The following is a 72,089-nucleotide window of genomic DNA, read 5'->3' as shown; positions in this document are numbered from 1 at the left end:
CTCGATCTAAATCTAACCAAACCCATTATCCACTACTATTTACAATCAACAACAGATATAACCTTCTCCTATTCGTCCCTCTTGATCTTTGTTGCTATCTCTTGATTGCTGCTACAAATTCCTCCTTCCTACTATGAACCATCGAGTACCAACCCTAGAAACCATCTGGCAGTCTAATTCGATTCTACGGTTCTATTAATAAATCTGTTAACGGGTTTGAACCTATTGGATCGGTTAAAACAACTTTGATTGATGGGCTTCCACTTTTGGGCTTGTGTCTTACTACTGGGCCGAACTTATACCACTTTGTGTAGGTATAAGTATTATTTTTTTTAATTCTTATTACTAATTATTATTATTGTTATCATTATTATAAAAATAAAATATTAGTATGTTATGTTTGTAATATGAAAGATGATTAAAAACTTACTAACAATTATAAATATGGATATAAAGATTTATTTATGAATTCAATATGATAAAAGTATATAAGATGATTAGATGTAATAAATAAGTTTGCTTATGAAAAATTTATAAATAAGTTATGATTTGAATACTTGGATAAAAATGATTATTATTATCATTAATAAAATTTACATTATTATTACTAGTTACTAGTATTATATTATTAAGTATTTTATAAGTATTATTATTATTGTTAATATTAGAATTAGTAATTTAAGTATTATTGAGTATCATTTTTATTACTACTACTACTACTATTATTATTATTATTATTATTATTATTATTATTATTATTATTATTATTATTATTATTATTATTATTATTATTATTATTATTATTATTATTATTATCATTATCATTATTATTAAAACTATTATTTTTATTATCATTATTACTATCATTATTATTAACATAATTTTTATATATAATTTTATTATCATTATTATTATCATTAATATTATTATTATTACCGTAGTATTATTACTACAAACATAATAACATTATTTATATAAATAATTACATATAACAAATTTTGATTTAACAATATAATGCTAATTATATAGAGATATATATGTATTAATATCAATATACAAAATAAATAAATAAATATATATATATATATATATATATATATATATATATATATATATATATATATAACCTTTAAAATAACAAATATATTACTAAATTGAATAAATAATATATATAAACTGGGTTGATTATTATTACATGTTAATTATATGTGTTAATATATATTATTGATTTAGGTTCGTGAATCCGAGGCCAACCCTACATTTGTTCAATTTCGACATATGTATTTTTACTACAAAATACAAAAAGTGAGTTCATTTGATTCCCTTTTACTCTTTATATTTTTGGGACTGAGAATACATGCGCTGTTTTTACAACTGCTTTATTAAATGCTTTTGAAATATATTTTGAACTGCGAATACATGAAATGCCTTTATAAATGTTTGACGAGATAGACACGAGCAAAACATTCCTCGAATGAATTATTATGCAGACAGAAGTTCTGCGGATTATTATTGAATTATGTGGACATGATAATTGCCACCATTGAATTATGTGGATATGGTAATTGCCACCATTGAATTATGTGGATATGATAATTGCCACCATTGAATTATGTGGACATGATAATTGCCACCAATTGAAGAGAATGTTATATATATCGAGAGAATGATTTTATACACAGGTTATGTGTATGATATTTTGTACACGAGATATGTGTACGGTTACAAAGATTTGTTAAAATGGTTTCGTACACGAGAAAGGTGTACTATATTTAAAAGATATCGCATGTACATTACAGGTGGGTATAGGATTCGGGCCCATTTGTACCATGCAGGATTTAAATCTTGTGGTCTATCAAAATGATGAATTTTATTGTTTTAAGATAAACCTATGAACTCACCAACCTTTTGGTTGACACTTGAAAGCATGTTTATTCTCAGGTATGAAAGAAATCATCCGCTGCGCATTTGCTCATTTTAAAAGACATCATTTAGAGTCGATCATCGCAATGGGACCAGATATGGATGACTTCGTCCAGATGGATTAGGACGGGTCTCTAAAGTTGGCATCAGAGCTGGTATAACGCCGTCCATGTGTGGCGGGTTAGTCATAAAGGAGGTTCTCACAGTGTTACCTGTAATGAAGCATTGGCTCTTACTCCTTGCGATCCCTTACGAGGGTTGGCAGTAGCGGAGAGGCATGCCCTAAAATCAGTATCTGAGGTACACTCAGTGGTCACCAGGCTGTTAGCTGGGAAGGCACTGGGTAGGACGGTGATTGTCCCCAACTGTTCTACAGTTGGTATCAGAGCGGTGGTCTTAGCGAACCAGGTCTTGCATTAATGTGTCTAACTAATAGTTGTTTAGATGCATTAGTGGATCTGGACTTCGACCGTGTCTGCATGTCAAAAGTTTTGCTTATCATTTAGTGTCGAAAGTTATTTGCTTATCATCTTTAAAGTCTAGACACATCTTACTGCCTCTATTGCATAGACAGTGTATAGATAAATTCATATCTTAGCATATCTGTTATTGTTACCTTTGCCTGACAACTTCCGTAGATTCCTCCGTAACTTATGGGATTTTAGTATTATCTATGCATATGTAAATTATGTATTGCAGGGTACTAATCTACATCCTATAATCTAATTCTTATCAAAAATCCTTCATCTAATCGTACGAGATGAATCCCTCAATCAGTTCGAGTCCCTCAGATTTCGATAGTTATTTCGATAGTTATTCCGACATGGATATTCACCTAAGCTCCGAAATCAGTGTAAATGAAATGGATCAACCAACTAGTCATCTTCAATTCTGGACGAATTGGGAATGGGTTCATAGTCGAGTTAATCAATGGAGACAATAAGAAGGCGATCCCTTCCACCAACCGAATTCACCTCTTGACAATGAACCTGAAGCACTTACCGACGAACCTATTCGAAACACCATTTTCAGCCTCATTTCTAGAGTAGCTCGACACGATTATATTCTATCCACAATTTTAAACCTTATTCATCCACTCGTTCCGACCGAAAATCATCCCGGAATAATGGAAGAAGTCAACGAGCTTCGCGCTCGAGTAATCAATTTGGAAAACATGGTGTAAAACCTACCAGCTTCATCAACATCACCATCATCAACACTAATACCACCAACAACCCAAGTTTCAACATCACATGCCTCAACATCCCATCCTGTACCTCGAGTATAATTAGCATTCTACATATCATTCTACATCATTTATCTTCGTTTGACATGGCGATTATGTAATCTCTAATGTCTTAGAGCTTATATATTCTTATTCTAACGGTAAATCAAATGAGTTTAATATCATATTGACTCATTAAATCCATGATTACATCTGAAGAAAATATATGTATATATATTTTTCATAAAGATTGTAATTAAAAATTCTTTCGTACAAACTGTTAATGGTGAAAATATTTTAACGGGTAGGTAATACCCGAGAAATATTTAGATTTCACATTAATAAGTTACACTGTACATTCTTCGAATCTGATTCAACAATCATTTACTATCCTACTTACAACCATCGATATACGTATCCGTTCACCGCAGAATAACCATTTTTATTCAATTTCATATTTGGATTTTGACCTATTAGAATCCAACAATTGGCATAATGAAGAAAACATTGGACAAAATAAAATTTGTTAGAAACAAACAAATTAACTATGATAAATTCTGTTAAGAATTCACGCTAACAAAATCCTAGCTAACTGTTTCTAGCTAACTGTTAATTCCGTATTACATTTTATTTATCGCAATTTATTTATCGCAATTTTAATTCCCGCAATTTTATTTATCGTCATTTAATTTCTGTTATTTATTTTACGCACTTTAAATATCGGGACACGTATACAAGGTTTTGACATATCATATCGACGCATCTATATATATTTGATAATGCTAAAAACGAACATATATTTCATAGCATTATCCCTCAAGAAAGACAAGCTTTTAGTTGCAATTGTTCTATTTACAAGTAATATTCGTTTAAATAATAAAAGGTGAAGACAAAAGACAGATTCGACGAATTGAAGACGCAAATGACCAAAAAGCTTAAAAGTACAAAGTACAATCAAAGTGGTTCCAATTATTGATGAGAAACGTCTCAAAATTACAAGAGTACAAGACACGAAACGCAAAATACAAGATATTAAATTGTACGCAAGGACATTCGAAAATCCAGAACCGGGACCAAAGTCAACTCTCAATGCTCGACGCAACGGACTAAAAATTACAAGTCAACTATGCACATAAATATAATATAATATTTAAATAATTCTTAAAATTATTTATATATTATATTTATTTATAAAAATCGTCGGCAAAACAAGAAAACAAAATCATGTGAGCTGTTACCTACCTCCATGCGATCGCATGGCCTGGAGGCACAAAAGCCATACGATCGCATGGCACACTTTTTCAGCTCAGGTCCTATAAATTTCGCAGTTTGGTGATCGAATTTATCCATCTTTCCTCTATCTATCTCAAACGTATATATATATATATATATATATATATATATATATATATATATATTATATTTTAATTTTAATTTTAATTTTAATTTTAAATTCTAATAATAAGGGTATGTTAGCGAATGTTATAAGGGTGAAAGTCGAAATTCTATCCGTGTAACGCTACGCTATTTTTAATCACTGTAAGTTATGGTTAATGTTATTTTTAAATTAATGTCTCGTAGCTAAGTTATTATTATGCTTATTTAATGCCGAAATAATCGTGATGTTGGGCTAAATATTAAAATTGGGTAATTAGGCTTTGTACCATAATTGGGGTTTGGATAAAAGAACGACACTTGTGGAAATTAGACTATGGGCTATTAATGGGCTTTATATTAACTAAATGATACCTCGTTAATTTAATATATACACTTATAATTTGACGTATTTATATATAACCTCATACGTGATAATGCTAAAAACGAACATATATTTCATAGCATTATTCCTCAAGAAAGACAAGCTTTTAGTTGCAATTGTTCTATTTACAAGTGATATTCGTTTAAATAATAAAAAGTGAAGACAAAAGACAGATTCGACGAATTGAAGACGCAAACGACCAAAAAGCTCAAAAGAACAAAAGACAATCAAAAAGGTTCCAATTATTGATAAGAAACGTCTCGAAATTACAAGAGTACAAGATTCAAAACGCAAAGTACAAGATATTAAATTGTACGCAAGGACGTTCGAAAATCCGGAACCGGGACCAGAGTCAACTCTTAACGCTCGACGCAACGGACTAAAAATTACAAGTTAACTATGTATATAAATATAATATAATATATAATTAATTATATTAATTATATATATATTATATATATATATATTATAAACCTTCGGCAGAGAAAGACTCCAAGGGTGTGAGCTGTAAATACATTCTCCGCGACTCGCGAAGTTTGAAGAGGTTTTCACCGTGAGTCGCGGAGCCCCAAAAATCAACTCTGGCTATAAAGCCAACAGAATTCTGATCATTTTTCATATTCCATATCTTTTTCTTCTCATATCATACGTAAAATTTATATATATATATATAATTTATATTTTAATTTTAATTTTAATTCTAATAATAAGGGTATCTTAGCGAATATTATAAGGGTGTAAGTCAAAATTCTGTCCGTGTAACGCTACGCTATTTTTAATCATTGTAAGTTATGTTCAACCTTTTTATATTAATGTCTCGTAGCTAAGTTATTATTATGCTTATTTAAAACGAAGTAATCATGATGTTGGGCTAATTACTAAAATTGGGTAATTGGGCTTTGTACCATAATTGGGGTTTGGACAAAAGAACGACACTTGTGGAAATTAGACTATGGGCTATTAATGGGCTTTATATTTGTTTAACTAAATGAAAGTTTGTTAATGTTAATATAAAGATCTACAATTGGGCGTCCCTATAAATTACCATATACACTCGATCGGACACGATGGGCGGGGTATTTATATGTACGAATAATCGTTCATTTAACCGGACACGGGAATGGATTAATAGCCACTAGAATAATTAAAACAGGGGTGAAATTACATTCAAGGGTAATTGGTGTAATTGTTAACAAAGTAGTAAAACCTTGGTTTACACGCAGTCGATAACCTGGTGTATTCATTAAACAAAGTATTAAAACCTTGTTACAATTCGAATCCCCAATTAGTTGGAATATTTAACTTCGGGTATAAGAATAATTTGATGAGGACACTCGCACTTTATATTTATGACTGATGGACTGTTATGGACAAAAACCAGACGGACATATTAAATAATCCAGGACAAAGGACAATTAACCCATGGGCATAAAACTAAAATCAACACGTCAAACATCATGATTACGGAAGTTTAAATAAGCATAATTCTTTTATTTCATATTTAATTTCCTTTATTTTATATTTAATTGCACTTCTAATTATCGCACTTTTATTTATTGTTATTTAATCGCACTTTTAATTATCGTACTTTTTAATTATCGCAAGTTTATTTTATCGCACTTTTATTATTCGCAATTTCATTATCGTTATTTACTTTACGCTTTAAATTAAGTCTTTTATTTATTTAATATTTTACATTAGGTTTTAACTGCGACTAAAGTTTTAAAATCGACAAACCGGTCATTAAACGGTAAAAACCCCCCTTTATAATAATAATATTACTTATATATATATGTTTGTATTTTTATAAAAGTAAACTAATATAGCGTTGAGCTTTGTTTAAAGATTTCCCTGTGGAACGAACCGGACTTACTAAAAACTACACTACTGTACGATTAGGTACACTGCCTATAAGTATTGTAGCAAGGTTTAAGTATATCCATTCTCTAAATAAATAAATATCTTGTGTAAAATTGTATCGTATTTAATAGTTTTTCCTAGTAAAATATAAGCTATTTTATATACACCTCGCATAACATCAAGTATTTTTGGCGCCGCTGCCGGGGAAATCTCTTAAAAGCCGGAAGCGCAACGCTAATATATAAAAAAAAAGGATTTTTAGCTTACTTCTATTAAAAATTCGTTTTTGTAAAAGTACGTGTTAATTATTCAAAAATATAAAAAGAAAAACAAAAATATAAGTATTTTTAAGATTTTGTTAAATATTTAAGTTTTATAAGTTTCTTTATTTTTATTTTAGTTTATAAAAATATAAGTTTTATTTTAATATCTTTTATTTATTTAAAAACAGAAAACAGAAAATAAAAAAAATAAAGAAAAAACGCGTCGAATTTAAAGCTGTCATCTGAATTTTTGAACCCCGCGACTCGAGGGGTTTGAAGCATTAATTACCGCGACTCGCGGAGCTTCTCTGACACGCGAACAGGAATCCCTAATTCAGCATTAATTACGGTTTATTATTAATTATAATTATTATTTAACCCTAATTATTATTATTATTATTATTATTAGTTTTATTTTTACTTTTACTTTTTATTTAATTTATGTATTTAGTATTAATTAGTTTTAATTAATTTGTAAAATTAATAGTTTTATTAAATAAATAATATAAAAATAATATTTTTATAAAAATTGTACTTTTTACAACTTTTTGTATATTTTTATATTTTGTACCTTTTTAATCGTTGTAGCGTAATATTTGTATTTTTAGCTCATATTTAATTTTAAACTTAGTTTTTTCTATAGTTATTTTTACTCCTAGATTTTTAGGCTTTGCCGTAGAATTCCTTAAGTGCTTTTTCTTTAGACTAAGATTTAGGTGCTTTAGAATTTTGCAACGCCTTTTTAAGTTTTAGTTTCTTTTTAAGTTATTTCCATTTGGGATTTAGTTTTTCCTTGTAAGCTTTAATATTTTTAGACCTTTTACTATGTATCAATTATCATTCCAATTAGTAATTTCAATTTGCGATTATAATTTTAAGTTAGTTGTAGTAATAAGGTTAGGTTAGTCAAGTATTTTTAAGTTTTTATAAGTTTCTTTTATTTTTCCGTCACCTTTTATTTTTCAACCATTTTTTTTCTTTTTCGACCTTTTGCGACGAACTCTTTTTCTCTCTTATTTCTCGCCATTCTAGTTTTTAGGACTTAGAATTTTTTCTACTTCTTATCTAAATTTCTTAAAATTACGAAAATTTATTTTGAGTGGTTAAATTGATAGACATCAAAAAGTCTATTGGTTGGATAACTTATTATAATTTTTCTTTTCTTTTAAAAACTAATAGGATATTCAGTGAATGCACCGAGCAAGACGTTCATCACCTTTTGTACGTTCACCACCTGTAACTAGATCAAGACATTCAGCAAATATAATCGCCGTTGATTTTTCTTTAGAATCGTCATCCAGTAGACCAAGTACTTCAGTTCAAATTTCCGATAATCCATTTTTTGAACCCGACCTCACAATTGAGAATCCGGAAAATATTCAGGAACGGTTCGTAGATCCTGAACCATTAAACTTTCCTCCGGAACCACCAATCATTCAAACAGATATTGTTGAGGAACGAACCATTAAATCAGAATCATCTAGTGATACCGATTCAACAAATTCAATTATGGAGAATCTGGAACCTTTAAGTATGGAAGACCGAATGAGAGCTAAACGCACTGGCCAAGGTCACGCAATTACTCATCCAGACATTAATGCGCCAGATTATGAAATCAAAGGACAAATTCTACACATGGTGACTAATCAATGCCAATTTAGTGGTGCGCCGAAGGAAGATCCAAATGAACATCTACGTACCTTTAATAGGATCTGCACACTATTTAAAATACGAGAAGTGGAGGATGAACAGATATATCTCATGTTATTTCCCTGGACTTTAAAGGGAGAAGCCAAAGATTGGTTGGAATCGTTACCTGAAGGGGCGATCGATACATGGGACGTTTTAGTTGACAAATTTCTTAAACAATTCTTTCCTGCATCTAAAGCCGTAAGACTTCAAGCAGAAATTGTTACGTTTACACAGAAACCAAATGAAACTCTATATGAGGCGTGGACAAGATATGGAAAGTTATTAAGAGGATGTCCGCAACATGGTTTAGACACCTGTCAAATAGTACAAATATTCTACCAAGGATGCGACATCACTACAAGAAAAGACATAGATATAGCAGCTGGTGGTTCTATTATGAAGAAAACCGAAACTGATGCTTACAAAATTATTGATAACACTGCTTCCCACTCACATGAGTGGCACCAAGAAAAAGATATCATTAGATCATTTAAAGCAGCTAGAGCCGATTCTAACCATGACTTAGATTCCATTTCCGCAAAGATAGATGCTGTGGAAAGATGAATGGAAAAGATGACTAAAGATATTCACTCAATACGAATTAGTTGTGAGCAGTGTGGAGGACCACATTTGACAAAAGATTGTCTCAGTATTGAATTAACAATGGAACAAAGAGAGAATATTTCATACATAAACCAAAGGCTTGGAAATAATTATCAGAATAATTATCAACCGCCAAGACCGATTTACAATCAAAACCAGAATTATAACCGAAATATTCCATACAACAATCAACAAGGTCCTAGCAATCAACAAGTATCCAATAATACTTATAATCAGCAAAGACCGAATTTTCAAAACAAACCACCACAACAGACCGATGATAAAAAGCCGAATTTAGAAGATATGATGACGAAGCTAGTTGAAACTCAAACACAGTTTTTCACATCTCAGAAACAAACTAATGAACAAAATGCTCAAGCATTTAGAAATCAACAAGCTTCTATTCAAAATCTGGAACAAGAAGTGAGTAACCTAGCAAGGTTAATAGGTGAAAGAAAACCGGAAAGTTTACCGAGCAATACAAATGCTAACCCCCGGAATGAAACAGCTAAAGCTATTACCACAAGAAGTGGTACAACACTTAAACCACCTGAAATACCTGTAACTTCTGATGAAGCTATTCCTACTCCACAAAAACCACAACCTGACCAAGATAAGGAATAAGAACCGGTAGTTGAAAAGGTTAATGAAAATAACATAGTTAAGGATAAACCTTATGTTAAACCATACCAACCACCACTTCCTTACCCGAGTAAAATGAAGAAAGAAAAACTTGAAGCCGAACAATCCAAATTCTTGGATATGTTTAAACAGATAAATGTAAATCTTCCTTTCATTGATGTGATTTCAGGAATGCCAAGATATGCTAAATTCCTGAAAGATCTAATCTCAAATAGAAAGAAAATGGAAGAACTCTCGGCTGTTACTATGAATGCTAATTGTTCAGCAGTGCTGTTGAATAAGATACCAGAAAAACTATCTGATCCAGGAAGTTTCACAATTCCATGTTTTCTGGGTAGTCTTAGTTCAATAGAAGCATTGGCAGACTTAGGTGCTAGTATAAATCTAATGCCGTATTCACTATACGCTAAACTAGACCTTGGAGAATTGAAACCAACCAGAATAAGCATACAACTAGCCGATAGATCAATAAAATATCCTAGAGGGATAATGGAGAACATGCTAGTTAAAGTTGGTACTTTAGTATTTCCAGTAGATTTTGTTGTTTTGGACATGGAAGAAGATTCTTAAGTTCCTCTCATATTAGGAAGACCATTCTTAAACACGGCTAAAGCAATGATAGACGTGTTCGGTAAGAAATTGACCCTAAGTATAGAGGATGAGAGTGTTACCTTTTTAGTTGATAGAGCAATGCAACAGCCACAATCTGCAGATGATACATGTTATTATATTCAAACTATAGATGCACATGCAGAATTATCAGAAGAATTTCCAGAATTACAAGGAACAGGAGAATGTTCTTTAGGAGAAGGTAATGAACCAATTGATGAAGCTGAAATGTTAGCTACACTTATAGCTAATGGATATGAACCAACAACAGAAGAAATTCAAAGGCTAAAAGAAGAAGACAGATATCGATATAAATCATCGATAGAAGAACCGTCGATATTAGAGTTAAAGCCACTTCCAACCCATTTGGAATACGCTTATTTACATGGTGAATCTGAATTACCTGTAATAATATCGTCTTCTCTTACTGAAAATGAAAAATCACAACTCATTTCTGTGTTGAAAGCTCATAAACCAGCCATTGCATGGAAGATTCATGATATAAAAGGAATAAGTCCTTCGTATTGCACACATAAAATCCTTATGGAAGAAGGTCATAAAACGTATGTGCAACGCCAACGAAGACTAAATCCTAATATGCAAGATGTAGTTAAGAAAGAGATTATTAAACTGCTAGATGCAGCTTTGATATATCCAATTTCTGATAGTCCATGGGTAAGCCCAGTTCAATGCGTACCTAAGAAGGGTGGCATGACTGTCATCACAAATGAGAAAAATGAGCTTATTCCTACTAGGACTGTAACAGGATGGCGTGTATGTATTGATTATAGAAAATTAAATGACGCCACCAGAAAAGATCACTTTCCCTTACCTTTCATAGATCAAATGTTGGAAAGATTAGCCGGAAATAGTTACTATTGTTTTCTAGATGGATTTTCCGGATATTTTCAAATTCCAATAGCACCCGAGGACCAAGAGAAAACCACATTCACGTGCCCTTATGGTACTTTTGCTTACAAACGCATGCCATTTGGACTTTGCAACGCCCCTGCAACCTTTCAAAGGTGTATGATGGCGATTTTTCACGACATGATAGAAGAATGCATGGAAGTATTCATGGATGACTTTTCGGTCTTCGGTGATACATTTAAATCATGTCTAGTTAATCTGGAACGAATGCTAATTAGATGCGAAAAATCAAATCTAGTACTTAATTGGGAGAAATGCCATTTCATGGTTAAAGAAGGCATCGTTCTTGGACATAAAATTTCAAAAGAAGGAATTGAAGTGGATAGAGCTAAAGTAGATGTAATTGCTAAACTTCCACATCCCACCAATGTTAGAGGAGTTAGGAGTTTTCTAGGGCATGCCGGTTTTTACTGACGTTTCATAAAAGATTTTTCTAAAATTGCCACTCCTATGAATAAACTCCTAGAAAAGGATGCGCCATTCATCTTTTCAGATGAGTGTATCAAATATTTTAATATTCTTAAAGAGAAACTCACTAATGCACCGATCATGATAACACCAAATTGGAATCTACCATTTGAACTAATGTGCGATGCAAGTGATTTTGCAATGGGAGCCGTTTTAGGACAAAGGATTGAAAAACGATTTCAACCTATATATTATGCTAGTAAGACATTACAAGGAGCACAAACGAACTATACAACTACTGAAAAAGAACTCCTTGCTATTGTCTTTGCTTTTGACAAATTTCGATCATATCTCGTTCTAGCAAAAACGGTGGTCTATACCGACCATTCTGCTCTTAGATACCTATTTTCAAAACAAGATGCTAAACCAAGATTAATCCGTTGGATCTTACTCTTACAAGAGTTTGATATTGAAATCCGAGATAAAAGAGGAGCAGAAAATCTCGCCGCTGATCATCTTTCTCGTCTTGAAAATCCCGAATTAGAAGTTCTAAATGAATCAGCCATACAAGACAACTTTCCTGATGAATATCTATTGAAGATAGATTATAAAGAAATCCCATGGTTTGCAGACTATGCAAACTACTTAGTTTGTGGATTCCTTGAAAAAGGATTATCGTACCAAAGACGAAAGAAATTCTTCAGTGATATAAAACACTATTTTTGGGAAGATCCACATCTGTTTAAAAGTTGTCCCGATGGAATAATACGACGATGTGTATTTGGAGATGAAGCTAGTAAAATTTTAAACCATTGTCACACAGGACCAACAGGAGGGCATTATGGGCCTCAACTAACAGCAAGAAAAGTTTATGAAGCTGGATTCTATTGGCCTACAATTTACAAAGACGCACACCTTCTTTGCAAATCCTGTGATGCATGTCAAAGGGCCGGAAAAATAAGTCAACGTGATGAAATGCCACAAAATGTCATCCAAGTATGTGAAGTATTTGACATTTGGGGTATTGACTTTATGGGTCCATTTCCAAAATCTCATAATAATCTATATATACTCGTAGCCATTGATTATGTATCTAAATGGGCGGAAGCACAAGCTCTCCCAACTAACGATGCACGAGTTGTAGTCAACTTTTTAAAACGTCTTTTTGCAAGGATTGGAACACCGAAAGCTTTAATAAGTGATCGGGGTACTCATTTCTGTAATAATCAACTTGAGAAAGTTCTTAAAAGATATGGAGTAACTCATAAAATCTCCACCGCATATCATCCACAAACAAGTGGACAAGTTGAAAATACCAACCGAGCTTTAAAACGTATTCTAGAGAAAACCGTAGGATCAAATCCGAAGGAATGGTCCATTAAATTGGAGGATGCACTCTGGGCTTTTAGAACAGCCTACAAAACTCCAATTGGAACCACACCTTTTAGACTTGTTTATGGAAAAGCATGTCATCTTCCAGTAGAAATTGAACACAAAGCATTTTGGGCTTTGAAAACATGTAATCTTGATTTACATGAAGCCGGACGTCTACGATTAAGTCAACTAAACGAATTAGAAGAATTAAGACATGAAGCATACGAAAATTCGTTAATCTATAAAGAAAGAACGAAGAAATGGCATGATAAAAGAATCAGAAGTTCAAAAGAATTTAAAGAAGGAGACAGAGTTCTTCTTTTCAATTCACGATTCAAGCTATTTCCTGGAAAATTGAAATCAAGATGGTCTGGACCATTCATAGTCAAAAGAGTTTTCCCATACGGAACGATAGAATTGATAAATTCAAATGGGATTGAATTTAAAGTTAATGGTCACAGAGTTAAACATTACATACATGGTCCGATGGAAGTCGACAACGAAGTTAATCACAATTTCGACACCACAGCTAACTAAGTGTGGGGAGAATCAAGTCTTTAAAGGATAATATATATTTCTGTTAGAGTTAGATTGTCTGTTTTCATGTAAATCTCGAAAATGGAACCCGAATGGTCTTTCCCTAGCAGACCCTAAAGAACTAGTCTTCTCCCCCCATTCTGAATTTTTATTTTTTTTAGGTTTTTACGAAATGAAGACTGCCTGTGAACTAAACCATGGTCTAATGCTACACGCTTTGATCACTAAAAGAAATAATGACATACTACCGAGTGAAATAGTATCAGTAATCAGAGAAAGAATGGACGGAGTTAGAAAAGAATCCAGATGTGAACATAATAAGTTACAATTTGGTAAAGGAAAATCAAAATCCGCAGCGAAAAGAAGAGCACGACACCTAGAACGATGTCACAAATGCGGAAAATGGTCACATGGAGGTAAATGTTCAAATAATCAAACCTATTCAAATACCGAATTTGTTACTTTATGCAGAGACGGACCGTTCATATGTTTAGAAGAAAAGATACTAAATGCTCGAGGTTACGCCTATGTAGCCATGGAAAATCAATTAAACAGACTATCTTATGAATGGGATAGATCATATAACTAAGAAATCTATTTCACAGGTATGTCTGTACAGTTTTTATTTTTATTTTTATTTTTAACCTTTTGATAATAAACGCTAATTTGTTCGCTAAAAGTATTAAATTGGTATTAAATAAAATTAGGTTTGGCGACCGAAATTATTGATATCATTCAAAAATTTATTACATCACTGCGAAATTTAACGTTTATTCTTAAGGTATAAATATCTTTAAACAATCAATCCAAAATATTTCAAAAATTCGTCATGAGTTAAATTAGGTCTTGGAACCGAAATTACTTTACCGAAAAGAGGGGCGCATATTTTTGATAATATTTGATTGATTAAAGTGGGATAAAAAGACAAAAAAAATTTTAATTTTATTTTTACCATGTTTTTAATCTTAATATTTAAATCTTAAATTAATATTGTAAACTTTGTAAAAACAATATATTTAAAATTGTAAATATTTGAAAAATTAATATAAGTTTGGTGTGAATTTATAATATGAATTTTTAAATCAAGATTGGTGTGAACTTTTAATTTTTAAAATATGAATTTTTAATTTTATGCATTTCAAATTTTAAGTTTGGTGTGAATTTTTAATTTTGAATTTTATATTTAAGTTGTGTGAATTTAAAAACAAAAATTTACTTTATCTCATTAAGTTAAGAATATGATTTTTAAAATTCGTCGTAAGTTGAAGACTAGGTCTTTGAACCGAAATTGCTTTACCCGAGGGAGGGACGAGAACTTTTATTATCATTATTTTTAATCTTATTGATTTAAAGTATGCCAAAAACAAAAAAAAAAAAACTCAAAAATCTTAGCTTTTAAAACAATCGCTACTAAAAGACAAATTTTAAAATTTTGTCGAAGGACGGACTAGGACATCGATCCGAAACGACCTCGTCCTAAATAACAAGGGAAACAAAATTTTAAAATTAATTACTAAATTGTTTTAATAAGTTAATGATTATAAAAAAAAAAAAAAAAATACCAAACTCCGCGACTCGCGGAGTTTGGAGGGTAAATCCCCGCGACTCGCGGGAGGACCGGATTACAGAAAAAAAATAAGAGCTGCAACAGCTCAGTTTCACACTCCACACCCAAAAATACTGCGAACATAACCCCGAAAATACACGAAAAACACCCCCAAAAATCCCAATTTTTAACCGTTAATCACCAAATTTTTTGCTAAAATCATGTTGAGAAGGATGCTATCTAAGAATTACTCAAGAAAAACGGTAAATTTCTACACCTAAACACCATTTAATTCGAAATTTGATGTTCTTGAGCAATTTTGTCCCCAAATTGATTTTGATGCTTTTTAGTGTAATTAGACTTAAATTGTTTATGTATTATGCTTGTATAACCTAGATTGATGCTGTTTAACATGATTAGAAGCCTTAAACTTCAAATTTTGAATAATCTAGGGTTTGTGTTCTTGAGCAAATTTGGGGCTTTTTGATATAAACAGGTTATGGCCGATTTTTGTCATGAATTGTTGTTAAATTAAGTAGTGTAACATGTTTAGGTAGTTAAATGATCCAAACTTTGAGCCTAAACATGATTTTGAGAATTAAAGTGGACTTTTTCAAGTCTAAAATTCATGAACTTGATTTTTGAAAGATAATGCCATTTGAGACTTGTTTAATTGCTAGTAATGATTATTTTGACATGTTATTTGAGTTGAATGCTTATGAACTTAGCGAACATTTTTCGTATATGCTTATTTGAAAAAGTGTAGATTTGATAAAAATGTGAAAATGAGCTTAAGTTTGATATAAATTGATAATGTCATTGTAATTATTTTGATTGATGATTTTGCTGACACTAATGCATATTTGGATGCACAAAAATTGTGTTTGATGTGTTTTGCAGAATGAAAGGGGTGAATCTTCATCCCAAGCCCGCAATGCTCCTGCTGAGAATTTGGAACAACAGGAGGTGGATAACTACTACAAGCAGGATATACCTCATCCAGTCATGACCTTTTCCGATATGCACTTGGAAGAGTTGCACCCGAACCTGAGATTTGACAGACTTTGGATAGATTATCCAAAATATCAACGGGGTTTGCATACTCTTCATTCTAAGGTTGTTGAGGTACCGAGGGTCATAGAATGGGGACCCTTAGAAGCTGTAGAATTGGCCGGGCCAATTAGGGAATTACTTGTACAGAGGTATGGTAATTCTTCTTTTAATGACTGGATATGTTTATTCACCATACGTAGACCTGTATATAAAGTATGGTGTGAAGAATTGTTATGTAGTATAGAGTTAAAGGATCGGGTAGCTAGTTTAACCGATCGTTCTTTTATTAGATTTTTGTTAGGCAGTTCGATGCGCCACATGTCTTTACTGGACATGGCTCAGGCTTTACGTATATATACGCCTGAGGAGTTAGCGTCTGCCGATTGTAGAGGATTGATACTAAACGGTAGAAAGATAGATGAGAATTTTGATACACACGGTGTGTGGAGTCAAATGACAAGCCATCACCGTTTCAAAGGGGGAAATTACTCTTATTTGGATATAGATAGAGCCGAATTAAGAGTGATACATAGGTTTTTAGCTAATTCGATTACACAAAGGGGTAAGAACAAAGAAAAAGTAAATGAACAAGATTTGTTTTACCATATGTGTATTCGAGACCCACAAAGCGCTGTAAGTATACCATATTGTGTGGGTTATTATTTATCAGCTATGGTTCGGGGGATGCGACCACATAGCATAATAGGAGGTGGTATTTTTATTACTTTGATTGGTGAATATCTCGGTGTGGATATAAGTCCGGGGGGATTATTACTAGAAGAGCCGGAACCCCGCGATACTATAGGTTTAAATGTATACCATGGTGCGAAAGTTTTGAAGAGGCGAAATAACGCCGCAGTACGATACCATGGTAGACATCCACAGGTGGAGAGAAACCAACAACAAGGTAATGTAGGAGGGGGGAATGAGATGCAAGAAATGCATAGGTTTATAGCTTCTCAGGAATACGAATATGCTAGACAGAGAGCATTTGAAGATTGGCAAGTTCATCAGAACCAGATCATAGCTCATTGCCAACATATAGGTAGAAACTATATTCCTACACCGAAACCCATCTTCCCTCCTTGGTCTATAGAGATGCAGCCACCATATCCTACGTATGACCCTGCCGAAGCATTCTATAGCACTTATGGATATACCTGGAACCCCTATTGGTACCAATATCATCCTTAGTTTACTTATTTTTTTTTTTATTTTGTAATTTGTAATTATTGATACATTTAATATTTTTGTTAATATTGTAATTATTTTTATAATTATCTAACTTTTATTCTTAGATTTTAATAATTTTTGAATGTGGGGTAATATACCAAACTTCAAAAATATGTATATATGTTTGCAGTTTATCTTATGTACACAACAGGGTAAAACAACGCATTTTCAAAGACTGACATTAAGTTCAGCAAAAGCAACTAATTTTGACGACAAGATGCAAAATATATGTGAAATAACAACAAGACGGAATGAACAAATGATGTGCACCATTTATCATTCAGCAAACAAACGCCAATATATTTGGAAACTTTGGTAAAATTTAATCATTTTCACACAAATCACCCTCAATAATTTAAATTGTTACTGATTTCTTGCAAATGAGGGCATTGCAAGATCTTAAGTGTGGGAAGGGGTTAAATTCTTTCGGATTTTAAAATTTTTATCTTAAACACTTGGTTACCATTAAAAATACTAGTAAAGCAGTAGTTGTATTAGAATCTAGTGCTCTCTGATAAAAAAGAACAGCCCTGGTCTTATATACTGACTACCCAATTCTAGTAAAAATTTTCAAAATTTTCAATTAAATGAATTCAAAATCATGTTTATACATATTTATGAACGATAAAACTAGGTTTTAACACCGAAATTATTGTTACCTCGGAAAGGACATAAATTGAGAAACAAACTAAAATGTTAAAATTCATTTAAAATGGAATAGAGGACGATAAAAAGGAAAATAAAAGCCAAGTGTGGGAAAATTTACCAAGTTATCTTAACATATGTCACATATATCTGTAACAAATAACTGAAAATACTTTTGCTTTGGACTAAACTAAACTGTTTTACCCGATGAAAGAAAAGAAGAGATGGATCTACACGATGAATCAATTCCATCATTAAAAAGAAGTAAAGTCTTCCGAAAAAGACACGCGCTTCTTGATTTAGGTCATGAAGTTGTCGTCCAGACCAGCTGTAGATTGACGAAAAATCTAGAAAAGTCATCACTAAAATCAGCAGGAAATCCACGGACCTCAGCATTAAACAGGGTCGCCAAGTGGTCGGATTTATCCTAACCATGAGAAGGATTTATCTCGTACAATGGGGGGGCACCATGCAAATTAGCTGGATAAGACTAATGAATCAGATCCCCAGAAAGGATAATCTCCTTAAAGATTAAAAATCAGCTTTTAAGACTGATATTACTCAATCCTAGAGATTGACCTTAAAGATTGAGAATTCAAACTCATGGAATTCAATGATATCTAAACTCGAGCTTGAACGAGAAAATATTTTGATCAAAATTATAAACCGATTTGTTTTCTGAAAACCCTATTTTCAATGCGTTCATTACCATTGAACGTAAAATCCTAGGAATTCACCTGGAATTCATTAGGTCACCTGAACTAAATCGGGTGTCAACCGTAAGAACGGTGGTTGCATAGCATGGTCAAAGACAGGACCTTGTGCCAGGCCGAAAAATTATAAGGGTGAGCTTTACTATTGCTCCTACCAAGGATAGTAATTGCGTCCGACACGTTATAGACCATAATCAAAAGCATGTCACGGGACATTGCCTTAACAGTTGCTTGTTCAACGCTTTCCTTTCAACCGGACGGTAGTTTGCCGAAAGGTAATATACGGAACAAATAAACTGGACGTGTTGCTTTCCAAATACAAGGTTAGCAAGTGGGTGACACAAAACAGCAAGTTTTGAGCTAAAATTTTCAATTCTGAACCCCACCAAACCCACAAAAATATTTTGCAAACACCGGTAAAGGGTTATCCCGGAAAACTTATCTAGGGTAAAAACTAGATTTAATTTTCAAAAGATCAAATGTTTTCATAAAGATCCAATTTCCTTAATGGATCTAAATTTTTATAGTCATGTGGGACTGTAAACCATATCGTTACTACCATTGTTTATACCGCCGTATAGAAATCACTGATGTACAAAGAGTGAAGAATAAAGAAGTGATTCTAGTATTTCAAGACAATATTGCTTGAGGACAAGCAACGCTCAAGTGTGGGAATATTGATAATGCTAAAAACGAACATATATTTCATAGCATTATTCCTCAAGAAAGACAAGCTTTTAGTTGCAATTGTTCTATTTACAAGTGATATTCGTTTAAATAATAAAAAGTGAAGACAAAAGACAGATTCGACGAATTGAAGACGCAAACGACCAAAAAGCTCAAAAGAACAAAAGACAATCAAAAAGGTTCCAATTATTGATAAGAAACGTCTCGAAATTACAAGAGTACAAGATTCAAAACGCAAAGTACAAGATATTAAATTGTACGCAAGGACGTTCGAAAATCCGGAACCGGGACCAGAGTCAACTCTTAACGCTCGACGCAACGGACTAAAAATTACAAGTTAACTATGTATATAAATATAATATAATATATAATTAATTATATTAATTATATATATATATTATATATATATTATAAACCGTCGGCAGAGAAAGACTCCAAGGGTGTGAGCTGTAAATACATTCTCCGCGACTCGCGGAGTTTGAAGAGGTTTTCACCGCGAGTCGCGGAGCCCCAAAAATCAACTCTGGCTATAAAGCCAACCGAATTCTGATCATTTTTCATATTCTATATCTTTTTCTTCTCATATCATACGTAAAATTTATATATATATATATATATAATTTATATTTTAATTTTAATTTTAATTCTAATAATAAGGGTATGTTAGCGAATATTGTAAGGGTGTAAGTCGAAATTCTGTCCGTGTAACGCTACGCTATTTTTAATCATTGTAAGTTATGTTCAACCTTTTTATATTAATGTCTCGTAGCTAAGTTATTATTATGCTTATTTAAAACGAAGTAATCATGATGTTGGGCTAATTACTAAAATTGGGTAATTGGGCTTTGTACCATAATTGGGGTTTGGACAAAAGAACGACACTTGTGGAAATTAGACTATGGGCTATTAATGGGCTTTATATTTGTTTAACTAAATGAAAGTTTGTTAATGTTAATATAAAGATCTACAATTGGGCGTCCCTATAAATTACCATATACACTCGATCGGACACGATGGGCGGGGTATTTATATGTACGAATAATCGTTCATTTAACCGGACACGGGAATGGATTAATAGCCACTAGAATAATTAAAACAGGGGTGAAATTACATTCAAGGGTAATTGGTGTAATTGTTAACAAAGTAGTAAAACCTTGGTTTACACGCAGTCGATAACCTGGCGTATTCATTAAACAAAGTATTAAAACCTTGTTACAATTCGAATCCCCAATTAGTTGGAATATTTAACTTCGGGTATAAGAATAATTTGACGAGGACACTCGCACTTTATATTTATGACTGATGGACTGTTATGGACAAAAACCAGACGGACATATTAAATAATCCAGGACAAAGGACAATTAACCCATGGGCATAAAACTAAAATCAACACGTCAAACATCGTGATTACGGAAGTTTAAATAAGCATAATTCTTTTATTTCATATTTAATTTCCTTTATTTTATATTTAATTGCACTTCTAATTATCGCACTTTTATTTATTGTTATTTAATCGCACTTTTAATTATCGTACTTTTTAATTATCGCAAGTTTATTTTATCGCACTTTTATTATTCGCAATTTCATTATCGTTATTTACTTTACGCTTTAAATTAAGTCTTTTATTTATTTAATATTTTACATTAGGTTTTAACTGAGACTAAAGTTTTAAAATCGACAAACCGGTCATTAAACGGTAAAAACCCCCCTTTATAATAATAATATTACTTATATATATATGTTTGTATTTTTATAAAAGTAAACTAATATAGCGTTGAGCTTTGTTTAAAGATTTCCCTGTGGAACGAACCGGACTTACTAAAAACTACACTACTGTACGATTAGGTACACTGCCTATAAGTGTTGTAGCAAGGTTTAAGTATATCCATTCTCTAAATAAATAAATATCTTGTGTAAAATTGTATCGTATTTAATAGTTTTTCCTAGTAAAATATAAGCTATTTTATATACACCTCGCATAACATCAATACGCTTGACTGGGCACGGTGGGTGGGATATCTATAAATACCAATAATTGTTCATTTTACCGGACACGAAACTGGATTAATAGTTAATAGACTTGTTGAAACAGGGGTGGATTACATTCAAGGGTAATTGGTGTAATTGTTAACAAAGTAGTAAAACCTTGGTTTACACGCAGTCGATAACCTGGTGTATTCATTAAACAAAGTATTAAGACCTTGTTACAATTCGAATCCCCAATTAGTTGGAATATTTGACTTCGGGAATAAGAATAATTTGACGAAGACTTCCGCATTTTATGATTATGACTGATGGACTATTATGGACAAATCCGTATGGACATATTGAATAATCCAGGACAAAGAACAATTAACCCATGGGAATAAACTAAAAATCAACACGTCAAACATCATGATTATGGAAGTTTAAATAAGCATAATTCCTTTATTTCATATTTAATTGCACTTTTAATTATCGCACTTTTATTTATTGTCATTGTATTTAATTGCACTTTTAATTATCGTACTCTTTAATTATCGTAATTTTATTTTATCGCATTTTTATTTATCGCAATTTCATTATCGTTATTTACTTTACGCTTTAAATTAAATTATATTTATTTTTAATATTTTACATTAGGTTTTAACTGCGAATTAAGTTTTAAAATCGACAAACCGGTCATTAAACAGTAAAAACCCCCTTTTTATAATAATGATATTACTTATATATTTTTGTATTTTTACAAATATAGTTTTTAAAAAATATAGCGTTAAGCTTGTTTAAAAGATCCCTGTGGAACGAACCGGACTTACTAAAACTACACTACTGTACGATTAGGTACACTGCCTATAAGTGTTGTAGCAAGGTTTAGGTATATCCATTCTATAAATAAATAAATATCTTGTGTAAAATTGTATCGTATTTAATAGTATTTCATAGTAAAAATTAATACTATTTCGTATACACCTCTACGCACATCAAGTATTTTTAGCGCCGCTGCCGGGGAAACTCTTGCTTAAACGCCGGAAGCGCAACGCTATAAAAAAAAGATTTTTATTAATTTTTAGTTTACTTTACGCTTTTGTAAAAATACGTTTTAAATATACAAAAATATAAAAAAATAACAAAATATATATATATATTTAAGAGTTTGTTACATATATATATATAAAATTATAAAGTTTCTTTATCTTTATTTTTAGTTTTTAAGAATTAAGTTTTTATTTAATTTATATAAATATTTATTTATTTTAAAAACAGAAAAAAAATAATAAAAACTCTCGGCCTGGTACTGTAGCAGCCCAACACCTGGCCCGAAAACCTAGCCCATGCGATCGCATAAGCCCGAAGGCAAAACTTCATGCGATCGCATGAGGGTACCTGACACGCCAGGTTTGACCATCCAACAGCAATCATTACGGAGTATTATTATTAATTATAATTAATTAAAACCCTAATTAGGTTTTTATTTATTTATTATTTAAGTTTTAGTTTTATTATTTAATTTGTATTATTTAGTTTATTTAGTTTTATAAATTATAAAATTAATAGTTTTATAAAATAAATAATATAAAAATAATATTTTTATAAAAATTGTACTTTTTACAACTTCAAGTTTATTTTTATATTTTGTATCTTTTTATTTGTTTTAGCGTAATATTTGTACTTTTCGTTCGTATTTAGTTTTAATTCATAGTTTTTGCCATAGTTATTTTTATTTCTAGATTTTTAGGCTTTGTCGTAAAATCCTTAAGTGCTTTTTCTTTAGACTAAGATTTAGGTGATTTAGAATTTTGCGACGCCGTTTTTTAATATTTTAGTACCTTTTTAAGTTATTGCCATTTGGGATATAGTTTTTCTTTTAAGCTTTAATATCTTTAGACGCAACTTTTAATTCTTAGTTTTTAGACTTTTAAGTATCGACGCGCTACTTTCTTATTTTTATTTTTCGACGCCTATTATTTTTCGACCTTTTATTTTTCGACGTTTTTCGACGCGCTCTTTTTCTTTCTTATTTCTCGACATTCTAGTTTTTAGGACATAGAATTTTCTACTTCTTCTCTAAAATTTCTTTAAATTTTGTCGAAAAATTATTTTAAGCGGTTAAATTGATAGACATCCAAAATTTTCTGATTCGTAGTAATAGTTGGAATTGTTAGTGGCGAGTTGTGGGCTTCCGATTTAAAGGGTCCTGGCTACCTGCTGCATCTATTGGCTATTCGAAACGTGGGCAAAATCAGAGAAATCTATTAATTTGATAACTTATATAATTTTTATTTTTTATAATTAATAGGATATTCAGTGAATGCACCGAGCAGAAAATTCACCACCTTTTGTACGTTCACCACCTGTAACCCGATCAAGACATCTAGCAAATATTGATTTTTCTTTAGAATCGTCATCCAGTCGACCAAGTACTCCAATTCAAATTTCCGATAATCCATTTTTTGAACCCGACCTCACAATTGAGAATCCGGAGGATCTTCAGAGACAATTCAAAGATCCTGAACCATTAATCTTTCCTCCGGAACCACCAATCATTCAAACAGAGATTGTTGAGGAACCTACCATTAAATCAGAATCCTATAGTGATTCAGATTCAACAAATTCAATCATGGAAAATCTGGAACCTCTAAGTATGGAAGATCGAATGAGAGCTAAACTCACTGGCCAAGGTCACGCAATTACTCAACCAGACATTAATGCGCCAGATTATGAAATCAAATGACAAATTTTACATATGGTGACTAATCAATGCCAATTTAGTGGTGCACCGAAGGAAGATCCAAACGAACATCTTCGTACCTTTAATAGGATCTGTACTTTATTTAAAATAAGAGAAGTGGAGGATGAACAGATATATCTTATGTTATTTCCCTGGACTTTAAAGGGAGAAGCCAAAGATTGGTTAGAATCGTTACCTGAAGGGGCGATTGATACATGGGACGTTTTAGTTGAAAATTTTCTTAAACAATTCTTTCCGACATCTAAAGCCATAAGACTTCAAGGAGAAATTGTTACGTTCACGCAAAAGCCAAATGAAACTCTATATGAGGCGTGGACAAGATTTGGAAAGTTATTAAGAGGATGTCCGCAACATAGTTTAGACACTTGTCAAATAGTACAAATATTCTACCAAGGATGCGACATCACTACACGGAAAGACATCGATATAGCAGTTGGTGGTTCTATTATGAAGAAAACCGCAACTGACGCTTATAAAATTATTGATAACACTGATTTCCACTCACATGAGTGGCACCAAGAAAAAGATATCATTAGATCATCTAAAGCAGCTAGAGCCGATTCTGGCCATGACTTAGATTCCATTTCTGCAAAGATAGATGCTGTCGAGAGACGAATGGAAAAGATGACTAAAGATATTCACTCAATACGAATTAGCTGTGAGCAGTGTGGAGGACCACATTTGACAAAAGATTGTCTCAGTATTGAACTAACAATGGAACAAAGAGAGAATGTTTCATACATAAACCAAAGGCCTGGAAATAATTATCAGAATAATTATCAACCGCCAAGACCAATCTACAATCAAAATCAGAATTATAACCGAAATGTTCCATACAATAACCAACAAGGTCCTAGCAATCAACAAGTATCTAATAATACTTACAATCAGCAAAGACCTATTTTTCAAAACAAACCACCACAAATCGATGATAAAAAGACAAATTTAGAAGATATGATGTCGAAGCTAGTTGAATCTCAAACTCAATTTTTCACATCTCAGAAACAAACCAATGAACAAAATGCTTAAGCATTTAGAAATCAACAAGCTTCTATTCAAAATTTGGAACAAGAAGTGAGCAACCTAGCAAGGTTGATAGGTGAAAGAAAATCGGAAAGTCTACCTAGTGATACAAATGCTAACCCCCGGAATGAAACAGCTAAAGCCATTACCACAAGAAGTGGTATTACACTTAAACCACCTGAAATACCTGTAATTTCTGATGAAGCTATTCCTACTCCACAAGAACCACAACCTGAGCAAGATAAGGAAACAGAACCGGTAGTTGAAAAGGTTAATGAAGATAACACAGTTAAGGCTAAACCTTATGTTAAACCATACCAACCACCACTTCCTTACCCAAGTAAAATGAGAAAAGAGAAACTTGAAGCCAAGCAATCCAAATTCTTGGATATGTTTAAACAAATAAATATAAATCTTCCTTTCATTGATGTAATTTCAGAAATGCCTAGATATGCTAAATTTCTGAAAGATCTAATCACAAATAGAAAGAAAATGGAAGAACTCTCAGCTGTTACAATGAATGCTAATTGTTCTGCAGTGCTGTTGAATAAGATACCAGAAAACTTATCTGATCCAGGAAGTTTCACAATTCCATGTTTTCTGGGTAGTCTTAGTTCAATAGAAGCATTGACAGATTTAGGTGCTAGTATAAATCTAATGCCGTATTCACTATACGCTAAACTAGACCTTGGAGAATTGAAACCAACACGAATAAGCATACAACTAGCCGATCGATCAGTAAAATATCCTAGAGGGATAATGGAGAACATGCTAGTTAAAGTTGGTACTTTAGTATTTCCAGTAGATTTTGTTATTCTGGACATGGAAGAAGATTCTCGAGTTCCTCTTATATTAGGAAGACCATTCTTAAACACGGCTAAAGTAATAATAGACGTGTTTGGTAAGAAACTGACCCTAAGTATAGAGGACGAGAGTGTTACCTTTTCTGTTGATAGAGCCATGCAACAACCGCAATCTGCAGATGATACATGTTATTATATTCAAACTATAGATTCACATGCAGAATTGTTAGAAGAATTTCCAGAATTACAAGGAACAGGAGAATGTTCTTTAGGAGAAGGAACTAAACCAATTGATGAAACTGAAATGTTAGCTACACTTATGGCTAATAGATATGAACCAACAACAGAAGAATTCAAATGTTAAAAGTGGAAGACAGATATCGATATAAATCATCGATAGAAGAACCACCGACATTAGAGTTAAAGTCACTTCCAAACCATTTGGAATATGCTTATTTACATGGTGAATCTGAATTACCTGTAATAATATCGTCTTCTCTTACTGAAAATGAAAAATCTCAACTCATTACTGTGCTAAAAACTCATAAACCAGCTATTGCATGAAAGATTCATGATATTAAAGTAATAAGTCCTTCGTATTGCACACATAAAATCCTTATGGAAGAAGGTCATAAAACGTATGTGCAACGCCAACGAAGACTAACTCCTAATATGCAAGATGTTGTTAAGAAAGAAATTATTAAACTGCTTGATGCAGGTTTAATTTATCCAATTTCTGATAGTCAATGGGTAAGCCCAGTTCAATGCGTGCCTAAGAAGGGTGGCATGACTGTCATCACAAATGAAAAAAATGAGCTTATTCCTACTAGGACTGTAACAGGATGGCGTGTTTGTATTGATTATAGAAAATTGAATGACGCCACCAGAAAAGATCACTTTCCCTTACCTTTCATTGATCAAATATTGGAAAGATTAGCCGAAAATAGTTACTATTTTTTTCTTGACGGTTTTTCCGGATATTTTCAAATTCCAATAGCACCCGAGGACCAAGAGAAAACCACATTCACGTGCCCTTATGGTACTTTTGCTTATAAACGCATGCCATTTGGACTTTGCAACGCCCCTGCAACCTTTCAAAGGTGCATGATGGCGATTTTTCACGACATGATAGAAGAATGCATGGAAGTTTTCATGGATGACTTTTCAGTCTTCGGTGATACTTTTGAAATATGTCTAGTTAATCTTGAACGAATGCTTATTAGATGTGAACAATCAAATCTAGTACTTAATTGGGAGAAATGCCATTTCATGGTTAAAGAAGGTATCGTTCTTGGTCATAAAATTTCAAAGGAAGGAATTGAAGTGGACAGAGCTAAAGTAGATGTAATTGCTAATCTTCCACATCCCACCAATGTTAGAGGAGTTAGGAGTTTTCTAGGGCAAGCCGGTTTTTACCGACGTTTCATAAAAGATTTTTCTAAAATTGCCACTCCTATGAATAAACTCCTAGAAAAGGATGCTCCATTCATCATTTCAGATGAATGCATCAAATCTTTTAATATTCTTAAAGAAAAACTCACTAATGCGCCGATCATGATAACACCAAATTGGAATCTACCATTCGAACTTATGTGCGATGCAAGTGATTTTACAATGGGAGCCGTTTTAGGACAAAGGATTGAAAAACGATTTCAACCTATATATTATGCTAGTAAGACGTTACAAGGAGCACAAACAAATTATACAACTACTGAAAAAGAACTCCTTGCTATTGTTTTTGCTTTTGACAAATTTCGTTCATATCTCGTTCTAGCTAAAACGGTGGTTTATACCGACCATTCTGCTCTTAGATACCTATTTTCGAAACAAGATGCTAAACCAAGATTAATCCGTTGGATCTTACTCTTACAAGAGTTCGATATTGAAATCCGAGATAAAAAGGGAGCAGAAAATCTCGCCGCTGATCATCTTTCTCGTCTTGAAAATCCTGAATTAAAAATTCTAAATGAATCGGCCATACAAGACAACTTTCCTGATGAATATCTATTGAAGATAGATTATAATGAAATTTCATGGTTTGCAGACTATGCAAACTACTTAGTATGTGGATTCCTTGAAAAAGGATTATCGTACCAAAAATGAAAGAAATTCTTTACTGATATAAAACACTATTTTTGGGAAGATCCACATTTGTTTAAAAGTTGTCCCGATGGAATAATACGCCGATGTGTATTCGGAGATGAAGCTAGTCAAATCTTAAACCATTGTCACACAGGACCAACAGGAGGGCATTATGGGCCTCAACTCACAGCAAGAAAAGTTTACGATGCTGGATTCTATTGGCCTACAATTTTTAAAGACGCACACCTTCTTTGCAAATCCTGTGATGCTTGTCAAAGGGCCAGAAAAATAAGTCAACGTGATGAAATTCCACAAAATGTCATTCAAGTATGTGAAGTATTTGACATTTGGGGTATTGACTTTATGGGTCCATTTCCAAAATCTCATAATAATCTCTACATTCTCGTTGCCATTGATTATGTATCTAAATGGGCGGAAGCACAAGCTCTCCTGACTAATGATGCACGAGTTGTAGTCAACTTTTTAAAACGTCTTTTTGCTAGGTTTGGAACACCGAAAGCTTTAATAAGTGATCGGGGTACTCATTTTTGTAACAATCAACTTGAGAAAGTTTTCAAAAGATATGGAGTAACTCATAAAATCTCCACTGCTTATAATCCACAAACAAGTGGACAAGTTGAAAATACCAACCGAGCTTTAAAACGTATTTTAGAGAAAACCGTAGGATCAAATCCGAAGGAATGGTCCATGAAATTGGAGGATGCACTCTGGGCTTTTAGAACAGCCTACAAAACTCCAATTGGAACCACACCTTTTAAACTCGTTTACGAAAAAGCATGTCATCTTCCCGTAGAAATTGAACACAAAGCATTTTGGGCTTTGAAGACATGTAATCTTGATTTACATGAATCTGGACGTCTACGGTTAAGTTAATCAAACGAATTAGAAGAATTAAGACATGAAGCATATGAAAATTCGTTAATCTATAAAGAAAGAACGAAGAAATGGCATGATAAAAGAATCAGAAGTTCAAAAGAATTTAAAGAAGGAGACAGAGTTCTTCTTTTCAATTCACGATTCAAGCTATTTCCTGGAAAATTGAAATCAAGATGGTCTGGACCATTCATAGTCAAAAGATTTTTTCCATACGGAATAATAGAGTTAATAAATTCAAATGGGATTGAATTTAAAGTTAATGGTCACAGAGTTAAACATTACATACATGGTCCGATGGAAGTTGACAATGAAGTCAATCATAATTTCACCACCCAAGAAAACCTTCAAAATGAAAACATAAATATGTTATCAACAACATATGAAAAATCAAAATTGGAAAATAAGGAGGATTCAAATTGGAGTGATGAAGAAGAATTCTTATACAAACTTCCCATTCCAAGAAACGAAGAAAAATGTGAACAAGAAGTTCAAATAGAAGTGAAAGAACCAAGAAAAGAACACCCGAAAAAGGTTTACAAACCAACTCGACTTACTAAAGTAGGAGACCCGGGCAAATTTATCATTTCTTGCTTGCTTAATGATGGTGCTGTATATAATGGACTCGCAGATTTAGGAGCAAGTGCAAATATTATGCCTCTTTCCTTATACAAAAGATTAGGTATGGGTAAATTAAAACCAACCAAAATAGGTGTTCAATCATTTGACCTAACCATTAAACACCCGGTTGGAATAGCAAATAATTTACTTGTTAACGTGGAAAGTTTGACCTTTGTTGCAAACTTCATAGTGATTAATATGGAGGAAAACCTTGATATTCCTCTAATTTTAGGTCGCCCATTTTTAGCAACCACCGAGGCATTCATTGATGTAAGAGAAGGTAGAATGACACTTAGGGATGGTGATAAATCGATCACCTTTGTGAACCGAAAGTTTTGATCTCCACCAACCAAAACTGTTAAACCAATAAAAATGCATAAGTGTGGGGAAGATGAAGAAACACTTAATGATGATCTGATCACAAAGAACCCCGTTGATGATAAAAAATTAGATGAACCCGTTTTTAACAATTCAATGAAGAAACTTTATAAACGGATTCACGATGCTAAGATGAAGGGAAACCTTAAGTTATGTAACCGATTAGTATCCAATTTATCGCCAAAAGAAAAGGCGATGTTAGTTGAATTTGTGAAAGCTACGGAGGAAATCAACAAATGGATTGAAGCAAAAGTCAGAGATATACAAATTGTTGATGATCCAATTGAAAATAATATTAATCACAATTTCAACACCACATCTAACTAAGTGTGGGGAGGTTCGAATCTTTTTAGGGTAATATATATTTCGGTTAGAGTTAGATATTATGTTTTCGTGTAGTTTTCGAGAATGAAATCCGAATGGTCTTTCCCTAGCAGACCCTAAAGAACTAGTCTTCTCCCCCCATTCTGAATTTTTATTTTTTTTTAGGTTTTACGAGATGAAGAATTCCTGTGAACAAAACCATGGTCTAATGCTACACGCTTTAATCACTAAACGGAATAATGACACCCTTCCAAGTGAATTGGTATCATTAATCAGAGGTAAATTGGACGGAGTAAGAAAAGAACTCAGAAACTATCATAATAAGTTACATTTTGGTAAAGGAAAATCAAAATCCGCAGCGAAAAGAAGAGAACGGCACCTTGAAAGATGTCACAAATGCGGAAAATGGTCACACGAAGGAAAATGCTCGACGAATCAAACATATTCAAATACAGAATTTGTTACTTTATGCAGAGAAGGACCATTCATATGTTTCGAAGAAAAATCGTTGAATGCTGAGGTTATGCCTATGTTGCTATGGAAAACCAATTAGTCCGACTATCTTATTAGTGGGCTAAAGCAGGTCACTGAGAATTCTATCTTACAGGTAAGTATGTACAGTTTTTATTTTATTTGCTTTTAACCTTTTGATAATAAACGCTAAATCGTTCGCTATAAAGTATTAAATTGGTATTCAAAAAAATTAGGTATGCGTAACCGAAATTATTGATATCATACAAAAATTTATTACATCACTGCGAAATTTACCATTTATTTTTAAGGTATAAATATCTTTAATCAATCAACCCAAAATATTTCAAAAATTCGTCAGGAGTAAAACTAGGTAATATAGCCGAAATTACTTTACCGAAAAGAGGGGCGTATATTTTTGATAATATTTTATTGATTAAAGTGGGATAAAAGACCAAAAAGATTTTTTAATTTTATTTTTACTTTGTTTTTAAAATTAATATATAAATATTAAATTAATATTATAAACTTTTTAAAATCAATATATTTAAATTTGTAAATATTTGAAAAATTAATATTTTTAATATAAGTTTGTATGTATAAAAACAAAAATATAATATAAATTTGGTATGAATTTTTAATATTATTAATATGAATTTTTAATTTTATGCATTTTAAATTTAAGTTTGGTGTGAATTTAAAAACAAAAATTTACTCTATTTCGTTAAGTTAAAAATATGATTTTTAAATTTCGTCGTGAGTTGAAAACTAGGTCGTTGAACCGAAATTGCTCTACCCAAGGGAGGGACGAGAATTTTTATTATCATTATTTTTAATCTTGTTGAATTAAAGTATGCCAAAAACATTAAAAAATTCAAAAATCTTTACTTTTAAAGACGCGCTTTAAATTGACAAATTTTAAAATTTTGTCGAGGGACGGACTAGGACAATGATCCGAAACACCCTCACTCCTAAAAAAACAAATTTTTAAAATTTTATTAATTTATGTTTTAGAAGTTATAAGGTTTTTTTTTTTTTTTTTAAAGGACCCCATGCGATCGCATGGGGTTTGCACTGCAACTCCATGCGATCGCATGGATCTGGAATCCAGGCCAGAAACAAAAGACCAGCGAGCTGTTCTGTCCACTCCACAAAATATACACATATACACACGAACTCTCTCAAATCCTCACCAAATTTCGCCATTTTTTCACCGTAATTCGTCAAATTTCTTGCTCTAATCATGCCTAGGTTCGGATTCTTCAACAAAAAGGTAAAAATTACTCCCCTAAACTCATAAATTTTCTAGTTTTTGTGATATTTACCAATATTTTATCTAATTTGATTTTGTTAATTTCTAGTGTAATTAATGTTAAATTGTTAGTATATTATGCATGTATAACCTAGATTGATGCTATTTAACATGATTTGAAGCCAAAAACTTCAAAAATTTTAGAAATCTACGGTTTGTGTTCTTGAGCAATTTGGGGATTTTTGATATAAACAGGTTATGGCCGATTTTTTTCAGGAATTATTGCTAAATTAAGTAGTGTAACATGTTTAGGTAGCTAAATGATCCAAACATTGATCCTAAACATGATTTTTGGAGATTAAAGTAGACTTTTTAAGTCTAAAATTCATGAACTTGATTAATTTGATATAATTGCCATTTGAAACTTGTTTAATTGTTAGTAATGACTATTTTGACATGTTATTTGAGTTAAATGCTTATGAACTTTGTATACATTTTCATATGTGCTTATTTGAAAAAGTGTAGAATTGTAAAAAAATGTGAAAATGTGTATAAGTTTAATTTTGATTGAACATGTTATTGTGGTTAATTTAAGTTGTTATTTTGCTAACACTAATGCATATTTGGATGCACAAATTTTATTTTTAATGCGTTTTGCAGAAAACCGATACTGTTGGTGCTTCATCATCATCTAGACAACCACAACAGGAACCTGAACCAGAATATGAGCCGCAATACGAGCCAGAACCCGAACAAGAACCACAACAGGAACAACAACATCAGCCTGATCAACATGTACCTTATTATGATCCGCTACAGTTTGTTGATGACTTAAGAGTATTTCAGATGCATCCGCCAGTAGAATACCCAACGATTCCTAAACACACGTTGCATCCTAATCTGAGATTCGATAGAAGCTGGAGAGATTACCCGGCATATCAAAGTAATAAATTCAAATTAGTAACGAAAGATGTAGAGGTGCCTAGGGTAATTGATTGGAATCCTTTGGAAACGGTACATCTAGCTGACCGTGTTAGACTGCTACTGATTCAAATGTATGGCAGTTCTTCTTTTACCGATTGGGAACATCTATTCACCATTCGTAGGCCTGTATATAAGGAATGGTGTGTCGAGCTTATGAGTACTATAGCATTAAATGCAGATGTAGATAGGTTAGATGATAGAAGTTTTCTTAGATTTATACTTGGCCGTAGGATGTACAGGATATCCATGCTGGACATGGCCAGGGCTTTGCAGATATATACGCCCGCTGAATTACTACTACCCGATTGTATTAATTTGATTTATCGTGGTGAAATGCTAGATAGGAATTTTCATGCGAACACCGTCTGGAGGCGTATGTCAGATTATAATGTTTTTGGGCGGGCAGGAACACATACCTACTTACATATTAACAGAGCCGAGCTTCGTATAATTCATAGATTTTTGGCTAACTCGATTACACAGAGAGGTCACAACAAGGAAAAATTGACCTTACATGATTTATTTTACCTAAAGTGTATTCGAGACCCAAGAGGCTTTGTTAATATCCCTTACTGTGTTGATTTTTATTTGTATAAGATGGTGGAAGGAATGCAGGAAGGGGGGATAATTGGAGGAGGTATTTTTGTTACTCTTATTGAAGAGTATTTAGGTGTAGATAGGGATCAAGGGGGTCCACTTTTGGTATGTAGAGAACAGGTTGAACCTTTAGGATTGAGGGTTTATGCGGGTGCTAAGGTATTAAAGAGTAGACGCAATCAGCCAGTACCCTATGAAGGTAGTCATCCTCAGGTAGAGAGAGGTTCAGACGAGGAAATGGAGGAAGCGGATGACATTAGGGATGTCATTCGGGAGGCTATGACAGATGTCTACCAGCGTATAGATGAGGTAGATATGACAAACGCGGAGAGATTTCGTCTGATGGAGCAGTGGCAAGCCCGGAATGATTACGAGCATTCCAGGCAACGACAGCATGATAGATGGGACTATCATCAACGTCAGATTATGAGCCGGCTGTCACCTCATGATCACTACGTACCGACCCGACCCGCTTACTATCCTCCACACCAGCCCGAGATGAGACCACCATATACTCTCTACGACCCTAACCAGGCCTACCATTACACCTATCACCAACCATGGAACCCGGACGACAACATGAACTGGAATCCCTATCCAGATTGATATAGTTCCTGTTGGTAATTTTTATGATTTTTTATTTTTTTTATTTTTATTTTTTTATGTTTAAACACATTATATTTTGATACTTTTATGTAAGTTTAATATTTTTTATTATGTTGTACTAATATTTCATATTTGATTTGAAAGTGAGATTTAAAGTCCCATTTCAAATTACCATGCATGTTTATATTTGTATGTATGTATATTGTCAATTGTATACAACAGGGTAAAACAGCGCATTTTCAAAGACTGGCATTAAGTTCAGCAAAAGCTACTAATTTTGATGACGAAACGAAAAACAAATGTGATGTAACAATAAGACGAAATGAACAAATGATGTGCAACATTTATCATTCAACAAACAAACGCCAATATGTTTGGAAACTTTGGTAAAATTTAATCATTTTTCTACGCTAATCACCCTCAATAATTTAAATTGTTACTGATTTCTTGCAAATGAGGGCATTGCAAGATCTTAAGTGTGGGAAGGGGTTAAATTCTTTCGGATTTTTAAAAATTATTATCTTAAACACTTGGTTACCATAATAAATACTAGTAAAGCAGTAGTTGTATTAGAATCTAGTGCTCTCTGATAATAAAGAACAGCCCTAGTCTTATATACTGACTACCCAATTCTAGTAAAATTTTTCAAAATTTTCAAATAAATGAACTCAAAATCGTGTTTATACATATTTATGAACGATAAAACTAGGTGTTAAACACCGAAATTATTGTTACCTCGGAAAGGACATAAATTGAGAAACAACCCAAAATGTTAGAATTCATTTAAAATGGAATAGAGAACAATAAAAAGGCAAAGAAAGGAAAATAAAAGCCAAAATGTGGGAAAAATTTATCAAGTTATTTTGAACATATATCACATATTTTTGTAACAAATAATTGAAGATACTTTTGCTTTGAACTAAACTAAACAGTTTTACCTAATTTATTATAATATATTTGAAAGAAAGATGGATCTACACGATGAATCAATTCCATCATTAAAAGGAAGTAAAGTCTTCCGAAAAAGACACGCGCTTCTTGATTTAAGTCAGGAAGTTGTTGTCCAGACCAGTTGTAGAGTCTACGAAAAACCTTGAAAAGTTTTCTCGAAAATCAGCTGGAAATCCATGGACCTCAGCATCAAACAGGGTCGCCAAGTGGTCAGACTTATCATAACCATGAGAGGATCTGTCTCGTAAAATGGGGAGGACGCCATGCAAATTAGCTTGATAAGACTAATGAACCAGATCCCCGGAAAGGATAATCTCCTTAAAGATTAAAAATCAACTTTTAAGCCTAATATTACTCAATCCTTGAGATTGACTTTTAAAGATTGAGAATTACAAACTCATAGAATTCGATGATATCTAAACTCGAGCTTGAACGAGAAAATATTTTGATCAAAATTACAAACCGATTTGTTTTCTGAAAACCCATTTTTAATGCGTTCATTACCATTGAATGTAAAATCCTAGGAATTCACCTGGAATTCATTAGGTCACCTGAACCAAATCGAGTGTCAACCGTAAGAACGGTGGTTACATAGTATGGTCGAAAACAGGACCTTATGTCAGACCGAAAAATTATAAGGGTGAGCTTTACTATTGCTCCTACCAAGAATAGTAATTGCATCCGACACGTTATAGACCATAATTAAAAGCATGTCAGGGGACATTGCCTTAACAGTTGCTTGTTCAACGCTTTCCTTTACAACCAGACGGTAGTTTACCGAAAGGTAATATACGGAGCAAGTATACTGGACGTGTTGCTTTCCCAATACAAGGTTAGCAAGTGGGTGACACAAAACTGCAAGTTTTGAGCTAAAATTTTCAAATCTGAAACCCACCAAACCCACAAAAACAATTTGCAAACACCGATGAAGGGTTATTCCGGAAAACTTATTCAGGGTAAAAGCTAGATTATATTTTCAAAAGATCAAATGTTTTCATAAAGATCCAATTTCCATAAGGATCTAAATTTTTATAGTCATGTGGGACTGTAAACTACAACGTTACTGCTATTGTTCATACCGCCGTATGAAAATCACTGATGTACAAAGTGTGAAGAATAAAGAAGTGATTCTAGTATTTTTATTTCAAGACTATATTGCTTGAGGACAAGCAACGCTCAAGTGTGGGAATATTTAATAATGCTAAAAACGAACATATATTTCATAGCATTATCCCTCAAGAAAGACAAGCTTTTAGTTGCAATTGTTCTATTTACAAGTAATATTCGTTTAAATAATAAAAGGTTAAGACAAAAGACAGATTCGACGAATTGAAGACGCAAAAGACCAAAAAGCTCAAAAGTACAAAGTACAATCAAAGTGGTTCCAATTATTGATGAGAAACGTCTCAAAATTACAAGAGTACAAGACGCGAAACGCAAAATACAAGATATTAAATTGTACGCAAGGACATTCGAAAATCCGAAACCGGGACCAAAGTCAACTCTCAACGCTCGACGCAACGGACTAAAAATTACAAGTCAACTATGCACATAAATATAATATAATATTTAAATAATTCTTAAAATTATTTATATATTATATTTATTTATAAAAATCATCGGCAAAACAAGAAAACAAAATCATGTGAGCTGTTACCTACCTGCATGCGATCGCATGGCCTGGAGGCACAAAAGCCATGCAATCGCATGGCACACTTTTTCAGCTCAGGTCCTATAAATTTCGCAGTTTGGTGATCGAATTTATCCATCTTTCCTCTATCTATCTCAAACGTATATATATATATATATATATATATATATATATATATATATATATATATATATATATATATATATATATATATATATATATATATATATATTTTATATTTTAATTTTAATTTTAATTTTAATTTTAAATTCTAATAATAAGGGTATGTTAGCGAATGTTGTAAGGGTGTAAGTCGAAATTCTATCCGTGTAACGCTACGCTATTTTTAATCACTGTAAGTTATGGTTAATGTTATTTTTAAATTAATGTCTCGTAGCTAAGTTATTATTATGCTTATTTAATGCCGAAATAATCGTGATGTTGGGCTAAATATTAAAATTGGGTAATTGGGCTTTGTACCATAATTGGGGTTTGGATAAAAGAATGACACTTGTGGAAATTAGACTATGGTCTATTAATAGGCTTTATATTAACTAAATGATACCTCATTAATTTAATATATAGACTTATAATTTGAAGTATTTATATATAACCACATATGCTTGACAGGGCACGGTGGGAGAGATATCTATAAATACCAATAATTGTTCATTTTACCGGACACGGAACTGCATTAATAGTTAATAGACTTGTTGAAACAGGGGTGGATTACATTCAAGGGTTATTGGTGTAATTGTTAACAAAGTAGTAAAACCTTGGTTTACACGCAGTCGATAACCTGGTGTATTCATTAAACAAAGTATTAAGACCTTGTTACAATTCGAATCCCCAATTAGTTGGATCATTTGACTTCAGGAATAAGAATAATTTGACGAAGACTTTCGTATTTTATGATTATGACTGATGGACTATTATGGACAAATCCGTATGGACATATTGAATAATCCAGGACAAAGAACAATTAACCCATGGGAATAAACTAAAAATCAACACGTCAAACATCATGATTATGGAAATTTAAATAAGCATAATTCCTTTATTTTATATTTAATTTCACTTTTAATTATCGCACTTTTATTTATTGTCATTGTATTTAATTGCACTTTTAATTATCGTACTCTTTAATTATCGCAATTTTATTTTATCGCATTTTTATTTATCGCAATTTCGTCATCGTTATTTACTTTACGCTTTAAATTAAGTTATATTTATTTTTAATATTTTACATTAGGTTTTAACTGCGGATTAAGTTTTAAAATCGACAAATCGGTCATTAAACGGTAAAAACCCCCTTTTATAATAATAATATTACTTATATATTTTTGTATTTTTACAAATATAGTTTTTAAAAAATATAGCGTTAAGCTTGTTTAAAAGATCCCTGTGGAACGAACCGGACTTACTAAAAACTAAACTACTGTACGATTAGGTACACTGCCTATAAGTGTTGTAGCAAGGTTTAGGTATATCCATTCTATAAATAAATAAATATCTTGTGTAAAATTGTATCGTATTTAATAGTATTTCATAGTAAAAATTAATACTATTTCGTATACACCTCTACGCACATCAATATTATTTGGAATAACCATAGACACTCTATATGCAGTAATGCTGGAGTTAGCTATACAGGGTTAAGGTTGATTCTTCAATAATATATATAGTTTGAGTTGTGATCGAGTCTGAGACGTATACGAGTCACGACACGTATTAATTAATTCGAATATCATATATTGCTAACTGTGGACTATCAACCGAGGACTAATGACATTGGACAATTAAAATGAATTAAAATATTGATTATAACATATGAAACTAAACACTTCTTCAAGTTTGCCACTTGATTTCATCTTAAACCTCATTTGTATCTTGATGATTACAATCTGCATTCAAACCTTTCATGATTCTTGAAAACACCTCAATCGAGAGGATGAACCAACCGCATCTCATCTACGAGAGGAAAGATTTATGCATATAGTTATGCATCTGAAAACTCTCAAAAAATGAGTAAACGTTTAACACATATCTGTGCTAGCTCCTTTGGCGTTGTTATTACCGAAAATAACTTTGCAATTCCTTTTCAAATTAGTCAATTTTGTCACAGCTCCAACAAATCAACATCGACCTTACATTCGAATAAGTTTTATTATAACCTTGAAATATAGGTTTGCCTTTCGTCATCGTTACCGAAAAACCGTTTATATTCCACTACGTTAGCAACAAACTTACCAGCAACTTCATTACTCATTGGCTTAAGACTCTTCGAAGAACCATTATACTGTTCGTTGAAATCCTATCATCTACTCATATGCATCTGATAACGAGAATGACCATACCAATTACCAGGAATTAGCAATCAGTATTTGAATCTCGCAACGTTTCTACATCAATAATTATATGTATAGATATAACATTCATCTCTTAGAATTATGATCTTCCATTTTGGAACTCTAAAAAGCATCCAGCCTACGAATCAATACATTGATCTTTGAAAAAGCTGAATGAAGCAGCAGAAACGATAGACAACCATAAACGACCTTAACCGTCGGAAGTTTGATAATAAAGGATAGTATGTTGGCAAAGCTCAGAAAAGTTGAAACTGAAAAAAAAACGGATTGAACAAACTATAAAGGAGACTGTGGACAAATCATAAGGACTAAACATGTACTTAACGAATTCAGATGATTCTGTATCTGATGAACTCTTCAGCAAATATCTTGCTCTTTATTTATTCTAAATCCTTGCGAAAGGATTTTCTTCGTCAACCTTCGATCTTAGAAGTTCCAAAATATCGTCATAAATATCTTCGATATTTTTGAAGATATTTTCATATCTATCCTTACCTGAAATCAGATATCTTTTCACGTTATATGCATTACACCATAAAGGAAACTGTTTCAGTTTCTAAATTCTGAAAAGTTCGAATTTAAAGTATGAATGATATTGAAGTAGTGTTGGGAACTGAAGCATGAGATAGTATAATATAATGACACTTGATCAACGTGATTATATTACAGTAAGTCATGCTGAGTTTCTAATGGGACATGATGATTCACAGATCATAACGTCATCATGTACCATGTTACATAACTCTTTCATGATGCTTAACTCCCGAACATATCAAGAAAATATATTCTTGATAGTTCTGTTAGTGATTCTGGTAATTTAACCAAGCAATATCGTGCTATTATGTCCCTTTCTACTTAGAACATTAGGATTATTCGAAACTCCGTACCTAGGAATTCTGGACCATTATTCGCTTGATTTAAAGTCGGGAAGAGAAAACAAAAGAATGTTGTCATAACCCGACCTTAACCATAAGGAAGAATACAATAACATATGATTTCATCGTGAGGTATTGACCTCTATGTGCGACATTTTTCAAAAACTGCATTCGTTTTTACAATACAAACCATAGCTTTTATTACAAATACAAGGTTTAAACAACTTAATAATAATTATCGTTTAGCGATAATCTTAGACTTACAAACTTTACATGTGATAATAACAATACGACCTCCAACATATTTTACATTACAAATCCTCCGATATGTAGTTTTATTTTTGACACAAATATGCATACTCAAGATCTTGCTTAAATTCAACATGTTGCAGCGGAAGCTTTTAGTTATCACCTGAGAATAAACATGCTTAAAACGTCAACATAAAGTTGGTGAGATATAGGTTTAATGCCGGCAGCGTTATAAATATAGACCACAAGATTTCATATATAAACGTTTTAATAAAAATATTCTAAGTTGTTGAGCACTTGATAACCATACTTAACATTTAATCAAAGTCGCATATTCCCTTTATTATGAAATCTTACTACACCGTACCAAGTGTAGTCACCGAAACGAAGTACTGTGCAACCGTTGAATACTGGTCGTCCAGTCCGGTTGGGGTTGTCAGGCCCGATAGATCTATCAACAGGATTCGCGTTTACAATACCTCATGTAAATAATAGTTACCAAGTTACAGGGAAGTATGCCAGTGGTACAACTCAACGTAGAATATATATTTTTAATCACTTGTGTCCATAACGTAAATCATAAAATGCATGTATACTCATCCCAAAATATTTAGAGTTTAAAAGTGGGACTATATACTCACTTTTGTCTTGAAGGTATTTAACTCGACTTGGTCTCCGATAGATATCACGAACCTAACCATATATATAATATATCAACATATTTTCTTTTTAAGTAATCGTTACATATATATATATATATATATATATATATATATATATATATATATATATATATATATATATATATATATATACTTTTAATACTTTTAATATTTTCTTAGTCCGTAGTTAGCAGTCCGATGTTAGTGGTCCACAATTAGTTGCTTAAATAAAATAAATAAAGACTCCATCGTATTCGTATTGATCAGAATTAATCTCGACCCATGGTACCATGTTGTCAAGTGACGTGTTGCGTACATAAAGTACCATGTTGTCAAATGATGTGTTGCGTACAATCATGAGGTCTTATGATTAATCTTCTCGTGTTGTTTACGGGTGGTCCTGAAATATATAAAATCAAATCATAAGTAAATATATATTAAATATTATGTTAATTAGCCAAGATATGATTAATCCGATTTTGTCATAATATGATATATTACAGGTCTTGAAGTGTTTTTAAAAATCAAATTAGAAGGATCTATTTAGTTTGCGAACAAGTTTGAAATCACTCAAACTATGTTCTTGTTGTTAAAATTTTACAACACAAAATAAGATAGCTATATAAATATGAATCGAATAAGGTTATGAATAAGGTTACTACCTCAAGTTACTTGGATAAAGCTACTGGAAAAGGTAAGAAAAATCTTGGAATCAAAAGAGTGGTGGAGTGGGATTGAAAGATTGGAAGTAATCTCCTTGAAATCGGATGACTATATTGATACGTTCTTGAGTATGTAAATGAAGAGAGATTAGGGAGTGAATTAACTTGAAAGAATATTGGAAATGAAATTGTATGTGTGTGTGTGTGTGTAAAATAGCATGATTATGGGATGGATATATAGAAGATTTAGTTTGTTTTCTTGCACAAAAGTCACACATTAGGTTAAATGGCTGGTTCCCACATGTAACATCATGTCTAGTGGCTGATCATTGAAGTTTATTGTTGGTATATACTAATAGTAAATACGTATAGAAGCTGGGTATGATACGGTTACATATACCCTAGATATACTTGTAGAAATTTTGAGGAATTAGAACGAGGATTCAAATATAGCTATATTTTGTAAATATACTTATATTGTTTTATGTATATAAATCCTTTAAAAGTGATAAAATACATATCTATACGATACATGTATAAGCATTATAAGTTTTAAGTATTTAAGTTGAAGAACGTCACATATAGTTATCGTTTTGAAAACTTAAGTTAGTAGTCTCAAAATATACTTATAACTCATTGTTGTTAGTTCACAATGAAATGTTAAACCATCCTTAAATCATGTTAAATATGTATAGATATGTACATATACATAATCGTATAATTATCGTGTGTTATATAGTTCGTGATATCATCGGTCAAATTGGACGGTCAAACGTTGTGTGAAACTCTTTTCAGAAACATAAGTCTCAACAGTTTGGATTACTTATCATGTTGGTAAGGTTTAATTTATGTAAATATTAATCTCATAGGTATAAAATGATCGGAAAAATCCGGGTCGTTACAGTACCTACCCGTTAAATAAATTTCGTCCCGAAATTTTAAAATTGTACCTATTTTGCGTTCTCAGGAAACAAATGTGGGTACTTTCGTTTCATCTAATCCTCTCGTTCCCAAGTAAACTCGGGACCCCTTCGAGCATTCCAACGAACCTTAACGATCGGTATGTTGCTCTGCTTGAGTTGTTTAACTTCACGGTCCATGATTTCGACTGGTTCTTCTATGAATTGTAGTTTCTCGTCGACTTGGATTTCTTCAAGAGGAATGGTGAGATCTTCCTTTGCAAGACATTTCTTAAGGTTTGATACGTGAAATGTATTATGTACTCCGGCGAGTTGTTGCGGTAACTCAAGTCGATAAGCTACCGGTCCAATGCGTTCGATGATCTTGAACGGGCCTACATACCTTGGGTTCAATTTACCTCTTTTATCGAAACGTATTACACCTTTCCAAGGTGACACCTTTAACATAACCATGTCACCGATCTGAAACTCTAATGGTTTCCTTCGAACATCGGCGTAGCTCTTTTGGCGACTACGGGCTGTTTTCAATCTCTCCTTGATTTGTACTATCTTCTCAGTCGTTTCGTGTATGATCTCGAGACCAGTTAATTGTCGATCTCCTACTTCATTCCAACAGATAGGGGATCTACACTTCCTTCCATACAGTGCTTCGAATGGTGCAGCTTTAATGCTCGCATGATAACTGTTATTATACGAGAATTCTGCTAATGGTAGATATTTATCCCATCCATTTCCAAAATCGATCACACATGCCCTGAGCATGTCTTCAAGAGTCTGAATTGTTCTTTCACTCTGCCCGTCAGTTTGTGGATGATATGCGGTGCTCATATCCAAACGAGTTCCCAGGGCCTCCTGTAGTGATTGCCAAAACTTTGATGTAAATCTACTATCACGATCGGATATAATGGAAATAGGTATTCCATGCCTTGAAACAATTTCCTTTATGTATAATCGTAATAGTTTCTCCATTCTATCTGTTTCCTTTATAGGCAAGAAATGTGCAGATTTGGTGAGACGATCAACTATTACCCAAATGGTGTCATAACCCCAGACAGTCTTAGGTAACTTTGTGATGAAATCCATGGTAATACCTGTAGTGACCCGAACTTTTCCATGTTTATATATATTAATTGAGATTGATATTTACATGATTAAATGTTTCCAACATGTTAAGCAATCAAACTTGTTAAGACTTGATTAATTGAAATATGTTTCATATAGACAATTGACCACCCAAGTTGACCGGTGATTCACGAACGTTAAAACTTGTAAAAACTATATGATGACATATATATATGGATATATATATATATAGTTAACATGATACTATGATAAGTAAACATATCATTAAGTATATTAACAATGAACTACATATATAAAAACAAGACTACTAACTTAATGATTTTTAAACGAGACATATATGTAACGATTATCGTTGTAAAGACATTTAATGTATATATATCATATTAAGAGATATTCATACATGATAATATCATGATAATATAATAATTTAAAATCTCATTTGATATTATAAACATTGGGTTAACAACATTTAACAAGATCGTTAACCTAAAGGTTTCAAAACAACACTTACATGTAACGACTAACGATGACTTAACGACTCAGTTAAAATGTATATACATGTAGTATTTTAATATGTATTTATACACTTTTGAAAGACTTCAATACACTTATCAAAATACTTCTACTTAACAAAAATTCTTACAATTACATCCTCGTTCAGTTTCATCAACAATTCTACTCGTATGCACCAGTATTCGTACTCGTACAATACACAGCTTTTAGATGTATGTACTATTGGTATATACACTCCAATGATCAGCTCTTAGCAGCCCATGTGAGTCACCTAACACATGTGGGAACCATCATTTGGCAACTAGCATGAAATATCTCATAAAATTACAAAAATATGAGTAATCATTCATGACTTATTTACATGAAAACAAAATTACATATCCTTTATATCTAATCCACACACCAACGACCAAAAACACCTACAAACACTTTCATTCTTCAATTTTCTTCATCTAATTGATCTCTCTCAAGTTCTATCTTCAAGTTCTAAGTGTTCTTCATATATTCTACAAGTTCTAGTTACATAAAATCAAGAATACTTTCAAGTTTGCTAGCTCACTTCCAATCTTGTAAGGTGATCATCCAACCTCAAGAAATCTTTGTTTCTTACAGTAGGTTATCATTCTAATACAAGGTAATAATCATATTCAAACTTTGGTTCAATTTTTATAACTATAACAATCTTATTTCAAGTGATGATCTTACTTGAACTTGTTTTCGTGTCATGATTCTGCTTCAAGAACTTCGAGCCATCCAAGGATCCGTTGAAGCTAGATCCATTTTTCTCTTTTCCAGTAGGTTTATCCAAGGAACTTAAGGTAGTAATGATGTTCATAACATGATGTTCATAACATCATTCTATTCATATATATAAAGCTATTTTATTCGAAGGTTTAAACTTGTAATCACTAGAACATAGTTTAGTTAATTCTAAACTTGTTCGCAAACAAAAGTTAATCCTTCTAACTTGACTTTTAAAATCAACTAAACACATGTTCTATATCTATATGATATGCTAACTTAATGATTTAGAACCTGGAAACACGAAAAACACCGTAAAACCGAATTTACGCCGTCGTAGTAACACCGCGGGCTGTTTTGGGTTAGTTAATTAAAAACTATGATAAACTTTGATTTAAAAGTTGTTATTCTGAGAAAATGATTTTTATTATGAACATGAAACTATATCCAAAAATTATGGTTAAACTCAAAGTGGAAGTATGTTTTCTAAAATGGTCATCTAGACGTCGTTCTTTCGACTGAAATGACTACCTTTACAAAAACGACTTGTAACTTATTTTTCTGACTATAAACCTATACTTTTTCTGTTTAGATTCATAAAATAGAGTTCAATATGAAACCATAGCAATTTGATTCACTCAAAACGGATTTAAAATGAAGAAGTTATGGGTAAAACAAGATTGGATAATTTTTCTCATTTTAGCTACGTGAAAATTGGTAACAAATCTATTCCAACCATAACTTAATCAACTTGTATTGTATATTATGTAATCTTGAGATACCATAGACATGTATACAATGTTTCAACCTATCATGTCGACACATCTATATATATTTCGGAACAACCATAGACACTCTATATGTGAATGTTGGAGTTAGCTATACAGGGTTGAGGTTGATTCTAAAATATATATAGTTTGAGTTGTGATCAATACTGAGATACGTATACACTGGGTTGTGGATTGATTCAAGATAATATTTATCGATTTATTTCTGTACATCTAACTGTGGACAACTAGTTGTAGGTTACTAACGAGGACAGCTGACTTAATAAACTTAAAACATCAAAATATATTAAAAGTATTGTAAATATATTTTGAACATACTTTGATATATATGTATATATTGTTATAGGTTCGTGAATCAACCAGTGGCCAAGTCTTACTTCCCGACGAAGTAAAAATATGTGAAAGTGAGTTATAGTCCCACTTTTAAAATCTAATATTTTTGGGATGAGAATACATGCAGGTTTTATAAATGATTTACAAAATAGACACAAATACATGAAACTACATTCTATGGTTGAATTATCGAAATCGAATATGCCCCTTTTTATTAAGTCTGGTAATCTAAGAATTAGGGAACAGACACCCTAATTGACGAGAATCCTAAAGATAGATCTATTGGGCCTAACAAACCCCATCCAAAGTACCGGATGCTTTAGTACTTCGAAATTTATATCATATCCGAAGGGTGTCCCGGAATGATGGGGATATTCTTATATATGCATCTTGTTAATGTCGGTTACCAGGTGTTCACCATATGAATGATTTTTATCTCTATGTATGGGATGTGTATTGAAATATGAAATCTTGTGGTCAATTATTATGATTTGATATATATAGGTTAAACCTATAACTCACCAACATTTTTGTTGACGTTTTAAGCATGTTTATTCTCAGGTGATTATTAAGAGCTTCCGCTGTCACATACTTAAATAAGGACTAGATTTGGAGTCCATGCTTGTATGATATTGTGTAAAAACTGCATTCAAGAAACTTATTTTGTTGTAACATATTTGTATTGTAAACCATTATGTAATGGTCGTGTGCAAACAGGATATTTTAGATTATCATTATTTGATAATCTACGTAAAGCTTTTTAAACCTTTATTGATGAAATAAAGGTTATGATTTGTTTTAAAATGAATGCAGTCTTTGAAAAACGTCTCATATAAAGGTCAAAACCTCGCAATGAAATCAATTAATATGGAACGTTTTTAATCAATTTGAACGGGACATTTCAGTTGGTATCCGAGCGTTGGTCTTAGAGAACCAGAATTTTGCATTAGTGTGTCTTATCGAGTTTGTTAGGATGCATTAGTGAGTCTGGACTTCGACCGTGTTTACTTGAAAAATGATTGCTTAACAAATTTTGTTGGAAACTATATATTTTTAACATGTGAATATTATGAGATATATTAATCTCTTAACGCGTTTGATATTATGTGATAGATGTCTACCTCTAGAACAAGTCCCATTGACTCACCTAATAATAATGAAGAGTCAAATGTAAATTGGAATGATTCGTGGACTGATTCACAAGTTCCCGAAGAGGAACCGGAAGAAGAGTCGGAACCGGAAGAAGAATCGGAACCGGAAGAAGAATTGGAACCGGATGAAGAAATAGAACCGGTGGGGGAAATAATAAAACGGTTAAGTAAAAGAAAATCCTCAACCAGCCGACCAAGGTTAATTATGGTCAATGGTGTTTCCGCCAAGGAAGCAAAATATTGGGAGGATTACCAATTCTCCGATGAATCGGATTCCGACGAGAATTCCGATGATGTTATAGAAATTACCCCAACTGAATTTAAAAAGGCAAAAGAAAATAATAAGGGAAAGGGCATAAAAATAGAGAAATCTAATTCCAACCCCGATGAACTTTATATGTATCGTCAACCCCCGAAGTCCTTAAGTTGTAACAATGACACGGGAACCTCTAAACCACCAGGTTTTTCTAAACCAATGTGGAAAACGACGGCTCATATTAGGGGAACATCATATATCCCTAGAAACTTGGCAAAACGAACCAAAACCGAAGAAGAAGAAACAAGCGAGTCGGAATAAGATAGTTGTATTCGTGTGGTGTAATATATGTAATATAGTGTGCTTATGCTTTATGATATATGTAAAAATTGCTTGTATTAATAAGTATTTTTTTTATGAATCTAACTCTTGTCTATTTTACAGTATAAAAACACAAAATGGATAGACAACCCAATATTTTAAGAGACCTACCCGGAGACATGATTGATGAAATCTTATCTAGAGTCGGTCGGAATTCTTCAGCACAACTATTTAAGGCGAGATCAGTTTGTAAAACATTCGAAGAACGTTCCAAGAATGCCTTGGTTTATAAAAGGCTTTCGTTCGAAAGATGGGGGATATCACATTGGGAAATCCATAAGTTACGATGTGTTTACTTTGACGCATATATTGCGGGGAACCCAAATGCTATTTTACGCAATGGGTTAAGAAATTATTTTGACTCAATATATTCGAATATTGGACTTCGTGATTTAGAAAAAGCGGCTAACATGCAACATAAAGAAGCATGTTATGCTTACGGATTAGTAATGTTCGCTTCTCACCAAAGTGAGAACAAGAACATCGGGCTACAACTATTAAACAAAACGTTCCCACAAGTGACGGAGTCGGTAATTGGGGTAAGAAATGAGGTTTTTAGATTGTTACGGGACTGTTGGACATTACGTAACCCTCGTCCCTTTGACAACGTTACAACATGCTGTCTTATCAATGGCCATAACAGTTATGTTCCACAAGACCAAGGATGGGAAGTAATCCTAGTAAAACCAGAATGCATGACTTGTTTCTGGACGTATGAATTACGTGTATTTATTGCCTTTGCTGAACGACTTGTGTACTAGCTAGAATTATCTTCACAACCATCTTGTATCAAATTTATTGTGTGCTATATTTCATGCTATATGTAAAATAAGCGGTATTGTAAGTTTGTAAAATATTGTGTAAAAGTTTGAACGCGAAATATTATTATAATCAGTTTTTCATATAGAATTGCAGTAGTTGAATTGTATATTAGCTACTAAGTATGAACTTAACGGGTAGGTACTACCCGAATTTAAACTTATAAAACGCTAATATGAAGAAAAAGCTTTTATAAATGAGTTCATATTATGCTACGAAATACTATTAACTACTCTTAATATTCTGTATGATTAACTTGTTCCATTTGACTATTTTGAAGAAAATGGCACCGACTACTCGACACACCGTGAATATGAATGAAGAGGAATTCCGTACTTTTCTAGCTTCAAACATAGCCGCAGTACAGGCTGCGCTACATACCAACAATAACCTTGGATCTAGCAGTACAGGAAATCGTGTAGGATGCACCTACAAAGAATTCACTGCCTGCAAACCTTTAGAATTTGATGGAACCGAAGGACCGATCGAATTGAAACGGTGGACCGAGAAGGTCGAATCGGTGTTTGCCATAAGTAAGTGTACTGAAGAGGACAAAGTGAAGTACGCTACGCATACCTTCACAGGTTCTGCGTTAACATGGTGGAATACTTATCTAGAGCAAGTGGGACAAGACGATGCGTACGCACTACCGTGGTCAGCATTCAAGCACTTGATGAACGAGAAGTACCGTCCCAGAACCGAGGTCAATAAGCTCAAGACAGAACTTAGAGGGTTACGAACCCAAGGATTTGATATTACCACGTATGAAAGACGATTCACAGAATTGTGCCTATTGTGTCCGGGAGCATTCGAAGATGAGGAAGAGAAGATCGACGCATTTGTGAAAGGATTACCGGAAAGAATCCAAGAAGATATAAGTTCACACGAGCCCGCCTCCATACAACAGGCATGTAGAATGGCTCACAAACTAGTGAACCAGATTGAAGAAAGAATTAAAGAACAGACTGCTGAAGAGGCCAATGTGAAGAAAGTCAAAAGAAAGTGGGAGGAAAACGGTGATAAGAATCACCAATACAACAACAACAGCAATTACAACAATAATCGCAACAATTATCCCAACAATCGCAACATCAATCGCAACTACAACAAATGGCCCAACAACAACAACAACAGCAACTACAACAATCATCCCAACAACAATAATAACCGCAACAACAACAACAATCAGAAGCAGCTATGCCAAAGGTGTGAAAAGTATCACTCGGGGTTCTGCACCAAATTTTGCAACAAGTGTAAAAGAAATGGTCATAGCGCGGCGAAGTGTGAGGTCTACATACCAGGGGTTAATAGAACGAAAGGAACAAATGGTGTCGGAACGAGTAATGGCGGAGCAAGTAGTGTCGGAGCAAGTTATGCCAATGTAGTTTGTTATAAATGTGGAAAACCGGGCCACATTATTAGAAATTGCCCGAACCAGGAGAACACGAATGGACAAGGCCGCGAAAGAGTTTTCAATATTAATGCGGCAGAGGCACAGGAAGACCCGGAGCTTGTTACGGGTACGTTTCTTATTGACAATAAATCTGCTTACGTTTTATTTGATTCGGGTGCGGATAGAAGCTATATGAGTAGAGATTTTTGTGCTAAATTAAGTTGTCCATTGACGCCTTTGGATAGTAAATTTTTACTCGAATTAGCAAATGGTAAATTAATTTCAGCAGATAATATATGTCGGAATCGAGAAATTAAACTGGTTAGCGAAACATTTAAGATTGATTTGATACCAGTAGAGTTAGGGAGTTTTGATGTGATAATCGGTATGGACTGGTTGAAAGAAGTGAAAGCAGAGATCGTTTGTTACAAAAATGAAATTCACATTATACGAGAAAAAGGAAAACCCTTAATGGTGTACGGAGAAAAGGGCAACACGAAGCTACATCTTATTAGTAATTTGAAGGCACAAAAACTAATAAGAAAAGGTTGCTATGCTGTTCTAGCACACGTCGAGAAAGTACAAACTGAAGAAAAGAGCATCAATGATGTTCCCATTGCAAAAGAATTTCCCGATGTATTTCCGAAAGAATTACCGGGATTACCCCAACATCGATCCGTTGAATTTCAAATAGATCTTGTACCAGGAGCTGCACCAATAGCTCGTGCTCCTTACAGAATCGCACCCAGCGAGATGAAAGAACTGCAAAGCCAATTACAAGAACTTTTAGAGCGTGGTTTCATTCGACCAAGCACATCACCGTGGGGAGCTCCTGTTTTGTTTGTCAAGAAGAAAGATGGTACATTCAGGTTGTGTATCGACTACCGAGAGTTGAACAAACTTACCATCAAGAACCGCTACCCACTACCGAGAATCGACGACTTATTTGATCAACTACAAGGCTCGTCTATTTATTCAAAGATTGACTTACGTTCCGGGTATCATCAAATGCGGGTGAAAGGAGATGATATTCTAAAGACTGCTTTTAGAACACGTTACGGTCATTACGAGTTTATGGTCATGCCGTTTGGTTTAACTAATGCACCAGCTGTGTTCATGGACCTTATGAACCGAGTGTGTGGACCATACCTTGACAAGTTTGTCATTGTTTTCATTGATGACATACTTATTTACTCAAAGAATGACCAAGAACACGGTGAACATTTGAGAAAGGTGTTAGAAGTATTGAGGAAGGAAGAATTGTACGCTAAGTTTTCAAAGTGTGCATTTTGGTTGGAAGAAGTTCAATTCCTCGGTCACATAGTGAACAAAGAAGGTATTAAGGTGGATCCGGCAAAGATAGAAACTGTTGAAAAGTGGGAAACCCCGAAAACTCCGAAACACATACGCCAGTTTTTAGGACTAGCTGGTTACTACAGAAGGTTCATCCAAGACTTTTCCAGAATAGAAAAACCCTTGACTGCATTAACGCATAAAGGGAAGAAATTTGAATGGAATGATGAACAAGAGAAAGCGTTTCAGTTATTGAAGAAAAAGCTAACTACGGCACCTATATTGTCATTGCCTGAAGGGAATGATGATTTTGTGATTTATTGTGACGTATCAAAGCAAGGTCTCGGTTGTGTATTAATGCAATGAACGAAGGTGATTGCTTATGCGTCTAGACAATTAAAGATTCACGAACAAAATTATACGACGCATGATTTGGAATTAGGCGCGGTTATTTTTGCATTAAAGACTTGGAGGCACTACTTATATGGGGTCAAAAGTATTATATATACCGACCACAAAAGTCTTCAACACATATTTAATCAGAAACAACTGAATATGAGGCAGCGTAGGTGGATTAAATTATTGAATGATTACGACTTTGAGATTCGTTACCACCCGGGGAAGGCAAATGTGGTAGCCGATGCCTTGAGCAGGAAGGACAGAGAACCCATTCGAGTAAAATCTATGAATATAATGATTCATAATAACCTTACTACTCAAATAAAGGAGGCGCAACAAGGAGTTTTAAAAAAGGGAAATTTAAAGGATGAAATACCCAAAGGATCGGAGAAGCATCTTAATATTCGGGAAGACGGAACCCGGTATAGGGCTGAAAGGATTTGGATACCAAAATTTGGAGATATGAGAGAAATGGTACTTAGAGAAGCTCATAAAACCAGATACTCAATACATCCTGGAACGGGGAAGATGTACAAGGATCTCAAGAAACATTTTTGGTGGCCGGGTATGAAAGCCGGTGTTGCTAAATACGTAGGAGAATGTTTGACGTGTTCTAAGGTCAAAGCTGAGCATCAGAAACCATCAGGTCTACTTCAACATCCCGAAATCCCGGAATGGAAATGGGAAAATATTACCATGGATTTCATCACTAAATTGCCAAGGACTGCAAGTGGTTTTGATACTATTTAGGTAATAGTTGATCGTCTCACCAAATCAGCACACTTCCTGCCAATAAGAGAAGATGACAAGATGGAGAAGTTAGCATGACTGTATTTGAAGGAAGTCGTCTCCAGACATGGAATACCAATCTCTATTATCTCTGATAGGGATGGCAGCTTTATTTCAAGATTCTGGCAGACATTACAGCAAGCATTAGGAACTCGTCTAGACATGAGTACTACCTATCATCCACAAACTGATGGGCAGAGCTAAAGGACGATACAAACGCTTGAAGACATGCTACGAGCATGTGTTATTGATTTCGGAAATAGTTGGGATCGACATCTACCGTTAGCAGAATTTTCCTACAACAACAGCTACCATTCAAGCATTGAGATGGCGCCGTTTGAAGCACTTTATGGTAGAAAGTGCAGGTCTCTGATTTGTTGGAGTGAAGTGGGGGATAGACAGATTACGGGTCCAGAGATTATACAAGAAACTACTGAGAAGATCATCCAAATTCAACAACGGTTGAAAACCGCCCAAAGTCGACAAAAGAGCTACGCTGACATTAAAAGAAAAGATATAGAATTTGAAATTGGAGAGATGGTCATGCTTAAAGTTGCACCTTAAAAAGGCGTTGTTCGATTTGGTAAACGAGGGAAATTAAATCCAAGGTATATTGGACCATTCAAGATTATTGATCGTGTCGCACCAGTAGCTTACCGACTTGAGTTACCTCAACAAATCACGGCTGTACATAACACTTTCCACGTCTCGAATTTGAAGAAATATTTTGCTAAAGAAGATCTCACTATTCCGTTAGATGAAATCCAAATCAACGAAAAACTTCAATTCATCGAAGAACCCGTCGAAATAATGGATCGTGAGGTTAAAAGACTTAAGCAAAACAAGATACCAATTGTTAAGGTTCGATGGAATGCTCGTAGAGGACCCGAGTTCACCTGGGAATGTGAAGATCAGATGAAGAAGAAATACCCGCATCTATTTCCAGAAGATTCGTCAACACCTTCAACAGCTTAAAATTTCGGGACGAAATTTATTTAACGGGTAGGTACTGTAGTGACCCGAACTTTTCCATGTTTATATATATTAATTGAGATTGATATTTACATGATTAAATGTTTCCAACATGTTAAGCAATCAAACTTGTTAAGACTTGATTAATTGAAATATGTTTCATATAGACAATTGACCACCCAAGTTGACCGGTGATTCACGAACGTTAAAACTTGTAAAAACTATATGATGATATATATATGGATATATATATAGTTAACATGATACTATGATAAGTAAACATATCATTAAGTATATTAACAATGAACTACATATGTAAAAACAAGACTACTAACTTAATGATTTTTAAACGAGACATATATGTAACGATTATCGTTGTAAAGACATTTAATGTATATATATCATATTAAGAGATATTCATACATGATAATATCATGATAATATAATAATTTAAAATCTCATTTGATATTATAAACATTGGGTTAACAACATTTAACAAGATCGTTAACCTAAAGGTTTCAAAACAACACTTACATGTAACGACTAACGATGACTTAACGACTCAGTTAAAATGTATATACATGTAGTATTTTAATATGTATTTATACACTTTTGAAAGACTTCAATACACTTATCAAAATACTTCTACTTAACAAAAATGCTTACAATTACATCCTCGTTCAGTTTCATCAACAATTCTACTCGTATGCACCAGTATTCGTACTCGTACAATACACAGCTTTTAGATGTATGTACTATTGGTATATACACTCCAATGATCAGCTCTTAGCAGCCCATGTGAGTCACCTAACACATGTGGGAACCATCATTTGGCAACTAGCATGAAATATCTCATAAAATTACAAAAATATGAGTAATCATTCATGACTTATTTACATGAAAACAAAATTACATATCCTTTATATCTAATCCACACACCAACGACCAAAAACACCTACAAACACTTTCATTCTTCAATTTTCTTCATCTAATTGATCTCTCTCAAGTTCTATCTTCAAGTTCTAAGTGTTCTTCATATATTCTACAAGTTCTAGTTACATAAAATCAAGAATACTTTCAAGTTTGCTAGCTCACTTCCAATCTTGTAAGGTGATCATCCAACCTCAAGAAATCTTTGTTTCTTACAGTAGGTTATCATTCTAATACAAGGTAATAATCATATTCAAACTTTGGTTCAATTTTTATAACTATAACAATCTTATTTCAAGTGATGATCTTACTTGAACTTGTTTTCGTGTCATGATTCTGCTTCAAGAACTTCGAGCCATCCAAGGATCCGTTGAAGCTAGATACATTTTTCTCTTTTCCAGTAGGTTTATCCAAGGAACTTAAGGTAGTAATGATGTTCATAACATCATTCGATTCATATATATAAAGCTATTTTATTCGAAGGTTTAAACTTGTAATCACTAGAACATAGTTTAGTTAATTCTAAACTTGTTCGCAAACCAAAGTTAATCCTTCTAACTTGACTTTTAAAATCAACTAAACACATGTTCTATATCTATATGATATGCTAACTTAATGATTTAAAACCTGGAAACACGAAAAACACCGTAAAACCGGATTTACGCCGTCGTAGTAACACCGTGGGCTGTTTTGGGTTAGTTAATTAAAAACTATGATAAACTTTGATTTAAAAGTTGTTATTCTGAGAAAATGATTTTTATTATGAACATGAAACTATATCCAAAAATTATGGTTAAACTCAAAGTGGAAGTATGTTTTCTAAAATGGTCATCTAGACGTCGTTCTTTCGACTGAAATGACTACCTTTACAAAAATGACTTGTAACTTATTTTTACGACTATAAACCTATACTTTTTCTGTTTAGATTCATAAAATAGAGTTCAATATGAAACCATATCAATTTGATTCACTCAAAACGGATTTAAAATGAAGAAGTTATGGGTAAAACAAGATTGGATAATTTTTCTCATTTTAGCTACTTGAAAATTGGTAACAAATCTATTCCAACCATAACTTAATCAACTTGTATTGTATATTATGTAATCTTGAGATACCATAGACACGTATACAATGTTTCGACCTATCATGTCGACACATCTATATATATTTCGGAACAACCATAGACAATCTATATGTGAATGTTGGAGTTAGCTATACAGGGTTGAGGTTGATTCCAAAATATATATAGTTTGAGTTGTGATCAATACTGAGATACGTATACACTGGGTTGTGGATTGATTCAAGATAATATTTATCGATTTATTTCTGTACATCTAACTGTGGACAACTAGTTGTAGGTTACTAACGAGGACAGCTGACTTAATAAACTTAAAACATCAAAATATATTAAAAGTGTTGTAAATATATTTTGAACATACTTTGATATATATGTATATATTGTTATAGGTTCGTGAATCAACCAGTGGCCAAGTCTTACTTCCCGACGAAGTAAAAATCTGTGAAAGTGAGTTATAGTCCCACTTTTAAAATCTAATATTTTTGGGATGAGAATACATGCAGGTTTTATAAATGATTTACAAAATAGACACAAATACGTGAAACTACATTCTATGGTTGAATTATCGAAATCGAATATGCCCCTTTTTATTAAGTCTGGTAATCTAAGAATTAGGGAACAGACACCCTAATTGACGTGAATCCTAAAGATAGATCTATTGGGCCTAACAAACCCCATCCAAAGTACCGGATGCTTTAGTACTTCGAAATTTATATCATATACGAAGGGTGTCCCGGAATGATGGGGATATTCTTATATATGCATCTTGTTAATGTCGGTTACCAGGTGTTCACCATATGAATGATTTTTATCTCTATGTATGGGATGTGTATTGAAATATGAAATCTTGTGGTCAATTATTATGATTTGATATATATAGGTTAAACCTATAACTCACTAACATTTTTGTTGACGTTTTAAGCATGTTTATTCTCAGGTGATTATTAAGAGCTTCCGATGTTGCATACTTAAATAAGGACGAGATTTGGAGTCCATGCTTGTATGATATTGTGTAAAAACTGCATTCAAGAAACTTATTTTTTTGTAACATATTTGTATTGTAAACCATTATGTAATGGTCGTGTGTAAACAGGATATTTTAGATTATCATTATTTGATAATCTACGTAAAGCTTTTTAAACCTTTATTGATGAAATAAAGGTTATGGTTTGTTTTAAAATGAATGCAGTCTTTGAAAAACGTCTCATATAAAGGTCAAAACCTCGCAATGAAATCAATTAATATGGAACGTTTTTAATCAATAAGAACGGGACATTTCAATACCGTCCTATTTCCATTCTGAGATTTCTGGTTGTTGAAGTAACCCTGACGGCTTCTGGTGTTCTGCTTTGACTTTGGAACAAGTTAAACATTCCCCAACATATGTTGCAACGTCTGTCTTCAAATTAGGCCACCAATAATGCGTCTTAAGATCTTGATACATCTTTTGAACTCCAGGATGTATCGAGTATCTTGTCTTATGTGCCTCATTCAATATCAACTTCCTTAATCCACCCAACTTCGGTACCCAAATACGGTTTACAAAATATCGAATTTCGTCTTCCCGCATAACGAGTTGCTTCTCATACTTCTTCATTATTTCATTTCCTATGTTTTCTTTAGTAAGAGCTTCTCGTTGTGCCTCTTTGATTTGTGAGTTGAGATTCATGCGAATTTTTATGTTCATTGCTCGTACTCGAATTGGTTCCCGTTCCATTCTGTTTAGAGCGTCGGCTACTACATTCGCTTTCCCGGGATGATAGCAAATCTCACAATCATAGTCGTTTATCAGCTCGACCCACCTACGTTGCCTCATGTTCAGCTATTTCTGATCGAAGATATGTTGAAGGCTTTTATGATCGGTAAACACGGTGCATTTAACCCCATATAAGTAGTGTCTCCATATCTTCAATGCAAACACTACTGCTCCCAATTCTAAATCATGCATCGTATAATTCCACTCATGAATCTTCAATTGTCGGGATGCGTATGCTATAACTTTCTTCCGTTGCATAAGGACGCAACCAAAACCTTGTCGCGAAGCATCACAATATATCTCAAAATCATCGTTCCCTTCAGGTAACGATAAAATAGGTGCTGTAGTCAACTTCTTCTTCAGTAATTGAAATGCACTCTCCTGCTCAGAAGTCCATTCGTACTTCTTCCCTTTTTGTGTTAACGCTGTTAATGGTTTAGCTATTCGGGAAAAATCTTGAATAAACCTTCTATAATAACCAGCTAAACCCAAAAATTGGCGTATCTGCGTTGGTGTCTTAGGAGTCTCCCATTTTTCAATGGCCTCAATTTTAGCTGGGTCAACCTGAATTCCTTTGCTACTAACAACATGGCCAAGAAATTGCACTTCTTTCAACCAAAACGCACACTTAGAAAATTTGGCGTATAATTGTTCTTTTCTTAACAATTCTAATACTAATCTTAAATGTTGTTCATGTTCTTGCTCACTCTTGGAATAGATAAGAATATCGTCAATGAAAACGATAACAAACTTATCTAAATACGGACTACAAACTCGATTCATGAGGTCCATGAATACAGCTGGCGCATTCGTTAATCCAAATGGCATGACCAAAAATTCATAATGACCGTAGCGTGTCCGAAAAGCAGTTTTCGGAATATCTTCTTCTTTGACGCGTAGTTGATGATAGCCCGACCTTAGGTCGATTTTCGAGTAAACACATGATCCTTGCAATTGATCAAATAAGTCATCAATTCTCGGTAGTGGATACCGATTCTTGATAGTTAACTTATTTAATTCACGATAATCTATACACATTCAGAAAGATCCGTCTTTCTTCTTGACGAATAAAATCGGAGCTTCCCACGGTGAAGTGCTCGGTCGAATGAAACCACGGTCCAGTAATTCTTGTAACTGGCTTTGTAACTCTTTCATCTCAGATGGTGCAAGTCTATATGGAGCACGAGCCACTGGTGCAGCTCCTGGTACTAGATCTATTTGAAATTCTACAGATCTAAATGGAGGTAATGCCGGCAACTCTTCCGGAAATACTTCAGGAAAATCTCTTGCCACAGGCACGTCGTTGATGCTCTTCACTTTTTCCTTCGTTTCGACTTTATTAACATGTGCTAGGATAGCATAGCACCCTTTCTTCAAGCACTTTTGAGCTTTCAAACAACTAATGAGTTTTAGCTTTGAGTTACCCTTCTCTCCATAAATCATTAATGGCGTTCTATCCTTACGAGGAATGCGAATTGCCTTCTTGGCACACACAACTTCAGCTCCTATTTTAGACATCCAGTCCATGCCGACTATTACATCAAAACTTCCTAATTCTACGGGTATCAAATCAATCTTAAATGTTTCTCCGGCTAAATTTATTTTACAATCACGGCAAATTTTATCGGCTTTAATTAGTTTACCATTAGCTAACTCAATCATGTACTTAGCATCTAGAGGTAATGATGAACAATTCAATTTAGTGTGAAAGTCTCTACACACGTAACTTCTATCAGCACCAGTATCAAATATAATAGATGCGGATAAGTTATTAATGGTAAACGTACCCGTAACAAGCTCCGGGTCTTCATACGCCTCTCTAGCATTAATAACAAATGCTCTTCCACGTGCAGATCCGTTATTCTTCTCTAGATTCGGGCACTGACTCTTATAATGACCCTGTTTCCCACACCCATAACAAGTAACAGTGGCCAAGGCAGTTCTATTTGCATTGGTGGCAGGAGTCTTGGTACCGTTTGTATTTGTAGCGGGAACCCTACAATCTTCAGCAAGATGACCTTTTCGATTACAATTGTTGCACACCACATTACAATAACCAGAGTGATGTTTGTGGCATCTGTTACATAAAGGAGTTCGTCCTTTGTAACCTGAGTTTGAACCGCTACCCGCACCTTGCGTGGTTTCTTGTTTCTTGTTGGATTGTTGATGATTACCTTCCCACTTTCTTTTATTTCCCGATGTCTTGACATCGGTGTTCTTATCCAGAATAATCTGGTCCATCAACTCGTTCACCATGGTGATAGCTTCATGAATAGTCTTGGGTTTGGATGCTGTAACATTTGCCTTGACCTTTTTAGGCAAACCGTCTTTGTACAGTTCAATCTTCCGTTCTTCGGTTGGTACCAATTCGGGACATAGCAAAGCTAATTCCATGAATCGCTGATTGTAGTTGGTGAGTTCAGTACCAACAACTTTCAGGCTTCGTAATTCAGCTTCCAACTTCCTAACCTCGTTCCTTGGACAATATTCATTGATTAGCATTGTTTTGAATTCTTCCCAGGGAGTATCATAAGCTACATCTCCTCCTACGGCCTTCACATAGTTTTTCCACCACGTGAGTACACTATCTTGTAAGGTGCACGATGCATACTTGGTCATGTCCTTCTCAATACAACCACTGATTTTAAACACAGACTCAATCTTTTCGATCCACCGGGTTAAACCGACCGGTCCTTCTGTTCCACTGAATGATGAGGGCTTGCAACCTTGAAAAGTTTTGTAAGTGCATCCCACACGAGGATTTGGGTTAACTGCAGCACCTCTTACAGCCTCAACCCATAACATTCTGTCATTCACTCGTTGATTGATGAGTTCCTGGATTTCTTGTTCCGTCATTCGGTTCAATCGCGCCATAATCTTCAATAAAAATGGAAAAAAAATAATTATTCACATGGAATATTATAGATGTAGTATGTATTTACAGTACATCGTAGCTTATTAATAATATGAACCAGTTATTATTATAAAAGCCTTTTCTTCTTATTAGAGTTTTATAATTATATCTAGGGTAGTACCTACCCGTTAAAGTTCATACTTAATAGCTTAGTACAGAAATCAATTACTACCACCCAAATAATACTTAACCATGGAAAATTATTGCATTTCACACTTCACTATTTTACATATGCTTATCTTACATCAAACATTAAGCAAACTACACTAGTAATATTATACAAAATATTATATGATCCCATGGTTTAAAACAACAGCGCATCATTTAACCCAAAGCATTTGTGTTCAAAGAAATCGCTTAAAGGTTATCCTGGTTGTCTCCCTGCGTTTTGGCTGAGGAACCGAAGAACTGGATGTCGGGATAGAACTAATAGGAATAGCGGGAATAGGTGTGGAAGTATCTGGTGGAGTTGGTGCCACAACATCCTCTCTAGACTCGGGATTTGGATTTTCCATTTCAGTAGCCTTTCGTTTCTTTCCTCGTTCGAACTTGTCTTTCGTAATTTCCTGTATTTCTTCCTCCTCAGGATCACTTTCCGGTTCCTCTTCAATTGATTCATCCGGAACTTGTGAGTCTTCTCCAAAGGTGTCGTTTTCATCATCAGATAGGTTAATGACTGGAACACCATCTGAAGATTCTGGTTCGGAGTCGCTGAATGTGATAACAAGTTCTAAGCTAGACATCTATCACATAACAACTAGCATGTTAGTATCACATAATATTTACATATTAATTTTTTTTAACCAACAGGGATAAGCAATAGTTTTTTTAAATCAAACACGGTCAAAGTCCAGACTCACTAATGCATTCTAACAAACTCGATAAGACACACTAATGCAAATTTTCTGGTTCTCTAAGACCAACGCTCTGATACCACATGTCATAACCCGACCTTAACCATAAGGAAGAATACAATAACATATGATTTCATCGCGAGGTATTGACCTCTATATGCGACGTTTTTCAAAAACTGCATTCGTTTTTACAATACAAACCATAGCTTTTATTACAAATACAAGGTTTAAACAACTTAATAATAATTATCGTTTAGCGATAATCTTAGACTTACAAACTTTACATGTGATAATAGCAATACGACCTCCAACATATTTTACATTACAAATCCTCCGATATGCAGTTTTATTTTTGACACAAGATCTTGCTTAAATTCAACATGTTGCAGCGGAAGCTTTTAGTTATCACCTGAGAATAAACATGCTTAAAACGTCAACATAAAGTTGGTGAGATATAGGTTTAATGCCGGCAGCGTTATAAATATAGACCACAAGATTTCATATATAAACGTTTTAATAAAAATATTCTAAGTTGTTGAGCACTTGATAACCATACTTAACATTTAATCAAAGTCGCATATTCCCTTTATTATGAAATCTTACTACACCATACCAAGTGTAGTCACCAAAACGAAATACTGTGCAACCGTTGAATACTGGTCGTCCAGTCCGGTTGGGGTTGTCAGGCCCGATAGATCTATCAACAGGATTCTCGTTTACAATACCTCATGTAAATAATAGTTACCAAGTTACATGGAAGTATGCCAGTGGTACAACTCAACGTAGAATATATATTTTTAATCACTTGTGTCCATAACGTAAATCATAAAATGCATGTATTCTCATCCCAAAATATTTAGAGTTTAAAAGTGGGACTATATACTCACTTTTATCTTGAAGGTATTTAACTCGACTTGGTCTCCGATAGATATCACGAACCTAACCATATATATAATATATCAACATATTTTCTTTTTAAGTAATCGTTACATATATATATATATATATATATATATATATATATATATATATATACTTTTAATACTTTTAATATTTTCTTAGTCCGTAGTTAGCAGTCCGATGTTAGTGGTCCACAATTAGTTGCTTAAATAAAATAAATAAAGACCCCATCGTATTCGTATTGATCAGAATTAATCTCGACCCATGGTACCATGTTGTCAAGTGACGTGTTACGTACATAAAGTACCGTGTTGTCAAATGACGTGTTGCGTACAATCATGAGGTCTTATGATTAATCTTCTCGTGTTGTTTATGGGTGGTCCTGAAATATATAAAATCAAATCATAAGTAAATATATATTAAATATTACGTTAATTAGCCAAGATATGATTAATCCGATTTTGTCATAATATGATATATTACAGGTCTTGAAGTATTTTTAAAAATCAAATTAGAAGGATCTATTTAGTTTGCGAACAAGTTTGAAATCACTCAAACTATGTTCTTGTTGTTAAAATTTTACAACACAAAATAAGATAGCTATATAAATATGAATCGAATAAGGTTATGAATAAGGTTACTACCTCAAGTTACTTGGACAAAGCTACTGGAAAAGGTAAGAAAAATCTTGGAATCAAAAGAGTGGTGGAGTGGGATTGAAAGATTGGAAGTAATCTCCTTGAAATCGGATGACTATATTGATACGTTTTTGAGTAGGTAAATGAAGAGAGATTAGGGAGTGAATTAACTTGAAAAAAAATTGGAAATGAAATTGTATGTGTGTGTGTGTGTGTGTAAAATAGCATGATTATGGGATGGATATATAGAAGATTTAGTTTGTTTTCTTGCACAAAAGTCACACATGAGGTTAAATGGCTGGTTCCCACATGTAACATCATGTCTAGTGGCTGATCATTGAAGTTTATTGTTGGTATATACCAATAGTAAATACGTATAGAAGCTGGGTATGATACGGTTACATATACCCTAGATATACTTGTAGAAATTTTGAGGAATCGGAACGAGGATTCAAATATAGCTATCTTTTGTAAATATACTTATATTGTTTTATGTATATAAATCCTTTAAAAGTGATAAAATACATATCTATACGATACATGTATAAGCATTATAAGTTTTAAGTATTTAAGTCGAAGAATGTCACATATAGTTATCGTTTTGAAAACTTAAGTTAGTAGTCTCAAAATATACTTATAACTCATTGTTGTTAGTTCACAATGAAATGTTAAACCATCCTTAAATCATGTTAAATATGTATAGATATGTACATATACATAATCGTATAATTATCGTGTGTTATATAGTTCGTGATATCATCGGTCAAATTAGACGGTCAAACGTTGTGTGAAACTCTTTTCAGAAACATAAGTCTCAACAGTTTGGATTACTTATCATGTTGGTAAGGTTTAATTTATGTAAATATTAATCTCATAGGTATAAAATGATCGGAAAAATCCGGGTCGTTACAAATGCAGATCTGAAATAAAAATGGGAGTATAAATCACAGTAAATTGGAGAGAGTCTTAACTGTGGATGTCAATGATTACAGAAGGACAGAAGTAGAGACATCAAAATATAAGGGAAGATATAAAACCCAACAACAACTCAGAAATTACAAACTGTGGATATTAATACGAATAGCAATATAAATACACGGTAGAATTAAGAATGGTATCACCCCAAGGTAATAGTAGAAGTAAACAGATTTTTCTGGTGGAAGATTGAAAAGAAGGATGACAGAAATGATGATTAGGAAAATACCAAGGATTAGAACGGGATTAAGCAATTTCACCATCTTTTGGATGTATGAACTAAGAAAGAAAGTATAGGAATGGTGAGAATAATGGAACGAAAGAGATTAATTTATAATGGAATTATCAGATAGAGTAATCGAGGAAGATCACCGTATTTAATGATAGAGATCTTAAATTCCTTACTCACCGAAGAATCAAATCTTTTTGATTTCGAAGATTTTCTATAAATCCCTTGAATTCTGGAATTCAACCCTGTTTACGTCAAAAGCTAAGGAAAATCTTATTTTCTTCAATTCACTCTTTTGCTATAGCTTCATTCATATTCTTAGAATAATCGAATTATTTTATCATTATTATTCAATGATGATAAACCTCTAATTATCAACTCATATTGGTCATGAAAATATTTTTATTGTTAGCCATGACTACCTCACTCAAATTTCGGGACGAAATTTCTTTAACGGGTAGGTACTGTGATGACTCGGGAATTTTCGACTAAATTTAAACTTAATCTTTATATGATTTCGACACGATAAGCAAAGTCTGTAATGTTGAGTCTCGAAAAATTTTGGAACTATATTCATATAACCAATTACCCTCAGACTATGCCCGATGATTCACGAACAATTATTTGTAAATAAATATGTATACATTATATAAATATAAACATTAGAATATATAATATTTTGATTTAATAAATTATACTTTAAATAATTAGAATTTAAAATGAAAAATAACAATTAGAATAATGAAGTATTGTTAAAATATATAAATATATATATGTTATTATAATTCTATAATTAAATAGATATAAAAAAATATATTTGTTATAATTACTTTTATTATCACTAATATCAATATCTGTACTATTAATATTATGGGATAACTTTTAAAATCGTGCACCTCAACAAAAGTAGGATTTATATATGTATGACTAATTATCCACTACTCCATCTATCACACTTGTCAGTTTTATAACTCATGATGCGTAATTAAAAGATGATAAGGATTGTTATTTCCAAATGTGTTGTGATATGAAATCTTTACTTTATATCTTTATCAATTAAAGTTAAGTACTGTATAAGCATTAATCGATGAATTCATAATAATAGACACTCTATTTGAATTATTAACTATAGAATTACTTTTGATATTTGTTGTCTTCACTGAACTATCTATTCTATATATATATATATATATATATATATATATATATATATATATATATATATATATATATATATATATATATATATATATATATATATATATATATATATAGCATATAAATACAGATATGTATATATATATAAAACCACCACACTACTCTCACAACACTATCAACAACCATGTGCCACCACCACTCCCGACAACCTTCAACCTCCTAATCACCCACCTTTCTTTTTCTATAATTTAAAACTCGCTCATTGACAAAATAAGATACATGCATATTATCATTATCAACAATTACAATCCATCTCTTGTTTTTATTCAATCACAATCCAATCACAATCTCATTTACTTTAAATAATGATACATGTGAATGAATTATTATTCCACTTTCTGTTAACAATCTTTATCTATCACTATCTATGAAGCGTCCCGTTCATATCGAATATAAACATCACGTATTCATTGGTGTCATTGCGAGGTATTGACCTCTATATGTGACATTTTTAAAAATCTGCATACGTTTTTATGATACAAACCATAATCTTTATTATAACCAAAGGCTTAAACAACATAATAATGATTATCATTTAGTGATAATCTTAGTCTTACAAACTTTACATTTGATAATAACAATACGATTTCCAACATATTTCATATTACAAATCTTCCGATATGCAGTTTTATTTTTGACACAAATATGCATACTCCAAATCTTGCTTAAATTCGGCATAATGCAGCGGAAGCTTTTATTTATCACCTAAGAATAAACATGCTTAAAACGTCAACATAAAGTTGGTGAGATATAGGTTTAAAGCTAGCAGCGTTATAAATATAGACCACAAGATTTCATATACATAAACGTTTTAATAAAAATATTCTAAGTGGTTAAGCACTTGATAACCATACTTAACATTTAATCAACGTCGCATATTCCCTTTATTATGAAATCTCACTACACCGTACCAAGTGTAGTCACCGAAATGAAGTACTATGCAACCGTTGAATACTGGTCGTCCAGTCCGGTTGGGGTTGTCAGGCCCGATAAATCTATCAACAGGATTCGCGTTTACAATACCTCATGTAAATAGTAGTTACCAAGTTACAGGGAAGTATGCCAGTGGTACAACTCAACGTAGAATATATATTTTTAATCACTTGTGTCTATAACGTAAATCATAAAATGCATGTATTCTCATCCCGAAATATTTAGAGTTTAAAAATGGGACTATATACTCACTTTTGCCTTGAAGATATTTAACACGACTTGGTCTCCGATAGATATCACGAACCTAACCATATATATAATATATCAACATATTTTCTTTTCAATTAATCGTTACGTATATACTTATAATACTTTTAATATCTGTTAGTCCGTAGTTAGCAGTCCGATGTTAGTGGTTCACAATTAGTTGCTCAATAAAATAAATAAAGACCCCATCGTATTCGTATTGATCGGAATTAATCTCGACCCATGGTACCATGTTGTCAAATGATGTGTTGCGTACATAAAGTACCGTGTTGTCAAATGACGTGTTGCGTACAATCATGAGGTCTTATAATTAATCCTCTCGTGTTGTTTACGGGTGGTCCTGAAATATATAAAATCAAATCATAAGTAAATATATATAAAATAGTATATTAATTAGCAAAGATATGATTAGTTTAGTTTTACTCCAATTAATTTCGTATCTAAACTAGCTTTGGATACCCAATTTTGTTTTAGCCGTAGTTTCTTCAATACAACTCCGTTTTTGTTGGTTCAACTTGCCACTTCCTTGGATCGAGTCATTATTTATGAATATGAACTGTAAATACCTTAGTTTTCATTCGAAATCACAGGTTATAGGTCAAACTTTGGTGAATCTTATGAAAGTGATCATTTTCGTTGTAAAAACAACATCTAGATGATCATTTTTACAAATATACTTACACTTTGAGTTACACCATGAGATTTTTATATATTAACATATTCATAAGAAATATCATTTTTCCAGAATATAAACTTCCAATTCAAAGTTTAAGATGGTTTTTAATTATCCAACCCAAAACAGCCCCCGGTTGCACTCCGACGACGTAAATTCAGTTTTAAGGTGTTTTTTGTAAAATCAAGTTGTATCTTGTTAAGTTAGCATATCATTATGATATATTACAGGTCTTGAAGTGTTTTAAAAGTCAAGTTAGAAGGATCTATTTAGTTTGCAAACAAGTTTGAAATCATTCAAACTATGTTCTTGTTGTTATAATTTGTAACTCAAAATAAGATAGCTATATGAATATGAATCGAATAAGATTATGAAAAAGGTTACTACCTCAAGTTACTTGGATAAAGCTACTAGAAAGGAAGTATAACTCTTGATCCTAAAGAGTGGCGAAGTTGGATTGAAAGATTGGAAGTAATATTGCAAATTCTTAATTCTAGGTTGTTTTTATGATGATTAAAGCTTGTAATTGAAGCTAAATGATGGGGAAAATGCTTGGAGATGATCAAGTATGAAGTTAGGAGTGTTTTGAGAGAGAAATTGGAGTGTAAGTATGAGAAAATGGAATGAAGAAATGGTGTTCATGCATAAAAATGTTTTTAGTTTATAAAGAAAGAAAAGATTCCTAATTTTGTTTTCTTGCTAAATAATTCATGCTACTTGACAAATGGTTGGTTCCACATGTTCCTTAATCATTTAAGCTGCTAAGGATGATAGTTGATGTGTATATACCAATAGTATATACATCTAGAAGTTGCGTACAATACGGTTACATATACCCTAGGTATACGTGTAGAAATCTTGAGGAAACGGAACGAGAATTCAAATATAGCTATATTTTGTAAATATACTTATATTGTTTTATGTATATAAGCCCTTTAAAAGTGATTAAATACATATTTATACGATACTTGTATAAGCATTATAAGTTATAGGTATATATGTCAAAGAACGTTACATATAGTTATTATTTTGAAAACTTAAGTTAGTAGTCTCAAAGTATACTTATAACTCATTGTTATTAGTACACAATGATATGTTAAACCATAATTAGATCATGTTAAATATGTATAAATACGTATATGTACACAATCATATAATTATCGTATGTTATATAGTTTGTGATATCATCGGTCAAATTGGACGGTAAAACGTTGTGTAAAACTCTTTTCGAAAACACAAGACTCAATAATTTGGATTTGCTTATCATGTTGGTAATGTTTAATTTATGTAAATATTAATATCATATGTATAAAAAGATCGAAAAAAATTCGGGTCGTTACAATCTATTCTACCTTTCTATCTAATTACTATATCTATATATTTTGCATACATACGTGATAGATATAAGGGACACCCACTTCTGTATCTTCTTCAATGTCGTCCTCTTTGGTCGACTATACCAATCCTCCATAACCACCACCACCCTCCGTCCCTACTAGTCAAGCTTAAACCAACTGTTTTCTGTTTCACTTAACAACCACAACAAACTATCACCATAACTGCTCCTGCTCATGTTCCAACCACTGCAACCTGCTGCATATCCCTGTTCCTATTTCAAATAAATTAAAAGCCAAAAAAACAAATCAAAGACCAGTACTATTACTTGCATTCATGTTTCTGTTCGAGAAATTAATCAAAACAACACACCAAAACTGTTTTTGATCAACAAACAGACCTGCAAAACCCATGAAAACCATTACCAACTAGTTAATTGAAATAACTCTAAATTGTTGACATGTTTCTATCCAGTGCAATTGCTACTGCATACTGCTATGTGCTACAGCTCAGCTGCTAATTAAATCCTATTTCAACTCAAACCAGACCCAAAACAAACCACCCATTACCACCCAAGATCATTTAGTTGCTGCTAATGATGCTACTGCTACACTACAATTCTATTCCTACTTTCTTTCCTTCGTGAACTGCTGCTACTTCTTATGTTTTCCTGTTTCCATTTTATTCAACCTAACTATGACAAATCACCACCCACCAATCTCCATCACCATGACAACCTCAAAACACCATCGAAATCTTTACTCGAATCAAATCAAACCAGTTACAGTTTAGTAAAAGAAAAACCAAATACTCCAATCTTTTATAAACGAATCAAATAAATAGATTTCATTGCAATAAATCAGAATGAACTGATTTATAACTCTCGATGAATGTTGATGATAAATAAAAATATTTAAATATAAATAAATAAGTAAATAAATAATCAGAACACCAATTACTGTTTCGATTTCTCTGATATTGCTCAGCAATGATAATAATTGATGAAGATTGATCGATGATGATGAAAATCGATGCAATACCTGTAATTATCGATTGATTGATTTCTTCTCCATTTAATCTTCACCTGTTGCTTGATCTAAATCTAACCGAACCCATTATCCACTGCTATTTACAATCAACGACAGATATAACCTTCTCCTGTTCGTTCCCTCTTGATCTTTGTTGCTATCTCTTGATTGCTGCTACAAATTCCTCCTTGCTACTATGAACCATCGAGTACCAACCCTAGAAATCATCTGGCAGTCTAATCCAATTCTACGGTTCTATTAATAAATCTGTTAACGGGTTTGAAGCTATTGGATCGGTTAAAACAACTTTGATTGATGGGCTTCCACTTTTGGGCTTGTGTCTTACTGCTGGGCCGAACTTATACCATTTTGTGTAGGTATAAGTATTATTTTTTTTTTATTCTTATTACTAATTATTATTATTGTTATCATTATTATAAAAATAAAATATTAGTATGTTATGTTTGTAATATGAAAGATGATTAAAAACTTACTAACAACTATAAATATGGATATAATGATTTATTTATGAATTCAATATGATAAAAGTATATAAGATGATTAGATGTAATAAATAAGTTTGCTTATGAAAAAATTATAAATAAGTTATGATTTGAATACTTAGATAAAAATGATTATTATTATCATTAATAAAATTTACATTATTATTACTAGTTACTAGTATTATATTATTAAGTATTTTATAAGTATTATTATTATTGTTAATATTAGAATTAGTAATTTAAGTATTATTGAGTATCATTTTTATTACTACTACTATTATTATTATTATTATTATTATTATTATTATTATTATTATTATTATTATTATTATTATTATTATTATTATCATTATCATTATTATTAAAACTATTATTTTTATTATCATTATTACTATCATTATTATTAACATAATTTTTATATATAATTTTATTATCATTATTATTATCATTAATATTATTATTATTACCGTAGTATTATTACTACAAACATAATAACATTATTTATATAAATAATTACATATAACAAATTTTGATTTAACTATATAATGCTAATTATATAGAGATATATATGTATTAATATCAATATACAATATATATATATATATATATATATATATATATATATAACCTTTAAAATAACAAATATATTACTAAATTGAATAAATAATATATATAAACTGGGTTGATTATTATTACATGTTAATTATATGTGTTAATATATATTATTGATTTAGGTTCGTGAATCCGAGGCCAACCCTACATTTGTTCAATATCGTCATATGTATTTTTACTACAAAATACAAAAAGTGAGTTCATTTGATTCCCTTTTACTCTTTACATTTTTAGGACTGAGAATACATGCGCTGTTTTTACAACTGCTTTATTAAATGCTTTTGAAATATATTTTGAACTACGAATACATGAAATGCCTTTATAAATGTTTGATGAGATAGACACAAGCAAAACATTCCTCGAATGAATTATTATGCAGACAGAAGTTCTGCGGATTATTATTGAATTATGTGGACATGATAATTGCCACCATTGAATTATGTGGACATGATAATTGCCACCATTGAATTATGTAGACATGATAATTGCCACTAATTGAAGAGAATGTTATATATATCGAGAGAATGATTTTATACACATGTTATGTGTATGATATTTTGTACACGAGATATGTGTACGGTTAAAAAGATTTGTTAAAATGGTTTCGTACACGAGAAAGGTGTATTGTATTTAAAAGATAACTCATGTACATTACAGGTGGGTATAGGATTCGGGCCCATTTGTACTATGCAGGATTTAAATATTGTGGTCTATCAAAATGATGAATTTTATTGTTTTAAGATAAACCTATGAACTCACCAACCTTTTGGTTGACACTTGAAAGCATTTTTATTCTTAGGTATGAAAGAAATCATCCGTTGTGCATTAGCTCATTTTAAAAGACATCATTTAGAGTCGATCATCGCAATGGGACCAGATGTTGATGACTTCGTCCAGATGGATTAGGACGGGTCTCTACAGTTGGCATCAGAGCTGGTATAACGATGTCCATGTGTTGCGGGTTAGTCGTAAAGGAGGTTCTCACAGTGTTACCTGTGACGAAGCATTGGCTCTTACTCCTTGCGATCCCTTACAAGAGTTGACAGTAGCCGAGAGGCAGGCCCTAAAATCAGTATCTGAGGTACACTCAGTGGTCACCAGGCGGTTAGCTGGGAAGGCACTGGGTGGGACGGTGGTTGTCCCCAACTATTCTACAGTTGGTATCAGAGCGGTGGTCTTAGCGAACCAGGTCTTGCATTAATGTGTCTAACTAATAGTTGTTTAGATGCATTAGTGGGTCTGGACTTCGACCGGGTATGGAATTCGACCATGTCTGCATGTCAAAAGTTTTGCTTATCATTTAGTGTCGAAAGTTATTTGCTTATCATCCTTAAAGTCTAGACATGTCTTACTACCTCTATTGCATAGACATTGTATGGATAAATTCATATCTTAGCATATCTGTTATTGTTACCTTTGCCTAACAACTTTCGTAGATTCCTCCGTAACTTATGGGATTTTAGTATTATCTATGCATATGTAAATTATGTATTGCAGGGTACTAATCTACATCCTATAATCTAATTCTTA

The sequence above is a fragment of the Rutidosis leptorrhynchoides genome, chromosome 1 (assembly GCF_046630445.1).
Source record: "Rutidosis leptorrhynchoides isolate AG116_Rl617_1_P2 chromosome 1, CSIRO_AGI_Rlap_v1, whole genome shotgun sequence".
In the NCBI taxonomy this organism is placed as follows: Eukaryota; Viridiplantae; Streptophyta; class Magnoliopsida; order Asterales; family Asteraceae; genus Rutidosis; species Rutidosis leptorrhynchoides.
Note: the sequence above shows the minus strand (reverse complement) of the source record.